This window comes from Mustela nivalis, assembly GCF_964662115.1.
Source record: "Mustela nivalis genome assembly, contig: HAP1_SCAFFOLD_2243, whole genome shotgun sequence".
In the NCBI taxonomy this organism is placed as follows: Eukaryota; Metazoa; Chordata; class Mammalia; order Carnivora; family Mustelidae; genus Mustela; species Mustela nivalis.
Window position 1 is genome coordinate 9265 of NW_028134422.1, and position 62258 is coordinate 71522.

General features: G+C 53.9%; 5 protein-coding genes across 6 annotated transcripts; all 5 read left to right on the forward strand.

Moving 5' to 3' along the window:
- Positions 1-2864: 2864 nt before the first annotated feature.
- Positions 2865-3829, forward strand: LOC309858351 (uncharacterized protein; the record flags this gene model as incomplete). Its single annotated transcript, XM_082751037.1, has 1 exon — positions 2865-3829. The coding sequence occupies one exon, from the start codon at positions 2865-2867 to the stop codon at positions 3396-3398; it is 534 nt and encodes a 177-aa protein (XP_082607163.1). The 3' UTR covers positions 3399-3829.
- Positions 3830-6865: 3036 nt separating this feature from the next.
- On the forward strand, positions 6866-15401 carry LOC309858352 (uncharacterized protein; the record flags this gene model as incomplete). Its single annotated transcript, XM_082751038.1, has 4 exons — positions 6866-6957; positions 7066-7314; positions 11067-11310; positions 15024-15401. The coding sequence occupies 4 exons, from the start codon at positions 6866-6868 to the stop codon at positions 15399-15401; spliced, it is 963 nt and encodes a 320-aa protein (XP_082607164.1).
- A 3463-nt stretch (positions 15402-18864) lies between these two features.
- On the forward strand, positions 18865-23428 carry LOC309858353 (uncharacterized protein; the record flags this gene model as incomplete). Its single annotated transcript, XM_082751039.1, has 3 exons — positions 18865-19308; positions 22899-23001; positions 23052-23428. 3 exons carry the CDS (start codon positions 18865-18867, stop codon positions 23426-23428), a joined length of 924 nt encoding a protein of 307 aa, XP_082607165.1.
- A 7439-nt stretch (positions 23429-30867) lies between these two features.
- Positions 30868-35402, forward strand: LOC309858354 (uncharacterized protein; the record flags this gene model as incomplete). Its single annotated transcript, XM_082751040.1, has 3 exons — positions 30868-31097; positions 31191-31316; positions 34802-35402. 3 exons carry the CDS (start codon positions 30868-30870, stop codon positions 35400-35402), a joined length of 957 nt encoding a protein of 318 aa, XP_082607166.1.
- A 3466-nt stretch (positions 35403-38868) lies between these two features.
- Positions 38869-58802, forward strand: LOC309858355 (uncharacterized protein; the record flags this gene model as incomplete). Of its 2 annotated transcripts, none has more annotated exons than XM_082751041.1 (2): positions 38869-39399; positions 58128-58802. In XM_082751041.1, the coding sequence occupies 2 exons, from the start codon at positions 38869-38871 to the stop codon at positions 58800-58802; spliced, it is 1206 nt and encodes a 401-aa protein (XP_082607167.1). The 2 variants fall into 2 exon arrangements, with proteins under 2 accessions (XP_082607167.1, XP_082607168.1); XM_082751042.1 differs by lacking the exon at positions 38869-39399 and having other exon boundaries at positions 58077-58129; positions 58328-58802.
- Between the last annotated feature and the right edge of the window lie 3456 nt (positions 58803-62258).

The window sequence follows — 62258 nt, forward strand, 5'->3', positions numbered from 1 at the left end:
GCTGTCCGTGTCCCCGTACGTCATGCGCGACCAAACGGTTTCTGTACAGGTCAAAGCCCACATGCACTAATTACCCGTTTGGAGACTCCTAGCCTGCCCCCACAAATTCCTATCTCCATGTGAGGATGAGGGAATCTAGGGACGTTCTGTCCCAGAGCTGAGCTGACAGGGAAGCACTCAGGCGCCAGGCTACGTCTCCGGCCCTTGCTCAAGGGCGTTCACATACCCAGGAGCAGGCGAGTTAGGCAACAGCCTGGGCCAGAGCACCAGCAAGATGCTGGTCCGAGGGTCTTCGAGGCCCGCGGAGGTCCTCTTGTCCTGTAGATGCGGGTGATATCTGGGACAAAGTGGTAGACAGCCGAGTGGCACCACGCAGGGACCTCCAGCCCAGTGTCACGGCAGCGGCCTTGCCCGTTAGAGCTCCTGGGAACACGGGGGCCCTTTCGCGGTGGTCGGCACCAGCCTGCGCAACGTGCACTCCTCCCGCTCAGAGACAGGGGAGCCTGCGGAGGCCTCGCGCCCGTGGGCCGCGTCTGCACACGCACATCTCCCGGGGTCATGGAAGGCCCATTCTGCTTGTGCCTTCTGGTCCTCACGACCTCGGCGGGAGGCGGGATCGGGGGGCGGGGGTGGCAGGGGTGTGCAGCGACTCGGGCAGTTTTGGGACAAACACGTCATGCTCCGCAACTGGCACGCGATATGGCCTCAGGATCTACAGGGCACCGAGAAAAGGAAGGACGGGGGACGTCACCGACCGAGAGCCCCTGCGCTGGGCGTGTGTGTTGCCTTGGAGTAATCCGTGAGCTCGGAAGCGCTGAAGGGAAGCAAACAACCTCCGGCCTCTGGGGAAGGAACCGTGAAGCGCTGGAGGGAAACCAACGGGCCTCTTCTGGGGATGGGTGGGGGTGAGACCCACGTGAGGAGGAAGAAAGAGAAAAGAGCCTGGGCCTTCGCCGGAGTCCCGACAGATCCGAGGCCGGCGCCTCTGGTCCCGCACTCATGCACGACGCTGCCTCGGCGCTCAGCGATGTGAGGCCGGATCCAGGCTCTGACGGGAAGGGCAGATGAAGGCCCTGGGTCACTTCCCGCGGGCAGTGGACGGACCTCTGAGGGGCTAGGACGGCTTCTGTCCCGGGCACCCACCAGCCCTGGAGACCAGCTATCCAGGAGGCTCTCAACAGACTGCCAACGCCGCACTTGCCTCTTGCTGGTTCTTAGGAGTTGGGGGATTGTGAGCTGTGCTGAGAAATGAGAAACGGACAGGACCTGGGCTGCTCCCTACTTGCTAAGTACCGGCCAGATGCTTCATGTACATTTTCTTGAATTCCTGAAGTAATTTTCAACTTAGGGCTCAAGGTTCCCGCTGCAGGGATCAGGAACTCAAGACCGAGATGGCTGAAAGTCACGTCAGCGCATGGTACCTCCCAGAAGAGACACTGAAGAACAGCGACCAGGCACGTAGCTTCACTGGGGAGGTTAGATGCCAGTGGCCGGAGGGCGGGAAAGCGACGCAGGCAAGACGCACTGTCAGTCCAGGGTCCCAGCTTGCACGGGAAGCTTATACCCGAGAGCGAGATCAGAAAGGACGTAATACACTCATTGGGATTCCCCTAATTCAGCGACAAGGGAGCTGGCATCTCGACAAACCGGCTCTCCAGAAGCACTGGTTGAGCATTTCTCTCGGTGTGGCATGCACTGGCAGCGTGCCATCCTGCTGCGCCATGAAAACGGCCACGAGGCCCAGAGATGCGGATCTGCGGGGTAGAAGTTGTCCCGAGCACAGGAAGATGCGAGATACACGGCTGGCATATTGAAGGCGCCATCCCCAGTCTACGGTCTTCTGCTCTCAGACCCAGTATTTCCTTCTTCACGATGGTGGACAGGCACACATTTGTATAAGAGGAAGACACAGGAGGAAGAGGAAGGAAGAGCGGAGGAGGAGGGAGGCAGGGAGACAGGGAGGTAGACGGACGCAGGCAAGAAGGGAGGAAGAGAAAACGAGAACTGTATACCCAGTGACGCTGGGGAACAGGCTTGGCGGGTTAACAAGGACAGGACGAGAGTCTCCAACTCATCCCGTTATCCCCCGAACTGCCCCACTTGTGTCTCGGACGGTCCCACGCCGTGGAAAAGCCCTCTGCTTTGCTGCGTGACGCGGGACTGCTGTCTCTCAGGAAGTTCGGTGACTGCTGCTTGCTTCGTCTGGGTGTCCTGCGGCTGTTTCTATCGCCCTGCTTGATTCTGCCTTCACAGACGGAGGAGATGAACTCGCATATCCTGCAGCCCAGAGTCTTTGATCGCACTGGGATATGCAGCTGGGGGTGGGGGGTGGGGGCTCCAAGAGACAGATGCCTGTGGGAGTCTGGAATCCGGCTTGGTGGGGAAACCGTCTTGGGCTCAGGCATGACTTCGGCTCATCGCTAGGCATGTTGCCACTTCCTCACGAGGCATGCTGCCAGTCTACATGTAAGCCAGGGACCAGCGCCGGGGAAGGACCGCCAAGCCGACTCGACAACCTCTTCCCAGGCCAGTGGGACTTGTAACACACAATGAAATTCATAGAGCACGAACGCAGATGCTGATGTGACCACCTTGTTTTCATCTGAAATGTTTCCACGAGTTCTCCCCAATTAAGAAACACGTTAAGCACTTATTTGCTAAAGATTCCTAACATTAGGGGGAAAAAAACTTCCTCTTCTTCCATTCCCGCATCATCAGGAAAACAATGTCAACAATGGGCAAGGAAGTCATGCCCATTGGTCCAAATGTGGGGACCCGGTGCATAAAATCCCCCCAGGAGGACGAGACAAATGAATCTGAGAAACTCACCTCGGAACAGAAGCTCCCCCTCCACCTGTGACACCATGACCGAATCGTGCTGCTCCCCTTGCTGCCAGCCTACGTGCTGCAGGACCACCTGCTGCAGGACCACCTGCTGCCAGCCCAGCTGCTGCGGGTGCGGCGGTGGCTGTGGACAAGGCGGCTGCGGGTCCAGCTGCTGTGGGTCCTGCTGCTGCCAGCCTTGCTGCTGCCGCCCAACTTGCTGCCAGACCACCTGCTGCAGGACCACCTGCTGCCGGCCCAGCTGCTGCGGGTGCGGCGGCGGCTGCGGGTCCAGCTGCTGTGGGTCCTGCTGCTGCCAGCCTTGCTGCTGCCGCCCAACTTGCTGCCAGACCACCTGCTGCAGGACCACCTGCTGCCGGCCCAGCTGCTGTGTGTCCAGCTGCTGTCAGCCCAGCTGCTGCGGGTCCAGCGGCTGCGGACAAACTTGCTGTGGCTCCAGCTGCTGTCAGCCAGCCTGCTGTACCCCTGTGTACTGCACGAGGACCTGCTACCACCCCACCTGTTGCTGCTTGCCTGGATGCCTCGCCCAGGGCTGTGGATCCAGCTGCTGCTAGCCTGCTTGCCAGCCAAACCGCCGCCATAACGCCTGCTGGAGGACCACCACAGACCCACGGCGGCCGCGGCCACCCCTGCTGCGTGTCCGGCGGCTGCCACACTTCCTCCTGACAACCGCCTCACCAACAACCCACAACGGCACACAGCACCGATTGGCCAGCGGGGAAACGGACACTGCCAAACGTTGCCCAAACCCAGCATGCAGTCGCCAACATTTCCGCTACTCACCTGCCTGTTCAAAGCCTTGGGAAGTGGCTGGAGGAAGTGTGGACCACTTCTCCTGATTCTCTTCTTCCTCAGGTCTTGGGAGTCCCCTGCCAGCGTCATGCATCCGGACATGGAGTCAAGATCTCTGCCCTGACTCCACAGTCAAGATGGTCATCCTGCCTGATGACCTTGGAGAAATAAAGCCCCTCACACCTGGTAGAAATGCATTCTTTTGCAACTATTGGTGTCTGCGCAAGGAGGGTTTCCTTCTCGGTGTATTCATGGTCCTTGGATGCTGATTTCTTCCTGTCGGGACCCTTCTGCATGTCTCCCTAGACACAGGGACTCTCACATGAGTGTCTTAATAAATCCAGTACCGATCTGCATACCATAACGCTGTCCGTGTCCCCGTACGTCATGCGCGACCAAACGGTTTCTGTACAGGTCAAAGCCCACATGCACTAATTACCCGTTTGGAGACTCCTAGCCTGCCCCCACAAATTCCTATCTCCATGTGAGGATGAGGGAATCTAGGGACGTTCTGTCCCAGAGCTGAGCTGACAGGGAAGCACTCAGGCGCCAGGCTACGTCTCCGGCCCTTGCTCAAGGGCGTTCACATACCCAGGAGCAGGCGAGTTAGGCAACAGCCTGGGCCAGAGCACCAGCAAGATGCTGGTCCGAGGGTCTTCGAGGCCCGCGGAGGTCCTCTTGTCCTGTAGATGCGGGTGATATCTGGGACAAAGTGGTAGACAGCCGAGTGGCACCACGCAGGGACCTCCAGCCCAGTGTCACGGCAGCGGCCTTGCCCGTTAGAGCTCCTGGGAACACGGGGGCCCTTTCGCGGTGGTCGGCACCAGCCTGCGCAACGTGCACTCCTCCCGCTCAGAGACAGGGGAGCCTGCGGAGGCCTCGCGCCCGTGGGCCGCGTCTGCACACGCACATCTCCCGGGGTCATGGAAGGCCCATTCTGCTTGTGCCTTCTGGTCCTCACGACCTCGGCGGGAGGCGGGATCGGGGGGCGGGGGTGGCAGGGGTGTGCAGCGACTCGGGCAGTTTTGGGACAAACACGTCATGCTCCGCAACTGGCACGCGATATGGCCTCAGGATCTACAGGGCACCGAGAAAAGGAAGGACGGGGGACGTCACCGACCGAGAGCCCCTGCGCTGGGCGTGTGTGTTGCCTTGGAGTAATCCGTGAGCTCGGAAGCGCTGAAGGGAAGCAAACAACCTCCGGCCTCTGGGGAAGGAACCGTGAAGCGCTGGAGGGAAACCAACGGGCCTCTTCTGGGGATGGGTGGGGGTGAGACCCACGTGAGGAGGAAGAAAGAGAAAAGAGCCTGGGCCTTCGCCGGAGTCCCGACAGATCCGAGGCCGGCGCCTCTGGTCCCGCACTCATGCACGACGCTGCCTCGGCGCTCAGCGATGTGAGGCCGGATCCAGGCTCTGACGGGAAGGGCAGATGAAGGCCCTGGGTCACTTCCCGCGGGCAGTGGACGGACCTCTGAGGGGCTAGGACGGCTTCTGTCCCGGGCACCCACCAGCCCTGGAGACCAGCTATCCAGGAGGCTCTCAACAGACTGCCAACGCCGCACTTGCCTCTTGCTGGTTCTTAGGAGTTGGGGGATTGTGAGCTGTGCTGAGAAATGAGAAACGGACAGGACCTGGGCTGCTCCCTACTTGCTAAGTACCGGCCAGATGCTTCATGTACATTTTCTTGAATTCCTGAAGTAATTTTCAACTTAGGGCTCAAGGTTCCCGCTGCAGGGATCAGGAACTCAAGACCGAGATGGCTGAAAGTCACGTCAGCGCATGGTACCTCCCAGAAGAGACACTGAAGAACAGCGACCAGGCACGTAGCTTCACTGGGGAGGTTAGATGCCAGTGGCCGGAGGGCGGGAAAGCGACGCAGGCAAGACGCACTGTCAGTCCAGGGTCCCAGCTTGCACGGGAAGCTTATACCCGAGAGCGAGATCAGAAAAGACGTAATACACTCATTGGGATTCCCCTAATTCAGCGACAAGGGAGCTGGCATCTCGACAAACCGGCTCTCCAGAAGCACTGGTTGAGCATTTCTCTCGGTGTGGCATGCACTGGCAGCGTGCCATCCTGCTGCGCCATGAAAACGGCCACGAGGCCCAGAGATGCGGATCTGCGGGGTAGAAGTTGTCCCGAGCACAGGAAGATGCGAGATACACGGCTGGCATATTGAAGGCGCCATCCCCAGTCTACGGTCTTCTGCTCTCAGACCCAGTATTTCCTTCTTCACGATGGTGGACAGGCACACATTTGTATAAGAGGAAGACACAGGAGGAAGAGGAAGGAAGAGCGGAGGAGGAGGGAGGCAGGGAGACAGGGAGGTAGACGGACGCAGGCAAGAAGGGAGGAAGAGAAAACGAGAACTGTATACCCAGTGACGCTGGGGAACAGGCTTGGCGGGTTAACAAGGACAGGACGAGAGTCTCCAACTCATCCCGTTATCCCCCGAACTGCCCCACTTGTGTCTCGGACGGTCCCACGCCGTGGAAAAGCCCTCTGCTTTGCTGCGTGACGCGGGACTGCTGTCTCTCAGGAAGTTCGGTGACTGCTGCTTGCTTCGTCTGGGTGTCCTGCGGCTGTTTCTATCGCCCTGCTTGATTCTGCCTTCACAGACGGAGGAGATGAACTCGCATATCCTGCAGCCCAGAGTCTTTGATCGCACTGGGATATGCAGCTGGGGGTGGGGGGTGGGGGCTCCAAGAGACAGATGCCTGTGGGAGTCTGGAATCCGGCTTGGTGGGGAAACCGTCTTGGGCTCAGGCATGACTTCGGCTCATCGCTAGGCATGTTGCCACTTCCTCACGAGGCATGCTGCCAGTCTACATGTAAGCCAGGGACCAGCGCCGGGGAAGGACCGCCAAGCCGACTCGACAACCTCTTCCCAGGCCAGTGGGACTTGTAACACACAATGAAATTCATAGAGCACGAACGCAGATGCTGATGTGACCACCTTGTTTTCATCTGAAATGTTTCCACGAGTTCTCCCCAATTAAGAAACACGTTAAGCACTTATTTGCTAAAGATTCCTAACATTAGGGGGAAAAAAACTTCCTCTTCTTCCATTCCCGCATCATCAGGAAAACAATGTCAACAATGGGCAAGGAAGTCATGCCCATTGGTCCAAATGTGGGGACCCGGTGCATAAAATCCCCCCAGGAGGACGAGACAAATGAATCTGAGAAACTCACCTCGGAACAGAAGCTCCCCCTCCACCTGTGACACCATGACCGAATCGTGCTGCTCCCCTTGCTGCCAGCCTACGTGCTGCAGGACCACCTGCTGCAGGACCACCTGCTGCCAGCCCAGCTGCTGCGGGTGCGGCGGTGGCTGTGGACAAGGCGGCTGCGGGTCCAGCTGCTGTGGGTCCTGCTGCTGCCAGCCTTGCTGCTGCCGCCCAACTTGCTGCCAGACCACCTGCTGCAGGACCACCTGCTGCCGGCCCAGCTGCTGCGGGTGCGGCGGCGGCTGCGGGTCCAGCTGCTGTGGGTCCTGCTGCTGCCAGCCTTGCTGCTGCCGCCCAACTTGCTGCCAGACCACCTGCTGCAGGACCACCTGCTGCCGGCCCAGCTGCTGTGTGTCCAGCTGCTGTCAGCCCAGCTGCTGCGGGTCCAGCGGCTGCGGACAAACTTGCTGTGGCTCCAGCTGCTGTCAGCCAGCCTGCTGTACCCCTGTGTACTGCACGAGGACCTGCTACCACCCCACCTGTTGCTGCTTGCCTGGATGCCTCGCCCAGGGCTGTGGATCCAGCTGCTGCTAGCCTGCTTGCCAGCCAAACCGCCGCCATAACGCCTGCTGGAGGACCACCACAGACCCACGGCGGCCGCGGCCACCCCTGCTGCGTGTCCGGCGGCTGCCACACTTCCTCCTGACAACCGCCTCACCAACAACCCACAACGGCACACAGCACCGATTGGCCAGCGGGGAAACGGACACTGCCAAACGTTGCCCAAACCCAGCATGCAGTCGCCAACATTTCCGCTACTCACCTGCCTGTTCAAAGCCTTGGGAAGTGGCTGGAGGAAGTGTGGACCACTTCTCCTGATTCTCTTCTTCCTCAGGTCTTGGGAGTCCCCTGCCAGCGTCATGCATCCGGACATGGAGTCAAGATCTCTGCCCTGACTCCACAGTCAAGATGGTCATCCTGCCTGATGACCTTGGAGAAATAAAGCCCCTCACACCTGGTAGAAATGCATTCTTTTGCAACTATTGGTGTCTGCGCAAGGAGGGTTTCCTTCTCGGTGTATTCATGGTCCTTGGATGCTGATTTCTTCCTGTCGGGACCCTTCTGCATGTCTCCCTAGACACAGGGACTCTCACATGAGTGTCTTAATAAATCCAGTACCGATCTGCATACCATAACGCTGTCCGTGTCCCCGTACGTCATGCGCGACCAAACGGTTTCTGTACAGGTCAAAGCCCACATGCACTAATTACCCGTTTGGAGACTCCTAGCCTGCCCCCACAAATTCCTATCTCCATGTGAGGATGAGGGAATCTAGGGACGTTCTGTCCCAGAGCTGAGCTGACAGGGAAGCACTCAGGCGCCAGGCTACGTCTCCGGCCCTTGCTCAAGGGCGTTCACATACCCAGGAGCAGGCGAGTTAGGCAACAGCCTGGGCCAGAGCACCAGCAAGATGCTGGTCCGAGGGTCTTCGAGGCCCGCGGAGGTCCTCTTGTCCTGTAGATGCGGGTGATATCTGGGACAAAGTGGTAGACAGCCGAGTGGCACCACGCAGGGACCTCCAGCCCAGTGTCACGGCAGCGGCCTTGCCCGTTAGAGCTCCTGGGAACACGGGGGCCCTTTCGCGGTGGTCGGCACCAGCCTGCGCAACGTGCACTCCTCCCGCTCAGAGACAGGGGAGCCTGCGGAGGCCTCGCGCCCGTGGGCCGCGTCTGCACACGCACATCTCCCGGGGTCATGGAAGGCCCATTCTGCTTGTGCCTTCTGGTCCTCACGACCTCGGCGGGAGGCGGGATCGGGGGGCGGGGGTGGCAGGGGTGTGCAGCGACTCGGGCAGTTTTGGGACAAACACGTCATGCTCCGCAACTGGCACGCGATATGGCCTCAGGATCTACAGGGCACCGAGAAAAGGAAGGACGGGGGACGTCACCGACCGAGAGCCCCTGCGCTGGGCGTGTGTGTTGCCTTGGAGTAATCCGTGAGCTCGGAAGCGCTGAAGGGAAGCAAACAACCTCCGGCCTCTGGGGAAGGAACCGTGAAGCGCTGGAGGGAAACCAACGGGCCTCTTCTGGGGATGGGTGGGGGTGAGACCCACGTGAGGAGGAAGAAAGAGAAAAGAGCCTGGGCCTTCGCCGGAGTCCCGACAGATCCGAGGCCGGCGCCTCTGGTCCCGCACTCATGCACGACGCTGCCTCGGCGCTCAGCGATGTGAGGCCGGATCCAGGCTCTGACGGGAAGGGCAGATGAAGGCCCTGGGTCACTTCCCGCGGGCAGTGGACGGACCTCTGAGGGGCTAGGACGGCTTCTGTCCCGGGCACCCACCAGCCCTGGAGACCAGCTATCCAGGAGGCTCTCAACAGACTGCCAACGCCGCACTTGCCTCTTGCTGGTTCTTAGGAGTTGGGGGATTGTGAGCTGTGCTGAGAAATGAGAAACGGACAGGACCTGGGCTGCTCCCTACTTGCTAAGTACCGGCCAGATGCTTCATGTACATTTTCTTGAATTCCTGAAGTAATTTTCAACTTAGGGCTCAAGGTTCCCGCTGCAGGGATCAGGAACTCAAGACCGAGATGGCTGAAAGTCACGTCAGCGCATGGTACCTCCCAGAAGAGACACTGAAGAACAGCGACCAGGCACGTAGCTTCACTGGGGAGGTTAGATGCCAGTGGCCGGAGGGCGGGAAAGCGACGCAGGCAAGACGCACTGTCAGTCCAGGGTCCCAGCTTGCACGGGAAGCTTATACCCGAGAGCGAGATCAGAAAGGACGTAATACACTCATTGGGATTCCCCTAATTCAGCGACAAGGGAGCTGGCATCTCGACAAACCGGCTCTCCAGAAGCACTGGTTGAGCATTTCTCTCGGTGTGGCATGCACTGGCAGCGTGCCATCCTGCTGCGCCATGAAAACGGCCACGAGGCCCAGAGATGCGGATCTGCGGGGTAGAAGTTGTCCCGAGCACAGGAAGATGCGAGATACACGGCTGGCATATTGAAGGCGCCATCCCCAGTCTACGGTCTTCTGCTCTCAGACCCAGTATTTCCTTCTTCACGATGGTGGACAGGCACACATTTGTATAAGAGGAAGACACAGGAGGAAGAGGAAGGAAGAGCGGAGGAGGAGGGAGGCAGGGAGACAGGGAGGTAGACGGACGCAGGCAAGAAGGGAGGAAGAGAAAACGAGAACTGTATACCCAGTGACGCTGGGGAACGGGCTTGGCGGGTTAACAAGGACAGGACGAGAGTCTCCAACTCATCCCGTTATCCCCCGAACTGCCCCACTTGTGTCTCGGACGGTCCCACGCCGTGGAAAAGCCCTCTGCTTTGCTGCGTGACGCGGGACTGCTGTCTCTCAGGAAGTTCGGTGACTGCTGCTTGCTTCGTCTGGGTGTCCTGCGGCTGTTTCTATCGCCCTGCTTGATTCTGCCTTCACAGACGGAGGAGATGAACTCGCATATCCTGCAGCCCAGAGTCTTTGATCGCACTGGGATATGCAGCTGGGGGTGGGGGGTGGGGGCTCCAAGAGACAGATGCCTGTGGGAGTCTGGAATCCGGCTTGGTGGGGAAACCGTCTTGGGCTCAGGCATGACTTCGGCTCATCGCTAGGCATGTTGCCACTTCCTCACGAGGCATGCTGCCAGTCTACATGTAAGCCAGGGACCAGCGCCGGGGAAGGACCGCCAAGCCGACTCGACAACCTCTTCCCAGGCCAGTGGGACTTGTAACACACAATGAAATTCATAGAGCACGAACGCAGATGCTGATGTGACCACCTTGTTTTCATCTGAAATGTTTCCACGAGTTCTCCCCAATTAAGAAACACGTTAAGCACTTATTTGCTAAAGATTCCTAACATTAGGGGGAAAAAAACTTCCTCTTCTTCCATTCCCGCATCATCAGGAAAACAATGTCAACAATGGGCAAGGAAGTCATGCCCATTGGTCCAAATGTGGGGACCCGGTGCATAAAATCCCCCCAGGAGGACGAGACAAATGAATCTGAGAAACTCACCTCGGAACAGAAGCTCCCCCTCCACCTGTGACACCATGACCGAATCGTGCTGCTCCCCTTGCTGCCAGCCTACGTGCTGCAGGACCACCTGCTGCAGGACCACCTGCTGCCAGCCCAGCTGCTGCGGGTGCGGCGGTGGCTGTGGACAAGGCGGCTGCGGGTCCAGCTGCTGTGGGTCCTGCTGCTGCCAGCCTTGCTGCTGCCGCCCAACTTGCTGCCAGACCACCTGCTGCAGGACCACCTGCTGCCGGCCCAGCTGCTGCGGGTGCGGCGGCGGCTGCGGGTCCAGCTGCTGTGGGTCCTGCTGCTGCCAGCCTTGCTGCTGCCGCCCAACTTGCTGCCAGACCACCTGCTGCAGGACCACCTGCTGCCGGCCCAGCTGCTGTGTGTCCAGCTGCTGTCAGCCCAGCTGCTGCGGGTCCAGCGGCTGCGGACAAACTTGCTGTGGCTCCAGCTGCTGTCAGCCAGCCTGCTGTACCCCTGTGTACTGCACGAGGACCTGCTACCACCCCACCTGTTGCTGCTTGCCTGGATGCCTCGCCCAGGGCTGTGGATCCAGCTGCTGCTAGCCTGCTTGCCAGCCAAACCGCCGCCATAACGCCTGCTGGAGGACCACCACAGACCCACGGCGGCCGCGGCCACCCCTGCTGCGTGTCCGGCGGCTGCCACACTTCCTCCTGACAACCGCCTCACCAACAACCCACAACGGCACACAGCACCGATTGGCCAGCGGGGAAACGGACACTGCCAAACGTTGCCCAAACCCAGCATGCAGTCGCCAACATTTCCGCTACTCACCTGCCTGTTCAAAGCCTTGGGAAGTGGCTGGAGGAAGTGTGGACCACTTCTCCTGATTCTCTTCTTCCTCAGGTCTTGGGAGTCCCCTGCCAGCGTCATGCATCCGGACATGGAGTCAAGATCTCTGCCCTGACTCCACAGTCAAGATGGTCATCCTGCCTGATGACCTTGGAGAAATAAAGCCCCTCACACCTGGTAGAAATGCATTCTTTTGCAACTATTGGTGTCTGCGCAAGGAGGGTTTCCTTCTCGGTGTATTCATGGTCCTTGGATGCTGATTTCTTCCTGTCGGGACCCTTCTGCATGTCTCCCTAGACACAGGGACTCTCACATGAGTGTCTTAATAAATCCAGTACCGATCTGCATACCATAACGCTGTCCGTGTCCCCGTACGTCATGCGCGACCAAACGGTTTCTGTACAGGTCAAAGCCCACATGCACTAATTACCCGTTTGGAGACTCCTAGCCTGCCCCCACAAATTCCTATCTCCATGTGAGGATGAGGGAATCTAGGGACGTTCTGTCCCAGAGCTGAGCTGACAGGGAAGCACTCAGGCGCCAGGCTACGTCTCCGGCCCTTGCTCAAGGGCGTTCACATACCCAGGAGCAGGCGAGTTAGGCAACAGCCTGGGCCAGAGCACCAGCAAGATGCTGGTCCGAGGGTCTTCGAGGCCCGCGGAGGTCCTCTTGTCCTGTAGATGCGGGTGATATCTGGGACAAAGTGGTAGACAGCCGAGTGGCACCACGCAGGGACCTCCAGCCCAGTGTCACGGCAGCGGCCTTGCCCGTTAGAGCTCCTGGGAACACGGGGGCCCTTTCGCGGTGGTCGGCACCAGCCTGCGCAACGTGCACTCCTCCCGCTCAGAGACAGGGGAGCCTGCGGAGGCCTCGCGCCCGTGGGCCGCGTCTGCACACGCACATCTCCCGGGGTCATGGAAGGCCCATTCTGCTTGTGCCTTCTGGTCCTCACGACCTCGGCGGGAGGCGGGATCGGGGGGCGGGGGTGGCAGGGGTGTGCAGCGACTCGGGCAGTTTTGGGACAAACACGTCATGCTCCGCAACTGGCACGCGATATGGCCTCAGGATCTACAGGGCACCGAGAAAAGGAAGGACGGGGGACGTCACCGACCGAGAGCCCCTGCGCTGGGCGTGTGTGTTGCCTTGGAGTAATCCGTGAGCTCGGAAGCGCTGAAGGGAAGCAAACAACCTCCGGCCTCTGGGGAAGGAACCGTGAAGCGCTGGAGGGAAACCAACGGGCCTCTTCTGGGGATGGGTGGGGGTGAGACCCACGTGAGGAGGAAGAAAGAGAAAAGAGCCTGGGCCTTCGCCGGAGTCCCGACAGATCCGAGGCCGGCGCCTCTGGTCCCGCACTCATGCACGACGCTGCCTCGGCGCTCAGCGATGTGAGGCCGGATCCAGGCTCTGACGGGAAGGGCAGATGAAGGCCCTGGGTCACTTCCCGCGGGCAGTGGACGGACCTCTGAGGGGCTAGGACGGCTTCTGTCCCGGGCACCCACCAGCCCTGGAGACCAGCTATCCAGGAGGCTCTCAACAGACTGCCAACGCCGCACTTGCCTCTTGCTGGTTCTTAGGAGTTGGGGGATTGTGAGCTGTGCTGAGAAACGAGAAACGGACAGGACCTGGGCTGCTCCCTACTTGCTAAGTACCGGCCAGATGCTTCATGTACATTTTCTTGAATTCCTGAAGTAATTTTCAACTTAGGGCTCAAGGTTCCCGCTGCAGGGATCAGGAACTCAAGACCGAGATGGCTGAAAGTCACGTCAGCGCATGGTACCTCCCAGAAGAGACACTGAAGAACAGCGACCAGGCACGTAGCTTCACTGGGGAGGTTAGATGCCAGTGGCCGGAGGGCGGGAAAGCGACGCAGGCAAGACGCACTGTCAGTCCAGGGTCCCAGCTTGCACGGGAAGCTTATACCCGAGAGCGAGATCAGAAAGGACGTAATACACTCATTGGGATTCCCCTAATTCAGCGACAAGGGAGCTGGCATCTCGACAAACCGGCTCTCCAGAAGCACTGGTTGAGCATTTCTCTCGGTGTGGCATGCACTGGCAGCGTGCCATCCTGCTGCGCCATGAAAACGGCCACGAGGCCCAGAGATGCGGATCTGCGGGGTAGAAGTTGTCCCGAGCACAGGAAGATGCGAGATACACGGCTGGCATATTGAAGGCGCCATCCCCAGTCTACGGTCTTCTGCTCTCAGACCCAGTATTTCCTTCTTCACGATGGTGGACAGGCACACATTTGTATAAGAGGAAGACACAGGAGGAAGAGGAAGGAAGAGCGGAGGAGGAGGGAGGCAGGGAGACAGGGAGGTAGACGGACGCAGGCAAGAAGGGAGGAAGAGAAAACGAGAACTGTATACCCAGTGACGCTGGGGAACAGGCTTGGCGGGTTAACAAGGACAGGACGAGAGTCTCCAACTCATCCCGTTATCCCCCGAACTGCCCCACTTGTGTCTCGGACGGTCCCACGCCGTGGAAAAGCCCTCTGCTTTGCTGCGTGACGCGGGACTGCTGTCTCTCAGGAAGTTCGGTGACTGCTGCTTGCTTCGTCTGGGTGTCCTGCGGCTGTTTCTATCGCCCTGCTTGATTCTGCCTTCACAGACGGAGGAGATGAACTCGCATATCCTGCAGCCCAGAGTCTTTGATCGCACTGGGATATGCAGCTGGGGGTGGGGGGTGGGGGCTCCAAGAGACAGATGCCTGTGGGAGTCTGGAATCCGGCTTGGTGGGGAAACCGTCTTGGGCTCAGGCATGACTTCGGCTCATCGCTAGGCATGTTGCCACTTCCTCACGAGGCATGCTGCCAGTCTACATGTAAGCCAGGGACCAGCGCCGGGGAAGGACCGCCAAGCCGACTCGACAACCTCTTCCCAGGCCAGTGGGACTTGTAACACACAATGAAATTCATAGAGCACGAACGCAGATGCTGATGTGACCACCTTGTTTTCATCTGAAATGTTTCCACGAGTTCTCCCCAATTAAGAAACACGTTAAGCACTTATTTGCTAAAGATTCCTAACATTAGGGGGAAAAAAACTTCCTCTTCTTCCATTCCCGCATCATCAGGAAAACAATGTCAACAATGGGCAAGGAAGTCATGCCCATTGGTCCAAATGTGGGGACCCGGTGCATAAAATCCCCCCAGGAGGACGAGACAAATGAATCTGAGAAACTCACCTCGGAACAGAAGCTCCCCCTCCACCTGTGACACCATGACCGAATCGTGCTGCTCCCCTTGCTGCCAGCCTACGTGCTGCAGGACCACCTGCTGCAGGACCACCTGCTGCCAGCCCAGCTGCTGCGGGTGCGGCGGTGGCTGTGGACAAGGCGGCTGCGGGTCCAGCTGCTGTGGGTCCTGCTGCTGCCAGCCTTGCTGCTGCCGCCCAACTTGCTGCCAGACCACCTGCTGCAGGACCACCTGCTGCCGGCCCAGCTGCTGCGGGTGCGGCGGCGGCTGCGGGTCCAGCTGCTGTGGGTCCTGCTGCTGCCAGCCTTGCTGCTGCCGCCCAACTTGCTGCCAGACCACCTGCTGCAGGACCACCTGCTGCCGGCCCAGCTGCTGTGTGTCCAGCTGCTGTCAGCCCAGCTGCTGCGGGTCCAGCGGCTGCGGACAAACTTGCTGTGGCTCCAGCTGCTGTCAGCCAGCCTGCTGTACCCCTGTGTACTGCACGAGGACCTGCTACCACCCCACCTGTTGCTGCTTGCCTGGATGCCTCGCCCAGGGCTGTGGATCCAGCTGCTGCTAGCCTGCTTGCCAGCCAAACCGCCGCCATAACGCCTGCTGGAGGACCACCACAGACCCACGGCGGCCGCGGCCACCCCTGCTGCGTGTCCGGCGGCTGCCACACTTCCTCCTGACAACCGCCTCACCAACAACCCACAACGGCACACAGCACCGATTGGCCAGCGGGGAAACGGACACTGCCAAACGTTGCCCAAACCCAGCATGCAGTCGCCAACATTTCCGCTACTCACCTGCCTGTTCAAAGCCTTGGGAAGTGGCTGGAGGAAGTGTGGACCACTTCTCCTGATTCTCTTCTTCCTCAGGTCTTGGGAGTCCCCTGCCAGCGTCATGCATCCGGACATGGAGTCAAGATCTCTGCCCTGACTCCACAGTCAAGATGGTCATCCTGCCTGATGACCTTGGAGAAATAAAGCCCCTCACACCTGGTAGAAATGCATTCTTTTGCAACTATTGGTGTCTGCGCAAGGAGGGTTTCCTTCTCGGTGTATTCATGGTCCTTGGATGCTGATTTCTTCCTGTCGGGACCCTTCTGCATGTCTCCCTAGACACAGGGACTCTCACATGAGTGTCTTAATAAATCCAGTACCGATCTGCATACCATAACGCTGTCCGTGTCCCCGTACGTCATGCGCGACCAAACGGTTTCTGTACAGGTCAAAGCCCACATGCACTAATTACCCGTTTGGAGACTCCTAGCCTGCCCCCACAAATTCCTATCTCCATGTGAGGATGAGGGAATCTAGGGACGTTCTGTCCCAGAGCTGAGCTGACAGGGAAGCACTCAGGCGCCAGGCTACGTCTCCGGCCCTTGCTCAAGGGCGTTCACATACCCAGGAGCAGGCGAGTTAGGCAACAGCCTGGGCCAGAGCACCAGCAAGATGCTGGTCCGAGGGTCTTCGAGGCCCGCGGAGGTCCTCTTGTCCTGTAGATGCGGGTGATATCTGGGACAAAGTGGTAGACAGCCGAGTGGCACCACGCAGGGACCTCCAGCCCAGTGTCACGGCAGCGGCCTTGCCCGTTAGAGCTCCTGGGAACACGGGGGCCCTTTCGCGGTGGTCGGCACCAGCCTGCGCAACGTGCACTCCTCCCGCTCAGAGACAGGGGAGCCTGCGGAGGCCTCGCGCCCGTGGGCCGCGTCTGCACACGCACATCTCCCGGGGTCATGGAAGGCCCATTCTGCTTGTGCCTTCTGGTCCTCACGACCTCGGCGGGAGGCGGGATCGGGGGGCGGGGGTGGCAGGGGTGTGCAGCGACTCGGGCAGTTTTGGGACAAACACGTCATGCTCCGCAACTGGCACGCGATATGGCCTCAGGATCTACAGGGCACCGAGAAAAGGAAGGACGGGGGACGTCACCGACCGAGAGCCCCTGCGCTGGGCGTGTGTGTTGCCTTGGAGTAATCCGTGAGCTCGGAAGCGCTGAAGGGAAGCAAACAACCTCCGGCCTCTGGGGAAGGAACCGTGAAGCGCTGGAGGGAAACCAACGGGCCTCTTCTGGGGATGGGTGGGGGTGAGACCCACGTGAGGAGGAAGAAAGAGAAAAGAGCCTGGGCCTTCACCGGAGTCCCGACAGATCCGAGGCCGGCGCCTCTGGTCCCGCACTCATGCACGACGCTGCCTCGGCGCTCAGCGATGTGAGGCCGGATCCAGGCTCTGACGGGAAGGGCAGATGAAGGCCCTGGGTCACTTCCCGCGGGCAGTGGACGGACCTCTGAGGGGCTAGGACGGCTTCTGTCCCGGGCACCCACCAGCCCTGGAGACCAGCTATCCAGGAGGCTCTCAACAGACTGCCAACGCCGCACTTGCCTCTTGCTGGTTCTTAGGAGTTGGGGGATTGTGAGCTGTGCTGAGAAACGAGAAACGGACAGGACCTGGGCTGCTCCCTACTTGCTAAGTACCGGCCAGATGCTTCATGTACATTTTCTTGAATTCCTGAAGTAATTTTCAACTTAGGGCTCAAGGTTCCCGCTGCAGGGATCAGGAACTCAAGACCGAGATGGCTGAAAGTCACGTCAGCGCATGGTACCTCCCAGAAGAGACACTGAAGAACAGCGACCAGGCACGTAGCTTCACTGGGGAGGTTAGATGCCAGTGGCCGGAGGGCGGGAAAGCGACGCAGGCAAGACGCACTGTCAGTCCAGGGTCCCAGCTTGCACGGGAAGCTTATACCCGAGAGCGAGATCAGAAAGGACGTAATACATTGGGATTCCCCTAATTCAGCGACAAGGGAGCTGGCATCTCGACAAACCGGCTCTCCAGAAGCACTGGTTGAGCATTTCTCTCGGTGTGGCATGCACTGGCAGCGTGCCATCCTGCTGCGCCATGAAAACGGCCACGAGGCCCAGAGATGCGGATCTGCGGGGTAGAAGTTGTCCCGAGCACAGGAAGATGCGAGATACACGGCTGGCATATTGAAGGCGCCATCCCCAGTCTACGGTCTTCTGCTCTCAGACCCAGTATTTCCTTCTTCACGATGGTGGACAGGCACACATTTGTATAAGAGGAAGACACAGGAGGAAGAGGAAGGAAGAGCGGAGGAGGAGGGAGGCAGGGAGACAGGGAGGTAGACGGACGCAGGCAAGAAGGGAGGAAGAGAAAACGAGAACTGTATACCCAGTGACGCTGGGGAACAGGCTTGGCGGGTTAACAAGGACAGGACGAGAGTCTCCAACTCATCCCGTTATCCCCCGAACTGCCCCACTTGTGTCTCGGACGGTCCCACGCCGTGGAAAAGCCCTCTGCTTTGCTGCGTGACGCGGGACTGCTGTCTCTCAGGAAGTTCGGTGACTGCTGCTTGCTTCGTCTGGGTGTCCTGCGGCTGTTTCTATCGCCCTGCTTGATTCTGCCTTCACAGACGGAGGAGATGAACTCGCATATCCTGCAGCCCAGAGTCTTTGATCGCACTGGGATATGCAGCTGGGGGTGGGGGGTGGGGGCTCCAAGAGACAGATGCCTGTGGGAGTCTGGAATCCGGCTTGGTGGGGAAACCGTCTTGGGCTCAGGCATGACTTCGGCTCATCGCTAGGCATGTTGCCACTTCCTCACGAGGCATGCTGCCAGTCTACATGTAAGCCAGGGACCAGCGCCGGGGAAGGACCGCCAAGCCGACTCGACAACCTCTTCCCAGGCCAGTGGGACTTGTAACACACAATGAAATTCATAGAGCACGAACGCAGATGCTGATGTGACCACCTTGTTTTCATCTGAAATGTTTCCACGAGTTCTCCCCAATTAAGAAACACGTTAAGCACTTATTTGCTAAAGATTCCTAACATTAGGGGGAAAAAAACTTCCTCTTCTTCCATTCCCGCATCATCAGGAAAACAATGTCAACAATGGGCAAGGAAGTCATGCCCATTGGTCCAAATGTGGGGACCCGGTGCATAAAATCCCCCCAGGAGGACGAGACAAATGAATCTGAGAAACTCACCTCGGAACAGAAGCTCCCCCTCCACCTGTGACACCATGACCGAATCGTGCTGCTCCCCTTGCTGCCAGCCTACGTGCTGCAGGACCACCTGCTGCAGGACCACCTGCTGCCAGCCCAGCTGCTGCGGGTGCGGCGGTGGCTGTGGACAAGGCGGCTGCGGGTCCAGCTGCTGTGGGTCCTGCTGCTGCCAGCCTTGCTGCTGCCGCCCAACTTGCTGCCAGACCACCTGCTGCAGGACCACCTGCTGCCGGCCCAGCTGCTGCGGGTGCGGCGGCGGCTGCGGGTCCAGCTGCTGTGGGTCCTGCTGCTGCCAGCCTTGCTGCTGCCGCCCAACTTGCTGCCAGACCACCTGCTGCAGGACCACCTGCTGCCGGCCCAGCTGCTGTGTGTCCAGCTGCTGTCAGCCCAGCTGCTGCGGGTCCAGCGGCTGCGGACAAACTTGCTGTGGCTCCAGCTGCTGTCAGCCAGCCTGCTGTACCCCTGTGTACTGCACGAGGACCTGCTACCACCCCACCTGTTGCTGCTTGCCTGGATGCCTCGCCCAGGGCTGTGGATCCAGCTGCTGCTAGCCTGCTTGCCAGCCAAACCGCCGCCATAACGCCTGCTGGAGGACCACCACAGACCCACGGCGGCCGCGGCCACCCCTGCTGCGTGTCCGGCGGCTGCCACACTTCCTCCTGACAACCGCCTCACCAACAACCCACAACAGCACACAGCACCGATTGGCCAGCGGGGAAACGGACACTGCCAAACGTTGCCCAAACCCAGCATGCAGTCGCCAACATTTCCGCTACTCACCTGCCTGTTCAAAGCCTTGGGAAGTGGCTGGAGGAAGTGTGGACCACTTCTCCTGATTCTCTTCTTCCTCAGGTCTTGGGAGTCCCCTGCCAGCGTCATGCATCCGGACATGGAGTCAAGATCTCTGCCCTGACTCCACAGTCAAGATGGTCATCCTGCCTGATGACCTTGGAGAAATAAAGCCCCTCACACCTGGTAGAAATGCATTCTTTTGCAACTATTGGTGTCTGCGCAAGGAGGGTTTCCTTCTCGGTGTATTCATGGTCCTTGGATGCTGATTTCTTCCTGTCGGGACCCTTCTGCATGTCTCCCTAGACACAGGGACTCTCACATGAGTGTCTTAATAAATCCAGTACCGATCTGCATACCATAACGCTGTCCGTGTCCCCGTACGTCATGCGCGACCAAACGGTTTCTGTACAGGTCAAAGCCCACATGCACTAATTACCCGTTTGGAGACTCCTAGCCTGCCCCCACAAATTCCTATCTCCATGTGAGGATGAGGGAATCTAGGGACGTTCTGTCCCAGAGCTGAGCTGACAGGGAAGCACTCAGGCGCCAGGCTACGTCTCCGGCCCTTGCTCAAGGGCGTTCACATACCCAGGAGCAGGCGAGTTAGGCAACAGCCTGGGCCAGAGCACCAGCAAGATGCTGGTCCGAGGGTCTTCGAGGCCCGCGGAGGTCCTCTTGTCCTGTAGATGCGGGTGATATCTGGGACAAAGTGGTAGACAGCCGAGTGGCACCACGCAGGGACCTCCAGCCCAGTGTCACGGCAGCGGCCTTGCCCGTTAGAGCTCCTGGGAACACGGGGGCCCTTTCGCGGTGGTCGGCACCAGCCTGCGCAACGTGCACTCCTCCCGCTCAGAGACAGGGGAGCCTGCGGAGGCCTCGCGCCCGTGGGCCGCGTCTGCACACGCACATCTCCCGGGGTCATGGAAGGCCCATTCTGCTTGTGCCTTCTGGTCCTCACGACCTCGGCGGGAGGCGGGATCGGGGGGCGGGGGTGGCAGGGGTGTGCAGCGACTCGGGCAGTTTTGGGACAAACACGTCATGCTCCGCAACTGGCACGCGATATGGCCTCAGGATCTACAGGGCACCGAGAAAAGGAAGGACGGGGGACGTCACCGACCGAGAGCCCCTGCGCTGGGCGTGTGTGTTGCCTTGGAGTAATCCGTGAGCTCGGAAGCGCTGAAGGGAAGCAAACAACCTCCGGCCTCTGGGGAAGGAACCGTGAAGCGCTGGAGGGAAACCAACGGGCCTCTTCTGGGGATGGGTGGGGGTGAGACCCACGTGAGGAGGAAGAAAGAGAAAAGAGCCTGGGCCTTCACCGGAGTCCCGACAGATCCGAGGCCGGCGCCTCTGGTCCCGCACTCATGCACGACGCTGCCTCGGCGCTCAGCGATGTGAGGCCGGATCCAGGCTCTGACGGGAAGGGCAGATGAAGGCCCTGGGTCACTTCCCGCGGGCAGTGGACGGACCTCTGAGGGGCTAGGACGGCTTCTGTCCCGGGCACCCACCAGCCCTGGAGACCAGCTATCCAGGAGGCTCTCAACAGACTGCCAACGCCGCACTTGCCTCTTGCTGGTTCTTAGGAGTTGGGGGATTGTGAGCTGTGCTGAGAAACGAGAAACGGACAGGACCTGGGCTGCTCCCTACTTGCTAAGTACCGGCCAGATGCTTCATGTACATTTTCTTGAATTCCTGAAGTAATTTTCAACTTAGGGCTCAAGGTTCCCGCTGCAGGGATCAGGAACTCAAGACCGAGATGGCTGAAAGTCACGTCAGCGCATGGTACCTCCCAGAAGAGACACTGAAGAACAGCGACCAGGCACGTAGCTTCACTGGGGAGGTTAGATGCCAGTGGCCGGAGGGCGGGAAAGCGACGCAGGCAAGACGCACTGTCAGTCCAGGGTCCCAGCTTGCACGGGAAGCTTATACCCGAGAGCGAGATCAGAAAGGACGTAATACACTCATTGGGATTCCCCTAATTCAGCGACAAGGGAGCTGGCATCTCGACAAACCGGCTCTCCAGAAGCACTGGTTGAGCATTTCTCTCGGTGTGGCATGCACTGGCAGCGTGCCATCCTGCTGTGCCATGAAAACGGCCACGAGGCCCAGAGATGCGGATCTGCGGGGTAGAAGTTGTCCCGAGCACAGGAAGATGCGAGATACACGGCTGGCATATTGAAGGCGCCATCCCCAGTCTACGGTCTTCTGCTCTCAGACCCAGTATTTCCTTCTTCACGATGGTGGACAGGCACACATTTGTATAAGAGGAAGACACAGGAGGAAGAGGAAGGAAGAGCGGAGGAGGAGGGAGGCAGGGAGACAGGGAGGTAGACGGACGCAGGCAAGAAGGGAGGAAGAGAAAACGAGAACTGTATACCCAGTGACGCTGGGGAACGGGCTTGGCGGGTTAACAAGGACAGGACGAGAGTCTCCAACTCATCCCGTTATCCCCCGAACTGCCCCACTTGTGTCTCGGACGGTCCCACGCCGTGGAAAAGCCCTCTGCTTTGCTGCGTGACGCGGGACTGCTGTCTCTCAGGAAGTTCGGTGACTGCTGCTTGCTTCGTCTGGGTGTCCTGCGGCTGTTTCTATCGCCCTGCTTGATTCTGCCTTCACAGACGGAGGAGATGAACTCGCATATCCTGCAGCCCAGAGTCTTTGATCGCACTGGGATATGCAGCTGGGGGTGGGGGGTGGGGGCTCCAAGAGACAGATGCCTGTGGGAGTCTGGAATCCGGCTTGGTGGGGAAACCGTCTTGGGCTCAGGCATGACTTCGGCTCATCGCTAGGCATGTTGCCACTTCCTCACGAGGCATGCTGCCAGTCTACATGTAAGCCAGGGACCAGCGCCGGGGAAGGACCGCCAAGCCGACTCGACAACCTCTTCCCAGGCCAGTGGGACTTGTAACACACAATGAAATTCATAGAGCACGAACGCAGATGCTGATGTGACCACCTTGTTTTCATCTGAAATGTTTCCACGAGTTCTCCCCAATTAAGAAACACGTTAAGCACTTATTTGCTAAAGATTCCTAACATTAGGGGGAAAAAAACTTCCTCTTCTTCCATTCCCGCATCATCAGGAAAACAATGTCAACAATGGGCAAGGAAGTCATGCCCATTGGTCCAAATGTGGGGACCCGGTGCATAAAATCCCCCCAGGAGGACGAGACAAATGAATCTGAGAAACTCACCTCGGAACAGAAGCTCCCCCTCCACCTGTGACACCATGACCGAATCGTGCTGCTCCCCTTGCTGCCAGCCTACGTGCTGCAGGACCACCTGCTGCAGGACCACCTGCTGCCAGCCCAGCTGCTGCGGGTGCGGCGGTGGCTGTGGACAAGGCGGCTGCGGGTCCAGCTGCTGTGGGTCCTGCTGCTGCCAGCCTTGCTGCTGCCGCCCAACTTGCTGCCAGACCACCTGCTGCAGGACCACCTGCTGCCGGCCCAGCTGCTGCGGGTGCGGCGGCGGCTGCGGGTCCAGCTGCTGTGGGTCCTGCTGCTGCCAGCCTTGCTGCTGCCGCCCAACTTGCTGCCAGACCACCTGCTGCAGGACCACCTGCTGCCGGCCCAGCTGCTGTGTGTCCAGCTGCTGTCAGCCCAGCTGCTGCGGGTCCAGCGGCTGCGGACAAACTTGCTGTGGCTCCAGCTGCTGTCAGCCAGCCTGCTGTACCCCTGTGTACTGCACGAGGACCTGCTACCACCCCACCTGTTGCTGCTTGCCTGGATGCCTCGCCCAGGGCTGTGGATCCAGCTGCTGCTAGCCTGCTTGCCAGCCAAACCGCCGCCATAACGCCTGCTGGAGGACCACCACAGACCCACGGCGGCCGCGGCCACCCCTGCTGCGTGTCCGGCGGCTGCCACACTTCCTCCTGACAACCGCCTCACCAACAACCCACAACGGCACACAGCACCGATTGGCCAGCGGGGAAACGGACACTGCCAAACGTTGCCCAAACCCAGCATGCAGTCGCCAACATTTCCGCTACTCACCTGCCTGTTCAAAGCCTTGGGAAGTGGCTGGAGGAAGTGTGGACCACTTCTCCTGATTCTCTTCTTCCTCAGGTCTTGGGAGTCCCCTGCCAGCGTCATGCATCCGGACATGGAGTCAAGATCTCTGCCCTGACTCCACAGTCAAGATGGTCATCCTGCCTGATGACCTTGGAGAAATAAAGCCCCTCACACCTGGTAGAAATGCATTCTTTTGCAACTATTGGTGTCTGCGCAAGGAGGGTTTCCTTCTCGGTGTATTCATGGTCCTTGGATGCTGATTTCTTCCTGTCGGGACCCTTCTGCATGTCTCCCTAGACACAGGGACTCTCACATGAGTGTCTTAATAAATCCAGTACCGATCTGCATACCATAACGCTGTCCGTGTCCCCGTACGTCATGCGCGACCAAACGGTTTCTGTACAGGTCAAAGCCCACATGCACTAATTACCCGTTTGGAGACTCCTAGCCTGCCCCCACAAATTCCTATCTCCATGTGAGGATGAGGGAATCTAGGGACGTTCTGTCCCAGAGCTGAGCTGACAGGGAAGCACTCAGGCGCCAGGCTACGTCTCCGGCCCTTGCTCAAGGGCGTTCACATACCCAGGAGCAGGCGAGTTAGGCAACAGCCTGGGCCAGAGCACCAGCAAGATGCTGGTCCGAGGGTCTTCGAGGCCCGCGGAGGTCCTCTTGTCCTGTAGATGCGGGTGATATCTGGGACAAAGTGGTAGACAGCCGAGTGGCACCACGCAGGGACCTCCAGCCCAGTGTCACGGCAGCGGCCTTGCCCGTTAGAGCTCCTGGGAACACGGGGGCCCTTTCGCGGTGGTCGGCACCAGCCTGCGCAACGTGCACTCCTCCCGCTCAGAGACAGGGGAGCCTGCGGAGGCCTCGCGCCCGTGGGCCGCGTCTGCACACGCACATCTCCCGGGGTCATGGAAGGCCCATTCTGCTTGTGCCTTCTGGTCCTCACGACCTCGGCGGGAGGCGGGATCGGGGGGCGGGGGTGGCAGGGGTGTGCAGCGACTCGGGCAGTTTTGGGACAAACACGTCATGCTCCGCAACTGGCACGCGATATGGCCTCAGGATCTACAGGGCACCGAGAAAAGGAAGGACGGGGGACGTCACCGACCGAGAGCCCCTGCGCTGGGCGTGTGTGTTGCCTTGGAGTAATCCGTGAGCTCGGAAGCGCTGAAGGGAAGCAAACAACCTCCGGCCTCTGGGGAAGGAACCGTGAAGCGCTGGAGGGAAACCAACGGGCCTCTTCTGGGGATGGGTGGGGGTGAGACCCACGTGAGGAGGAAGAAAGAGAAAAGAGCCTGGGCCTTCACCGGAGTCCCGACAGATCCGAGGCCGGCGCCTCTGGTCCCGCACTCATGCACGACGCTGCCTCGGCGCTCAGCGATGTGAGGCCGGATCCAGGCTCTGACGGGAAGGGCAGATGAAGGCCCTGGGTCACTTCCCGCGGGCAGTGGACGGACCTCTGAGGGGCTAGGACGGCTTCTGTCCCGGGCACCCACCAGCCCTGGAGACCAGCTATCCAGGAGGCTCTCAACAGACTGCCAACGCCGCACTTGCCTCTTGCTGGTTCTTAGGAGTTGGGGGATTGTGAGCTGTGCTGAGAAACGAGAAACGGACAGGACCTGGGCTGCTCCCTACTTGCTAAGTACCGGCCAGATGCTTCATGTACATTTTCTTGAATTCCTGAAGTAATTTTCAACTTAGGGCTCAAGGTTCCCGCTGCAGGGATCAGGAACTCAAGACCGAGATGGCTGAAAGTCACGTCAGCGCATGGTACCTCCCAGAAGAGACACTGAAGAACAGCGACCAGGCACGTAGCTTCACTGGGGAGGTTAGATGCCAGTGGCCGGAGGGCGGGAAAGCGACGCAGGCAAGACGCACTGTCAGTCCAGGGTCCCAGCTTGCACGGGAAGCTTATACCCGAGAGCGAGATCAGAAAGGACGTAATACACTCATTGGGATTCCCCTAATTCAGCGACAAGGGAGCTGGCATCTCTACAAACCGGCTCTCCAGAAGCACTGGTTGAGCATTTCTCTCGGTGTGGCATGCACTGGCAGCGTGCCATCCTGCTGCGCCATGAAAACGGCCACGAGGCCCAGAGATGCGGATCTGCGGGGTAGAAGTTGTCCCGAGCACAGGAAGATGCGAGATACACGGCTGGCATATTGAAGGCGCCATCCCCAGTCTACGGTCTTCTGCTCTCAGACCCAGTATTTCCTTCTTCACGATGGTGGACAGGCACACATTTGTATAAGAGGAAGACACAGGAGGAAGAGGAAGGAAGAGCGGAGGAGGAGGGAGGCAGGGAGACAGGGAGGTAGACGGACGCAGGCAAGAAGGGAGGAAGAGAAAACGAGAACTGTATACCCAGTGACGCTGGGGAACGGGCTTGGCGGGTTAACAAGGACAGGACGAGAGTCTCCAACTCATCCCGTTATCCCCCGAACTGCCCCACTTGTGTCTCGGACGGTCCCACGCCGTGGAAAAGCCCTCTGCTTTGCTGCGTGACGCGGGACTGCTGTCTCTCAGGAAGTTCGGTGACTGCTGCTTGCACCGTCTGGGTGTCCTGCGGCTGTTTCTATCGCCCTGCTTGATTCTGCCTTCACAGACGGAGGAGATGAACTCGCATATCCTGCAGCCCAGAGTCTTTGATCGCACTGGGATATGCAGCTGGGGGTGGAGGGTGGGGGCTCCAAGAGACAGATGCCTGTGGGAGTCTGGAATCCGGCTTGGTGGGGAAACCGTCTTGGGCTCAGGCATGACTTCGGCTCATCGCTAGGCATGTTGCCACTTCCTCACGAGGCATGCTGCCAGTCTACATGTAAGCCAGGGACCAGCGCCGGGGAAGGACCGCCAAGCCGACTCGACAACCTCTTCCCAGGCCAGTGGGACTTGTAACACACAATGAAATTCATAGAGCACGAACGCAGATGCTGATGTGACTACCTTGTTTTCATCTGAAATGTTTCCACGAGTTCTCCCCAATTAAGAAACACGTTAAGCACTTATTTGCTAAAGATTCCTAACATTAGGGGGAAAAAAACTTCCTCTTCTTCCATTCCCGCATCATCAGGAAAACAATGTCAACAATGGGCAAGGAAGTCATGCCCATTGGTCCAAATGTGGGGACCCGGTGCATAAAATCCCCCCAGGAGGACGAGACAAATGAATCTGAGAAACTCACCTCGGAACAGAAGCTCCCCCTCCACCTGTGACACCATGACCGAATCGTGCTGCTCCCCTTGCTGCCAGCCTACGTGCTGCAGGACCACCTGCTGCAGGACCACCTGCTGCCAGCCCAGCTGCTGCGGGTGCGGCGGTGGCTGTGGACAAGGCGGCTGCGGGTCCAGCTGCTGTGGGTCCTGCTGCTGCCAGCCTTGCTGCTGCCGCCCAACTTGCTGCCAGACCACCTGCTGCAGGACCACCTGCTGCCGGCCCAGCTGCTGCGGGTGCGGCGGCGGCTGCGGGTCCAGCTGCTGTGGGTCCTGCTGCTGCCAGCCTTGCTGCTGCCGCCCAACTTGCTGCCAGACCACCTGCTGCAGGACCACCTGCTGCCGGCCCAGCTGCTGTGTGTCCAGCTGCTGTCAGCCCAGCTGCTGCGGGTCCAGCGGCTGCGGACAAACTTGCTGTGGCTCCAGCTGCTGTCAGCCAGCCTGCTGTACCCCTGTGTACTGCACGAGGACCTGCTACCACCCCACCTGTTGCTGCTTGCCTGGATGCCTCGCCCAGGGCTGTGGATCCAGCTGCTGCTAGCCTGCTTGCCAGCCAAACCGCCGCCATAACGCCTGCTGGAGGACCACCACAGACCCACGGCGGCCGCGGCCACCCCTGCTGCGTGTCCGGCGGCTGCCACACTTCCTCCTGACAACCGCCTCACCAACAACCCACAACGGCACACAGCACCGATTGGCCAGCGGGGAAACGGACACTGCCAAACGTTGCCCAAACCCAGCATGCAGTCACCAACATTTCCGCTACTCACCTGCCTGTTCAAAGCCTTGGGAAGTGGCTGGAGGAAGTGTGGACCACTTCTCCTGATTCTCTTCTTCCTCAGGTCTTGGGAGTCCCCTGCCAGCGTCATGCATCCGGACATGGAGTCAAGATCTCAGCCTTGACTCCACAGTCAAGATGGTCATCCTGCCTGACGACCTTGGAGAAATAAAGCCCCTCACACCTGGTAGAAATGCATTCTTTTGCAACTATTGGTGTCTGCGCAAGGAGGGTTTCCTTCTCGGTGCATTCATGGTCCTTGGATGCTGATTTCTTCCTGTCGGGACCCTTCTGCATGTCTCCCTAGACACAGGGACTCTCACATGAGTGTCTTAATAAATCCAGTACCGATCTGCATACCATAACGCTGTCCGTGTCCCCGTACGTCATGCGCGACCAAACAGTTTCTGTACAGGTCAAAGCCCACATGCACTAATTACCCGTTTGGAGACTCCTAGCCTGCCCCCACAAATTCCTATCTCCATGTGAGGATGAGGGAATCTAGGGACGTTCTGTCCCAGAGCTGAGCTGACAGGGAAGCACTCAGGCGCCAGGCTACGTCTCCGGCCCTTGCTCAAGGGCGTTCACATACCCAGGAGCAGGCGAGTTAGGCAACAGCCTGGGCCAGAGCACCAGCAAGATGCTGGTCCGAGGGTCTTCGAGGCCCGCGGAGGTCCTCTTGTCCTGTAGATGCGGGTGATATCTGGGACAAAGTGGTAGACAGCCGAGTGGCACCACGCAGGGACCTCCAGCCCAGTGTCACGGCAGCGGCCTTGCCCGTTAGAGCTCCTGGGAACACGGGGGCCCTTTCGCGGTGGTCGGCACCAGCCTGCGCAACGTGCACTCCTCCCGCTCAGAGACAGGGGAGCCTGCGGAGGCCTCGCGCCCGTGGGCCGCGTCTGCACACGCACATCTCCCGGGGTCATGGAAGGCCCATTCTGCTTGTGCCTTCTGGTCCTCACGACCTCGGCGGGAGGCGGGATCGGGGGGCGGGGGTGGCAGGGGTGTGCAGCGACTCGGGCAGTTTTGGGACAAACACGTCATGCTCCGCAACTGGCACGCGATATGGCCTCAGGATCTACAGGGCACCGAGAAAAGGAAGGACGGGGGACGTCACCGACCGAGAGCCCCTGCGCTGGGCGTGTGTGTTGCCTTGGAGTAATCCGTGAGCTCGGAAGCGCTGAAGGGAAGCAAACAACCTCCGGCCTCTGGGGAAGGAACCGTGAAGCGCTGGAGGGAAACCAACGGGCCTCTTCTGGGGATGGGTGGGGGTGAGACCCACGTGAGGAGGAAGAAAGAGAAAAGAGCCTGGGCCTTCACCGGAGTCCCGACAGATCCGAGGCCGGCGCCTCTGGTCCCGCACTCATGCACGACGCTGCCTCGGCGCTCAGCGATGTGAGGCCGGATCCAGGCTCTGACGGGAAGGGCAGATGAAGGCCCTGGGTCACTTCCCGCGGGCAGTGGACGGACCTCTGAGGGGCTAGGACGGCTTCTGTCCCGGGCACCCACCAGCCCTGGAGACCAGCTATCCAGGAGGCTCTCAACAGACTGCCAACGCCGCACTTGCCTCTTGCTGGTTCTTAGGAGTTGGGGGATTGTGAGCTGTGCTGAGAAACGAGAAATGGACAGGACCTGGGCTGCTCCCTACTTGCTAAGTACCGGCCAGATGCTTCATGTACATTTTCTTGAATTCCTGAAGTAATTTTCAACTTAGGGCTCAAGGTTCCCGCTGCAGGGATCAGGAACTCAAGACCGAGATGGCTGAAAATCACGTCAGCGCATGGTACCTCCCAGAAGAGACACTGAAGAACAGCGACCAGGCACGTAGCTTCACTGGGGAGGTTAGATGCCAGTGGCCGGAGGGCGGGAAAGCGACGCAGGCAAGACGCACTGTCAGTCCAGGGTCCCAGCTTGCACGGGAAGCTTATACCCGAGAGCGAGATCAGAAAGGACGTAATACACTCATTGGGATTCCCCTAATTCAGCGACAAGGGAGCTGGCATCTCTACAAACCGGCTCTCCAGAAGCACTGGTTGAGCATTTCTCTCGGTGTGGCATGCACTGGCAGCGTGCCATCCTGCTGCGCCATGAAAACGGCCACGAGGCCCAGAGATGCGGATCTGCGGGGTAGAAGTTGTCCCGAGCACAGGAAGATGCGAGATACACGGCTGGCATATTGAAGGCGCCATCCCCAGTCTACGGTCTTCTGCTCTCAGACCCAGTATTTCCTTCTTCACGATGGTGGACAGGCACACATTTGTATAAGAGGAAGACACAGGAGGAAGAGGAAGGAAGAGCGGAGGAGGAGGGAGGCAGGGAGACAGGGAGGTAGACGGACGCAGGCAAGAAGGGAGGAAGAGAAAACGAGAACTGTATACCCAGTGACGCTGGGGAACAGGCTTGGCGGGTTAACAAGGACAGGACGAGAGTCTCCAACTCATCCCGTTATCCCCCGAACTGCCCCACTTGTGTCTCGGACGGTCCCACGCCGTGGAAAAGCCCTCTGCTTTGCTGCGTGACGCGGGACTGCTGTCTCTCAGGAAGTTCGGTGACTGCTGCTTGCTTCGTCTGGGTGTCCTGCGGCTGTTTCTATCGCCCTGCTTGATTCTGCCTTCACAGACGGAGGAGATGAACTCGCATATCCTGCAGCCCAGAGTCTTTGATCGCACTGGGATATGCAGCTAGGGGTGGGGGGTGGGGGCTCCAAGAGACAGATGCCTGTGGGAGTCTGGAATCCGGCTTGGTGGGGAAACCGTCTTGGGCTCAGGCATGACTTCGGCTCATCGCTAGGCATGTTGCCACTTCCTCACGAGGCATGCTGCCAGTCTACATGTAAGCCAGGGACCAGCGCCGGGGAAGGACCGCCAAGCCGACTCGACAACCTCTTCCCAGGCCAGTGGGACTTGTAACACACAATGAAATTCATAGAGCACGAACGCAGATGCTGATGTGACCACCTTGTTTTCATCTGAAATGTTTCCACGAGTTCTCCCCAATTAAGAAACACGTTAAGCACTTATTTGCTAAAGATTCCTAACATTAGGGGGAAAAAAACTTCCTCTTCTTCCATTCCCGCATCATCAGGAAAACAATGTCAACAATGGGCAAGGAAGTCATGCCCATTGGTCCAAATGTGGGGACCCGGTGCATAAAATCCCCCCAGGAGGACGAGACAAATGAATCTGAGAAACTCACCTCGGAACAGAAGCTCCCCCTCCACCTGTGACACCATGACCGAATCGTGCTGCTCCCCTTGCTGCCAGCCTACGTGCTGCAGGACCACCTGCTGCAGGACCACCTGCTGCCAGCCCAGCTGCTGCGGGTGCGGCAGTGGCTGTGGACAAGGCGGCTGCGGGTCCAGCTGCTGTGGGTCCTGCTGCTGCCAGCCTTGCTGCTGCTGCCCAACTTGCTGCCAGACCACCTGCTGCAGGACCACCTGCTGCCGGCCCAGCTGCTGCGGGTGCGGCGGCGGCTGCGGGTCCAGCTGCTGTGGGTCCTGCTGCTGCCAGCCTTGCTGCTGCCGCCCAACTTGCTGCCAGACCACCTGCTGCAGGACCACCTGCTGCCGGCCCAGCTGCTGTGTGCCCAGCTGCTGTCAGCCCAGCTGCTGCGGGTCCAGCGGCTGCGGACAAACTTGCTGTGGCTCCAGCTGCTGTCAGCCAGCCTGCTGTACCCCTGTGTACTGCACGAGGACCTGCTACCACCCCACCTGTTGCTGCTTGCCTGGATGCCTCGCCCAGGGCTGTGGATCCAGCTGCTGCTAGCCTGCTTGCCAGCCAAACCGCCGCCATAACGCCTGCTGGAGGACCACCACAGACCCACGGCGGCCGCGGCCACCCCTGCTGCGTGTCCGGCGGCTGCCACACTTCCTCCTGACAACCGCCTCACCAACAACCCACAACGGCACACAGCACCGATTGGCCAGCGGGGAAACGGACACTGCCAAACGTTGCCCAAACCCAGCATGCAGTCGCCAACATTTCCGCTACTCACCTGCCTGTTCAAAGCCTTGGGAAGTGGCTGGAGGAAGTGTGGACCACTTCTCCTGATTCTCTTCTTCCTCAGGTCTTGGGAGTCCCCTGCCAGCGTCATGCATCCGGACATGGAGTCAAGATCTCTGCCCTGACTCCACAGTCAAGATGGTCATCCTGCCTGATGACCTTGGAGAAATAAAGCCCCTCACACCTGGTAGAAATGCATTCTTTTGCAACTATTGGTGTCTGCGCAAGGAGGGTTTCCTTCTCGGTGTATTCATGGTCCTTGGATGCTGATTTCTTCCTGTCGGGACCCTTCTGCATGTCTCCCTAGACACAGGGACTCTCACATGAGTGTCTTAATAAATCCAGTACCGATCTGCATACCATAACGCTGTCCGTGTCCCCGTACGTCATGCGCGACCAAACGGTTTCTGTACAGGTCAAAGCCCACATGCACTAATTACCCGTTTGGAGACTCCTAGCCTGCCCCCACAAATTCCTATCTCCATGTGAGGATGAGGGAATCTAGGGACGTTCTGTCCCAGAGCTGAGCTGACAGGGAAGCACTCAGGCGCCAGGCTACGTCTCCGGCCCTTGCTCAAGGGCGTTCACATACCCAGGAGCAGGCGAGTTAGGCAACAGCCTGGGCCAGAGCACCAGCAAGATGCTGGTCCGAGGGTCTTCGAGGCCCGCGGAGGTCCTCTTGTCCTGTAGATGCGGGTGATATCTGGGACAAAGTGGTAGACAGCCGAGTGGCACCACGCAGGGACCTCCAGCCCAGTGTCACGGCAGCGGCCTTGCCCGTTAGAGCTCCTGGGAACACGGGGGCCCTGTCGCGGTGGTCGGCACCAGCCTGCGCAACGTGCACTCCTCCCGCTCAGAGACAGGGGAGCCTGCAGAGGCCTCGCGCCCGTGGGCCGCGTCTGCACACGCACATCTCCCGGGGTCATCGAAGGCCCATTCTGCTTGTGCCTTCTGGTCCTCACGACCTCGGCGGGAGGCGGGATCGGGGGGCGGGGGTGGCAGGGGTGTGCAGCGACTCGGGCAGTTTTGGGACAAACACGTCATGCTCCGCAACTGGCACGCGATATGGCCTCAGGATCTACAGGGCACCGAGAAAAGGAAGGACGGGGGACGTCACCGACCGAGAGCCCCTGCGCTGGGCGTGTGCGTTGCCTTGGAGTAATCCGTGAGCTCGGAAGCGCTGAAGGGAAGCAAACAACCTCCGGCCTCTGGGGAAGGAACCGTGAAGCGCTGGAGGGAAACCAACGGGCCTCTTCTGGGGATGGGTGGGGGTGAGACCCACGTGAGGAGGAAGAAAGAGAAAAGAGCCTGGGCCTTCACCGGAGTCCCGACAGATCCGAGGCCGGCGCCTCTGGTCCCGCACTCATGCACGACGCTGCCTCGGCGCTCAGCGATGTGAGGCCGGATCCAGGCTCTGACGGGAAGGGCAGATGAAGGCCCTGGGTCACTTCCCGCGGGCAGTGGACGGACCTCTGAGGGGCTAGGACGGCTTCTGTCCCGGGCACCCACCAGCCCTGGAGACCAGCTATCCAGGAGGCTCTCAACAGACTGCCAACGCCGCACTTGCCTCTTGCTGGTTCTTAGGAGTTGGGGGATTGTGAGCTGTGCTGAGAAACGAGAAACGGACAGGACCTGGGCTGCTCCCTACTTGCTAAGTACCGGCCAGATGCTTCATGTACATTTTCTTGAATTCCTGAAGTAATTTTCAACTTAGGGCTCAAGGTTCCCGCTGCAGGGATCAGGAACTCAAGACCGAGATGGCTGAAAGTCACGTCAGTGCATGGTACCTCCCAGAAGAGACACTGAAGAACAGCGACCAGGCACGTAGCTTCACTGGGGAGGTTAGATGCCAGTGGCCGGAGGGCGGGAAAGCGACGCAGGCAAGACGCACTGTCAGTCCAGGGTCCCAGCTTGCACGGGAAGCTTATACCCGAGAGCGAGATCAGAAAGGACGTAATACACTCATTGGGATTCCCCTAATTCAGCGACAAGGGAGCTGGCATCTCTACAAACCGGCTCTCCAGAAGCACTGGTTGAGCATTTCTCTCGGTGTGGCATGCACTGGCAGCGTGCCATCCTGCTGCGCCATGAAAACGGCCACGAGGCCCAGAGATGCGGATCTGCGGGGTAGAAGTTGTCCCGAGCACAGGAAGATGCGAGATACACGGCTGGCATATTGAAGGCGCCATCCCCAGTCTACGGTCTTCTGCTCTCAGACCCAGTATTTCCTTCTTCACGATGGTGGACAGGCACACATTTGTATAAGAGGAAGACACAGGAGGAAGAGGAAGGAAGAGCGGAGGAGGAGGGAGGCAGGGAGACAGGGAGGTAGACGGACGCAGGCAAGAAGGGAGGAAGAGAAAACGAGAACTGTATACCCAGTGACGCTGGGGAACAGGCTTGGCGGGTTAACAAGGACAGGACGAGAGTCTCCAACTCATCCCGTTATCCCCCGAACTGCCCCACTTGTGTCTCGGACGGTCCCACGCCGTGGAAAAGCCCTCTGCTTTGCTGCGTGACGCGGGACTGCTGTCTCTCAGGAAGTTCGGTGACTGCTGCTTGCTTCGTCTGGGTGTCCTGCGGCTGTTTCTATCGCCCTGCTTGATTCTGCCTTCACAGACGGAGGAGATGAACTCGCATATCCTGCAGCCCAGAGTCTTTGATCGCACTGGGATATGCAGCTGGGGGTGGGGGGTGGGGGCTCCAAGAGACAGATGCCTGTGGGAGTCTGGAATCCGGCTTGGTGGGGAAACCGTCTTGGGCTCAGGCATGACTTCGGCTCATCGCTAGGCATGTTGCCACTTCCTCACGAGGCATGCTGCCAGTCTACATGTAAGCCAGGGACCAGCGCCGGGGAAGGACCGCCAAGCCGACTCGACAACCTCTTCCCAGGCCAGTGGGACTTGTAACACACAATGAAATTCATAGAGCACGAACACAGATGCTGATGTGACCACCTTGTTTTCATCTGAAATGTTTCCACGAGTTCTCCCCAATTAAGAAACACGTTAAGCACTTATTTGCTAAAGATTCCTAACATTAGGGGGAAAAAAACTTCCTCTTCTTCCATTCCCGCATCATCAGGAAAACAATGTCAACAATGGGCAAGGAAGTCATGCCCATTGGTCCAAATGTGGGGACCCGGTGCATAAAATCCCCCCAGGAGGACGAGACAAATGAATCTGAGAAACTCACCTCGGAACAGAAGCTCCCCCTCCACCTGTGACACCATGACCGAATCGTGCTGCTCCCCTTGCTGCCAGCCTACGTGCTGCAGGACCACCTGCTGCAGGACCACCTGCTGCCAGCCCAGCTGCTGCGGGTGCGGCGGTGGCTGTGGACAAGGCGGCTGCGGGTCCAGCTGCTGTGGGTCCTGCTGCTGCCAGCCTTGCTGCTGCCGCCCAACTTGCTGCCAGACCACCTGCTGCAGGACCACCTGCTGCCGGCCCAGCTGCTACGGGTGCGGCGGCGGCTGCGGGTCCAGCTGCTGTGGGTCCTGCTGCTGCCAGCCTTGCTGCTGCCGCCCAACTTGCTGCCAGACCACCTGCTGCAGGACCACCTGCTGCCGGCCCAGCTGCTGTGTGTCCAGCTGCTGTCAGCCCAGCTGCTGCGGGTCCAGCGGCTGCGGACAAACTTGCTGTGGCTCCAGCTGCTGTCAGCCAGCCTGCTGTACCCCTGTGTACTGCACGAGGACCTGCTACCACCCCACCTGTTGCTGCTTGCCTGGATGCCTCGCCCAGGGCTGTGGATCCAGCTGCTGCTAGCCTGCTTGCCAGCCAAACCGCCGCCATAACGCCTGCTGGAGGACCAACACATACCCACGGCGGCCGCGGCCACCCCTGCTGCGTGTCCGGCGGCTGCCACACTTCCTCCTGACAACCGCCTCACCAACAACCCACAACGGCACACAGCACCGATTGGCCAGCGGGGAAACGGACACTGCCAAACGTTGCCCAAACCCAGCATGCAGTCGCCAACATTTCCGCTACTCACCTGCCTGTTCAAAGCCTTGGGAAGTGGCTGGAGGAAGTGTGGACCACTTCTCCTGATTCTCTTCTTCCTCAGGTCTTGGGAGTCCCCTGCCAGCGTCATGCATCCGGACATGGAGTCAAGATCTCTGCCCTGACTCCACAGTCAAGATGGTCATCCTGCCTGATGACCTTGGAGAAATAAAGCCCCTCACACCTGGTAGAAATGCATTCTTTTGCAACTATTGGTGTCTGCGCAAGGAGGGTTTCCTTCTCGGTGCATTCATGGTCCTTGGATGCTGATTTCTTCCTGTCGGGACCCTTCTGCATGTCTCCCTAGACACAGGGACTCTCACATGAGTGTCTTAATAAACCCAGTACCGATCTGCATACCATAACGCTGTCCGTGTCCCCGTACGGCATGCGCGACCAAACGGTTTCTGTACAGGTCAAAGCCCACATGCACTAATTACCCGTTTGGAGACTCCTAGCCTGCCCCCACAAATTCCTATCTCCATGTGAGGATGAGGGAATCTAGGGACGTTCTGTCCCAGAGCTGAGCTGACAGGGAAGCACTCAGGCGCCAGGCTACGTCTCCGGCCCTTGCTCAAGGGCGCTCACATACCCAGGAGCAGGCGAGTTAGGCAACAGCCTGGGCCAGAGCACCAGCAAGATGCTGGTCTGAGGGTCTTCGAGGCCCGCGGAGGTCCTCTTGTCCTGTAGATGCGGGTGATATCTGGGACAAAGTGGTAGACAGCCGAGTGGCACCACGCAGGGACCTCCAGCCCAGTGTCACGGCAGCGGCCTTGCCCGTTAGAGCTCCTGGGAACACGGGGGCCCTTTCGCGGTGGTCGGCACCAGCCTGCGCAACGTGCACTCCTCCCGCTCAGAGACAGGGGAGCCTGCGGAGGCCTCGCGCCCGTGGGCCGCGTCTGCACACGCACATCTCCCGGGGTCATGGAAGGCCCATTCTGCTTGTGCCTTCTGGTCCTCACGACCTCGGCGGGAGGCGGGATCGGGGGGCGGGGGTGGCAGGGGTGTGCAGCGACTCGGGCAGTTTTGGGACAAACACGTCATGCTCCGCAACTGGCACGCGATATGGCCTCAGGATCTACAGGGCACCGAGAAAAGGAAGGACGGGGGACGTCACCGACCGAGAGCCCCTGCGCTGGGCGTGTGCGTTGCCTTGGAGTAATCCGTGAGCTCGGAAGCGCTGAAGGGAAGCAAACAACCTCCGGCCTCTGGGGAAGGAACCCTGAAGCGCTGGAGGGAAACCAACGGGCCTCTTCTGGGGATGGGTGGGGGTGAGACCCACGTGAGGAGGAAGAAAGAGAAAAGAGCCTGGGCCTTCACCGGAGTCCCGACAGATCCGAGGCCGGCGCCTCTGGTCCCGCACTCATGCACGACGCTGCCTCGGCGCTCAGCGATGTGAGGCCGGATCCAGGCTCTGACGGGAAGGGCAGATGAAGGCCCTGGGTCACTTCCCACGGGCAGTGACGGACCTCTGAGGGGCTAGGACGGCTTCTGTCCCGGGCACCCACCAGCCCTGGAGACCAGCTATCCAGGAGGCTCTCAACAGACTGCCAACGCCGCACTTGCCTCTTGCTGGTTCTTAGGAGTTGGGGGATTGTGAGCTGTGCTGAGCAACGAGAAACGGACAGGACCTGGGCTGCTCCCTACTTGCTAAGTACCGGCCAGATGCTTCATGTACATTTTCTTGAATTCCTGAAGTAATTTTCAACTTAGGGCTCAAGGTTCCCGCTGCAGGGATCAGGAACTCAAGACCGAGATGGCTGAAAGTCACGTCAGCGCATGGTACCTCCCAGAAGAGACACTGAAGAACAGCGACCAGGCACGTAGCTTCACTGGGGAGGTTAGATGCCAGTGGCCGGAGGGCGGGAAAGCGACGCAGGCAAGACGCACTGTCAGTCCAGGGTCCCAGCTTGCACGGGAAGCTTATACCCGAGAGCGAGATCAGAAAGGACGTAATACACTCATTGGGATTCCCCTAATTCAGCGACAAGGGAGCTGGCATCTCTACAAACCGGCTCTCCAGAAGCACTGGTTGAGCATTTCTCTCGGTGTGGCATGCACTGGCAGCGTGCCATCCTGCTGCGCCATGAAAACGGCCACGAGGCCCAGAGATGCGGATCTGCTGGGTAGAAGTTGTCCCGAGCACAGGAAGATGCGAGATACACGGCTGGCATATTGAAGGCGCCATCCCCGGTCTACGGTCTTCTGCTCTCAGACCCAGTATTTCCTTCTTCACGATGGTGGACAGGCACACATTTGTATAAGAGGAAGACACAGGAGGAAGAGGAAGGAAGAGCGGAGGAGGAGGGAGGCAGGGAGACAGGGAGGTAGACGGACGCAGGCAAGAAGGGAGGAAGAGAAAACGAGAACTGTATACCCAGTGACGCTGGGGAACAGGCTTGGCGGGTTAACAAGGACAGGACGAGAGTCTCCAACTCATCCCGTTATCCCCCGAACTGCCCCACTTGTGTCTCGGACGGTCCCACGCCGTGGAAAAGCCCTCTGCTTTGCTGCGTGACGCGGGACTGCTGTCTCTCAGGAAGTTCGGTGACTGCTGCTTGCTTCGTCTGGGTGTCCTGCGGCTGTTTCTATCGCCCTGCTTGATTCTGCCTTCACAGACGGAGGAGATGAACTCGCATATCCTGCAGCCCAGAGTCTTTGATCGCACTGGGATATGCAGCTGGGGGTGGGGGGTGGGGGCTCCAAGAGACAGATGCCTGTGGGAGTCTGGAATCCGGCTTGGTGGGGAAACCGTCTTGGGCTCAGGCATGACTTCGGCTCATCGCTAGGCATGTTGCCACTTCCTCACGAGGCATGCTGCCAGTCTACATGTAAGCCAGGGACCAGCGCCGGGGAAGGACCGCCAAGCCGACTCGACAACCTCTTCCCAGGCCAGTGGGACTTGTAACACACAATGAAATTCATAGAGCACGAACGCAGATGCTGATGTGACCACCTTGTTTTCATCTGAAATGTTTCCACGAGTTCTCCCCAATTAAGAAACACGTTAAGCACTTATTTGCTAAAGATTCCTAACATTAGGGGGAAAAAAACTTCCTCTTCTTCCATTCCCGCATCATCAGGAAAACAATGTCAACAATGGGCAAGGAAGTCATGCCCATTGGTCCAAATGTGGGGACCCGGTGCATAAAATCCCCCCAGGAGGACGAGACAAATGAATCTGAGAAACTCACCTCGGAACAGAAGCTCCCCCTCCACCTGTGACACCATGACCGAATCGTGCTGCTCCCCTTGCTGCCAGCCTACGTGCTGCAGGACCACCTGCTGCAGGACCACCTGCTGCCAGCCCAGCTGCTGCGGGTGCGGCGGTGGCTGTGGACAAGGCGGCTGCGGGTCCAGCTGCTGTGGGTCCTGCTGCTGCCAGCCTTGCTGCTGCCGCCCAACTTGCTGCCAGACCACCTGCTGCAGGACCACCTGCTGCCGGCCCAGCTGCTACGGGTGCGGCGGCGGCTGCGGGTCCAGCTGCTGTGGGTCCTGCTGCTGCCAGCCTTGCTGCTGCCGCCCAACTTGCTGCCAGACCACCTGCTGCAGGACCACCTGCTGCCGGCCCAGCTGCTGTGTGTCCAGCTGCTGTCAGCCCAGCTGCTGCGGGTCCAGCGGCTGCGGACAAACTTGCTGTGGCTCCAGCTGCTGTCAGCCAGCCTGCTGTACCCCTGTGTACTGCACGAGGACCTGCTACCACCCCACCTGTTGCTGCTTGCCTGGATGCCTCGCCCAGGGCTGTGGATCCAGCTGCTGCTAGCCTGCTTGCCAGCCAAACCGCCGCCATAACGCCTGCTGGAGGACCAACACATACCCACGGCGGCCGCGGCCACCCCTGCTGCGTGTCCGGCGGCTGCCACACTTCCTCCTGACAACCGCCTCACCAACAACCCACAACGGCACACAGCACCGATTGGCCAGCGGGGAAACGGACACTGCCAAACGTTGCCCAAACCCAGCATGCAGTCGCCAACATTTCCGCTACTCACCTGCCTGTTCAAAGCCTTGGGAAGTGGCTGGAGGAAGTGTGGACCACTTCTCCTGATTCTCTTCTTCCTCAGGTCTTGGGAGTCCCCTGCCAGCGTCATGCATCCGGACATGGAGTCAAGATCTCTGCCCTGACTCCACAGTCAAGATGGTCATCCTGCCTGATGACCTTGGAGAAATAAAGCCCCTCACACCTGGTAGAAATGCATTCTTTTGCAACTATTGGTGTCTGCGCAAGGAGGGTTTCCTTCTCGGTGCATTCATGGTCCTTGGATGCTGATTTCTTCCTGTCGGGACCCTTCTGCATGTCTCCCTAGACACAGGGACTCTCACATGAGTGTCTTAATAAACCCAGTACCGATCTGCATACCATAACGCTGTCCGTGTCCCCGTACGGCATGCGCGACCAAACGGTTTCTGTACAGGTCAAAGCCCACATGCACTAATTACCCGTTTGGAGACTCCTAGCCTGCCCCCACAAATTCCTATCTCCATGTGAGGATGAGGGAATCTAGGGACGTTCTGTCCCAGAGCTGAGCTGACAGGGAAGCACTCAGGCGCCAGGCTACGTCTCCGGCCCTTGCTCAAGGGCGCTCACATACCCAGGAGCAGGCGAGTTAGGCAACAGCCTGGGCCAGAGCACCAGCAAGATGCTGGTCTGAGGGTCTTCGAGGCCCGCGGAGGTCCTCTTGTCCTGTAGATGCGGGTGATATCTGGGACAAAGTGGTAGACAGCCGAGTGGCACCACGCAGGGACCTCCAGCCCAGTGTCACGGCAGCGGCCTTGCCCGTTAGAGCTCCTGGGAACACGGGGGCCCTTTCGCGGTGGTCGGCACCAGCCTGCGCAACGTGCACTCCTCCCGCTCAGAGACAGGGGAGCCTGCGGAGGCCTCGCGCCCGTGGGCCGCGTCTGCACACGCACATCTCCCGGGGTCATGGAAGGCCCATTCTGCTTGTGCCTTCTGGTCCTCACGACCTCGGCGGGAGGCGGGATCGGGGGGCGGGGGTGGCAGGGGTGTGCAGCGACTCGGGCAGTTTTGGGACAAACACGTCATGCTCCGCAACTGGCACGCGATATGGCCTCAGGATCTACAGGGCACCGAGAAAAGGAAGGACGGGGGACGTCACCGACCGAGAGCCCCTGCGCTGGGCGTGTGCGTTGCCTTGGAGTAATCCGTGAGCTCGGAAGCGCTGAAGGGAAGCAAACAACCTCCGGCCTCTGGGGAAGGAACCCTGAAGCGCTGGAGGGAAACCAACGGGCCTCTTCTGGGGATGGGTGGGGGTGAGACCCACGTGAGGAGGAAGAAAGAGAAAAGAGCCTGGGCCTTCACCGGAGTCCCGACAGATCCGAGGCCGGCGCCTCTGGTCCCGCACTCATGCACGACGCTGCCTCGGCGCTCAGCGATGTGAGGCCGGATCCAGGCTCTGACGGGAAGGGCAGATGAAGGCCCTGGGTCACTTCCCACGGGCAGTGACGGACCTCTGAGGGGCTAGGACGGCTTCTGTCCCGGGCACCCACCAGCCCTGGAGACCAGCTATCCAGGAGGCTCTCAACAGACTGCCAACGCCGCACTTGCCTCTTGCTGGTTCTTAGGAGTTGGGGGATTGTGAGCTGTGCTGAGCAACGAGAAACGGACAGGACCTGGGCTGCTCCCTACTTGCTAAGTACCGGCCAGATGCTTCATGTACATTTTCTTGAATTCCTGAAGTAATTTTCAACTTAGGGCTCAAGGTTCCCGCTGCAGGGATCAGGAACTCAAGACCGAGATGGCTGAAAGTCACGTCAGCGCATGGTACCTCCCAGAAGAGACACTGAAGAACAGCGACCAGGCACGTAGCTTCACTGGGGAGGTTAGATGCCAGTGGCCGGAGGGCGGGAAAGCGACGCAGGCAAGACGCACTGTCAGTCCAGGGTCCCAGCTTGCACGGGAAGCTTATACCCGAGAGCGAGATCAGAAAGGACGTAATACACTCATTGGGATTCCCCTAATTCAGCGACAAGGGAGCTGGCATCTCGACAAACCGGCTCTTCAGAAGCACTGGTTGAGCATTTCTCTCGGTGTGGCATGCACTGGCAGCGTGCCATCCTGCTGCGCCATGAAAACGGCCACGAGGCCCAGAGATGCGGATCTGCTGGGTAGAAGTTGTCCCGAGCACAGGAATATGCGAGATACACGGCTGGCATATTGAAGGCGCCATCCCCGGTCTACGGTCTTCTGCTCTTAGACCCAGTATTTCCCTCTTCACGATGGTGGACAGGCACACATTTGTATAAGAGGAAGACACAGGAGGAAGAGGAAGGAAGAGCGGAGGAGGAGGGAGGCAGGGAGACAGGGAGGAAGACGGATGCAGGCAAGTAGGGAGGAAGAGAAAACGAGAACTGTATACCCAGTGACACTGGGGAACAGGCTTGGCGGGTAAACAAGGAGAGGATGAGAGTCTCCAACTCATCCCGTTATCCCCCGAATTGCCCCACTTGTGTCACGGACGTTTCCATGTCCTGGAAAAGCCCTCTGCTTTTCGGTGTGACGCCGGACTGCTGTCTCTCAGGACGTTCAGTGACTGTTGCTTGCTTCGTCTGGGTGTCCTGCGCCTGTTTCTATCGCCCTGCTTGATTCTGCCTTCACAGACGGAGGAGTTGAACTCGCATATCCTGCAGCCCAGAGTCTTTGATTGTACTGGGATATGCAGCTGGGGGGTGGGGGCTCCAAGATACAGCTGCTGTGGGAGTCTGGAATCCGGCTTGGTGGGGAAACCGACTTGGGCTCAGGCATCATTTCAGTTCACCAGTTTGAACACAATCAACACTATGCTCCTCACTTCAGGTGTATTGCCAGTGTACTTGCAACCTTGGGACCAGTGCTGGGGAAGGACCACGAAATTGACTCACCAACCACTTTTCAGGCCAGTGGGAATTTTATCACATGATGAAATTCATGTAGCAGAAATGCAGATGCTGATGTTACAACCTTGTTTTCATCTGACAATGTTTCTCTGTGTCATTCTCAATTAAGAAATTCATTAAGTTCTTATATTTAAAGGCTTATAATATTTATGTAGCACCATCCTCTTCCCAGCTCCATAGTAACTTCACAAATCAAGGTGAACAACTAGGTTATTCCTGTTTATTTCTCCTAGCTTCCTGGTGTCCTGGGCAGATAATCCCCACAACAGGAATAGAGAAATGGATCTGAGAAACTCACCCCTGATCAGAAGCTCCTCCTCTACTTGGACACCATGACCAACTCGTGCTTCTCTAGTCTCTGTCAGCCTACATGCTGCAGAAACCTCTGATTTTTCCCATTTGTTCTAGGTCCTTCTGCCACCAGCCTTGCTGCTTCTGCCACCCAAGTAGCTGTTAAACTACCTAATTCTGGTCCAGATCTTGCAGTTCCAGATTCTGTCGTTACAGTGTTTGTGGACCAAAATGCTGTGGGTCCACCCGTTGCCATCCTTTCTGCTGCCACCAAACTTGCACTCAAACCCCCTGCTGCCAGCCCCCCTGCTGCAGGTATAGTTGTTGTCAGCTCAGCTGCTGTGGTTCTGGTGCAATGGGCAAAGGTGTTGTGTCTAGCTGTTGCCAGCTCTTCTTGCATCCAAGGTGCTTTTAGACCACCTCCTGTAAGACTACTTCTTGCTACCTTTGTTGTATGTCCAACTGCCACCAGTCTTTCTGCTCCTGTCTTCCTTGCCATAAACTACCCTTTTCTGCACACAACCTTTGTTAAGTAATTTTTCTTTTGGAGGAGGAATTCACTTACTGGGCTTTGCTCAAAACTAGTATATTATCACCATAGTTTCTGTTACTCATTTGTTTAAGAACTTTTCTATCAACTTGATGGCGTACGTAATACTTTCCCCTGTTCTCTTCCTCCTGTGTAGATGGTCATGTGTCACTTTGGTGCATCCTCAATATGGTTGTTAGTCTCTGCTTTGACACTGAATCATTATCTTCACCTACCTACCAGTAACTCAGGGAAACAAGTCCTCATAACTTTTCTTAGCTTTTGGTACTGATCATCATAAAAATCTTATTATTTTTAATATATTTATGATCTACATATTCTGCTTTATTCTTTCCATAATCTCTGAATTTTCTTTATCAAAGCAGGAGCTCTTACCTGTATATCTTTTTAAAATTTAATTTAATTTTTTAAATTATGTTCAGTTAGCCGCTGTATAGTACTTCATTAGTTTTTTGTTGTTGTTTTTAAATTATTTATTTTTTAAAATTTCTCTTCAGTGTTCCAGAATTCATTGTTTACACACCACACCCAGTGCTCCATGCAATATGTGCCCTCCACAATACGCACCACCAGGCTCACCCAACCACCCACCCCACTTCCCTCCAGAGTCCACAATCTCTCCCCCTTCAATTTCCCCCAACTCCCATTAGTTTTTCATGTAGTGTTAAATCCTGTGACATTATTCATCCCACATGGTGTTTTGTTTCATTGTATAGCATTCCTGACATAGAGACCTATACACATATTGCACATCACATGCATTATCTATTGTGAGCCCTATGACAACATCCCTGAAGTTGGATTCTACATTTTCCAGATGAGAAAATCTCACTGTCTGATGTTTGTTGGTAAAAATGAACAGCCTCAGATCAAAAACTGGGTCTTTTGCTCCTGTTCAAGGACACACATATAAATATATCAGGACAAGCAGACATGAAACTTGGACTGAGTACTAAGCAAGATGCGCATTTGAATTTATCCTTAGCAAAGAAGGGATAGTCCCTTAAATATGCAGGTAACATTTACTGCGTTCTTCCCATATCAGTGTCCCATACCTCAATGAGCAGCAGCTAATTCAGTCAGGGAGCAGTGGTTGCATTTAAGAGCTCTTATGAATGCAGGGAAACTTTCCTTGTCTCAGGATCTGACCAGCCCCTCGTGTAATTAATCTGCCTCAAATAATTTTGAGCATCCATTGTATCTTCATGAGAGAGAGGATCATTTATTGGCATTTGTCCTTCAGTACCATGTAAATCAAATTCTTTTATGTCCTTCTTCTCCTGAGTACCTTTTTAGAGCAAAAGGGAATTAAGTAATTACCTGCAAAATATAGACGCTGTAACAAGCTTCCCAACTTTAAATCAAGTTGCTTCAATGTGGTATTATTCATTTTCAAAAGGTATGCTACCCTATTAAGGGCTTGACATAAGTCTCTGCTGCTGACAAACAGTACATTCAGCAGAGACAGCCATGGTGAGAGGAGCAAATTCTGTTGGTTCCATGCAAATCCTCTGTGTTTTGTGCCATTTGGTTCCTTTGTTCATGGTCTCCAGTGTAAATACTGGATCATCTGAGGAGAAAGATGGGCTATATTATCCCAGACTCATCTGTAACCTTTCAAGTGATACTCTGGTGGGAAATGATATGGTACATAGAGAGGGAACCCTTTCTTTCTACATGCCCATTTCTGTCTAAATTATTCTCTTTCAATCTTTCTGCTTTCAGATCTCAGACTAAGCAAGAAAGATTTTCACCATTTGCCAACAGCCCATAAACACCATCCCCTCAGCTCATTCTCCTCCAAACAAAATGTATAGCCATGTGTGTGCTCACAGTTCTTCTCACTAGGAGCATTCCCACTTTCCACTCCCTTTGCAGAACAGAAATTTTTGATTTGTTGTAAAATTTCCATTTGTGCCATAAAAGCTGCTACTGGGGGCATTGACTGATAAAATTCAAGGCATTCCATGATCATATGTCATATGTCATTAGGTTTCTGCATTAGGTTTCCATTCAAATGGAATTAAAAACAAATAATGTATCGTTTAGTCATTTAGGTCAACACCAAACTCTGGATATGAAATCGCTTCTTAGTACCTTGGTCTGGAAGTATAATTTATAAATTTGAGGTATGTCTGAGTTTATGTTAAGTCATGAACAGAGGGGGTAAACTCAAGGTTACTGAGTGGGAAAAATATCTATTCTCTACTATTAAGGATTTTTGAATAAGATTTATTTCTACTGTATTCCTCAAAAATATAAGAATTGTGATCTCCTATTGAAGGTATCTGCCTAAAGACTGTCTGATACAATAAATAAGGGGAGAAAAGAGAGAAAAAATCATTTCAGATAAATCCATGGGTGGACAAACTATTTAGGATGGAAGTGGGGAGAAAAAGATACATACAGAAGGATGGATGCTGGGGTAACTGGATGGCTCAGGTGGTTAAGCATCTAACTCTTGATTTGGAGCAGGTTCATGATCTCAGGGTCATCATATAGAGTCCTGCATCTAGCCCTACTCAGCAGGGAGCCTGCTTAAGATTCTCTTTTCTGAGGGACGAGCAGGATGGCAGAGGAGTAGGAGACCTAAATTATGTCTGGTCCCAGGAATTCAGCTAGATAGTTGTCAAACCATTCTGAACACTTATAAACTCAACAGGAGATAGAAGAAAAGAATAGTAGTCATTTTATGAACAGAAAAGCAAATACTTTCTGGATGGTAGGATGTGCAGAGAAGTGAATCTGAGGTGATATTTGGGAACATAGACTGTGGGTGGGGGAGGGAGCCTCCGTTAGCTGACTACTGGCAAGTCATAGAGCAGTGGAGCACAAAATCAGAATGTTTAGAAGTCTACTCCACTGAGGGATGTTCTTCCAGTGGCTAAGCAGGGGATGGAAGCTTTGTTGGTACAGTGTGGTCTCAGGATGCTCAGGGTCAAAAAAAGACTGAAGGTGCCTGATTGTGGCAGAGCTCCCAACTATTGAATCCAGGGAGATAGCTGGAGCCAAACCTTTGGAGTATGGCAACCTCAGGGTTGCCATAAATGGTAATTAGCAGCACAGTTGGGCCACTACTCTTTGAGCAGGGACAAATGGCAGATCCAGGGAGGACCTCCCCTTCCTCCACCAGGAGAAGTGGCACAGGAGCACTCTGCAGGAGTCTGCTGAGTTTGGAAATTCCAAACAGGGTCATGTGCCAGAGATAGAAATGATCAGTCACAGGCCAGGTGAGCACAGAGTGCAACCAAAGACCAGGGAGACAGGACTGATTGACTTATTTTCTCTGAGGGCACACTGAGGAGTAGGACCCTGAGCTCTTGGCTCCTCTGGGGTCAGAAAGTGAGAGGCCACCATTTTCATTCTCATATTCTAAAGCTACACAGAAAGCTTTTATGGAACAAAAAGTACTGAGAGCAGATGCAACCAGATTACTTAGCCTGGCCCCTGGCAAGGGTGGTGCAATTCTGCACTGGGCTAAGACATTTGAGAATCACTGCAACAGGCCTGTCCCCCAGAAGATCAGTAAGAATATCAAGCCAATACCAAGTTCACCAATCACTGAGAACTGCAAAACTCTAGCGCTAGGGGAATACAGCACATGAAATTCATGTCTTTTTTTCCCCGTGATTATTTAGTCTTCTTTCAAAGTAAATTTTAAAAAAAATTTTTCTTTTTCTATTTTTTTGAAAATTTCTTCTTTCCTATTTTTTAACCAACATCTTATCAATTCCCTTTTAAAAAATCTTTTTAAATTTTCATCTTTACAGTCATATTCCATCCCTTCATCGTATTTACCCTTATTTTTGTATATACAAATAAGTTTTTCTTTCTTTAAAATTTTGGAAGGCAGTTTCTTCTAAAAGACCAAAATAAACCTAGAAGCTAGGGTGTGGCTCAATTCTATTTACCAGGCTGATCATATTCTTATTTTTTTCCCCTTTCTTTCCCCCTGGTTTCAGGTCTCTTCTGATTTATTTAATGCTTATCTTTCTGTGGTTGATGTTACCCTTCAAGCATTTTGTTCTTTCATTCATCTATTCTTTTCTGGACAAAATGACAAAATGGAAAATCTCACCTCATAAAAAAGAACAAGAGGTGGTACTGACTACCAGGGACCTAATCAATATGTCAGAACTAGAGTTCAGAATGATGATTACAAAGATAGTAGCTGGGCTTGAGAAAAGCATAGAAGATACTAGAGAATCCCTTTCTGGAGAAATAAAAGAACTAAAATCTAACCAAGTTGAAATAAAAAAGGCTTTTAATGGTGTGCAATAATAAAAAAAAATGGAGGCTCTAATGGCTAGAATAAATGAGACAGAAGAGAGAATTAGTGATATAAAAGACCAAATGATGGATAATAAAGAAGCTGAGAAAAAGAGAGATAAACAGCTACTGGATCACAAGGGGGAGAACAAGAGATGAGTGATACTATAAAATGAAACAATATTAGATTAATTTGGATCCCAGAAGGAAGAAGAAAGAATGTGGGGCAGAAGGTATATTGGAGCAAATTATAGCAGAGAACTCCCCAAATTTGGGAAAGGAAACAGGCATCAAAATCTAGGATGCACAGAGAACCCCCTCAGATTCAATGAAAATAGGTCAACATCCTATCATATAATAGTAAAACTTACAAGTCTCAGAGATAAAGAAAATCCTGAAAGCTCAGGACAAGAGGTCTATAACATACAATGGTAGAAATATTAGATTGGCAGCGGACCAACCCCCAAAGATCTGGCAGGCCAGAAAGAACTGGCATGATATATTCAGAGCACTAAACAAGAAAAATATGCAGCCAAGAATACTATATCCATCTAGGTTTTCATTGAAAATAAAAGAAGAGATAAAAAGCCTCCAGGACAAACAAAAACTATAAGAATTTACAGACACCAAACCAGCCTTACAGGAAATATTGAAAGGCCCTCTAAGCAAAGAGAGAGCCTAAAAGTAACATAGACCAGAAAGGAACAGAGACAATATATAGTAACAGTCAGCTTACATGGAATACAATAGCACTAAATTAATATCTTTCAATAGTTACCCTGAATGCAAATGGGCTAAATGCCCCAAACAAAAGACACAGGGTATCAGAATGGATGAAAAACAAGACTCATCAATATGCTATCTGGAAGAGACTCATTTTAGACCCAAAGATACCTCCAGATTTAAAGTGAGGGGGTGGAAAATAATTTACCATGCTAATGGACATCAAAGGAAAGCTGGGGTGGCAACCTTTACATCAGACAAATTAGATTTTAAAACAAAGACTATAATGAGAGTTGAGGAAGGACACTATATCATACTTAAAGTGTCTGACCAACAAGAAGATATAACAATTTAAATATGCCCCTAACATAGGAGCAGTCAATTATATGAACCAGTTAATAACAAAATCTAAGAAACACATTGACAATAACACAATAATAGTAGGGGACTTTAATACCTCCCTCACTGAAATGGACAAATCATCTAAACAAAAGATCAACAAGGAAATAAAGTCTTTAAATGACACAATGGACCAGATGAACATCACAGATATATTCAGAACATTCCATCCCAAAGCAAAAGAATACACATTCTTCTCTATTGTACATGGAACATTCTCTAGAGTAGATAACATCTGGGGTCACAAATCAGGTCTCAACTGGAACCAAAAGATTGGGATCATTCCCTGAATATTTTCAGACCACAGTGCTTTGAAACTGAACTCAGTCACAAAAGGAAAGTTGGAAACAACTCAAATATATAGAGGCTAAAGAACATCACACTAAAGAATGACTGGGGCAACCAGGAAATTAAAGAAGAATTTAAGAAACTGATGGAAACAAATGAAAACAGAAACACAATTGTTCAAAATCTTTGGGATGCAGCAAAGGTGGTCCTAAGAGGAAAGTATATAGCAATACACGCTTTTCTCAAGAAACAACAAAGGGATAAACCCCACCTGTTCATGATGGATAATCTTTTAATGTACAGTTGGATCCTATTAGCTAGGATCTTGTTGAGAATCTTGGCATCCATATTCATCAGGGATATTGGTCTGAAATTCTCCTTTTTGATGGGGTCTTTGATGGTTTGGGGATCAAGGTGATGTTGGCCTCATAGAAAGAGCCTGGAAAATTTCCTTCTGTTTTTGTTTCTTTAAACAGCTTCAGGAGAATAGGTATTATTTCTTCTTTGAATATTTGGTAGAATTCCCTAGGGAATCCATCAGTTCCTGGACTCTTGTTTTTTGGGAGGTTTTTGATCACTGCTTCAATCTCGTTACTAATTACTGGTCTATCCAGGTTGTCAATTTCTTCTTGTTTCTGTCTTGGAAGTTTATAGGATTCTGGGAATGCATCCATTTCTTATAGGTTGCTTCAGTTATTGGCATATACTATTGATAATCATTTCTGATGACTGTTTCTATTTCCTTGGTGTTAGTCATGATCCCTCCCCTTACATTCATGATTTTATTAATTTGGCTCCTTTCTCTTTTCTTTTGGACTAGCCTGGCCAGTGGTTGATTGATCTTATTAATTACTTCAAAAAGCCAGCTACAGACAAAGGGCTGATATCCAATATATATAAAGAACTTCTCAAACTCAACACCCAACAAATAAACAAATCAAAAAATGTGCAGAAGATATAAGTTGACACTTCTCCAAAAAAGACATTCAAATGGCTAACAGACACATGAAAAAGTGTTCATCATCATTACCCTCAGAGAAATTCAAATCAAAATCACATTGAGATACCATCTTACACCAGTTAGAATGGCAAAAATTAACAAGCCAAGAAACAACAAATGTTGGAGAGGATGTGGGGAAGGGGATCCCTCTTACAGTGTTGGTGGGAATGCTCATTGGTGCGGTCACTATGGAAAACAGTGGGAGGTTCCTCAAAAAAATAGACTTTATCCAATATGAAAACCAGAGATAAAATAGAAAATAGTAACAAAACAAAAACAAGAAAACACCATAAATGGAGACACAAGGACCCGAAAGAAAATAACAAAAATATAACATTTGTATCACTACCATGCCAGAAAGAATGGAGAGGAAAACGGGACAAAAAGAGTAATTGAAGAAATAGTGGCTGAACTTTTCTTGTATTTAATGAAAGAAACAAATTGATATATTAGAATAAGTGAAATGAAAACAGGAGAAGTCCAAAGAACTCCATGTAAAGACAAAATTGTGATTAAATTTCTGAAAATAAAAGACAAAGTAAAAACCTTAAAATAAATAAATAAAAATAGAGCTACCCTATGATCCAGCAATTGCACTAGGTCATATGTAGTGAAAAGATACAGATGTAGTGAAAAGAAGGGCCATATGCATCCCAGTGTTCATAGCAGCAATGTCCACAACAGCCAGACTGTTGAAAGAGAAGAGACACCCTTCATCAGGCAAATGGATAAAGAAGATGTGGTCTATATATGCAATGGAATATTACTCAGCCATGAGAAAGGATGAATAACCAAATTTTACATCAATATGCCTGAGACTGGAGGAGATTATGCTGAGTGAAACAGTTAAGCAGAGAAAGTCAATGATCATATGGTTTCACTTATTTGTGGAACATAATGAATAGCAAGGAGGACATTAGAAGGAAGAGGGAAATGAAGGAGGGGAAATTGGAGGAGGAGATGAACCATGAAAGACTACAAACTGTGAGAAACAAACTGAAGGTTTTAGAGGGGAGGGGGTGGAGGGATGGGTTGGCCCAGGCATGGGTATTAAGAAGAGCACGTATTGCATGCAACACTGGGTGTTATATGTAAACAATGAATCTTGGAACAATCCATCAAAAACTAATGATGTACCGTATGGTGACTTACATAACTTTTTTTTTTTTTTAATCGAAAGAAACAGAAAGGTCTCAAATACACAACCTAACCCTAAACCTAAAGGAGCTGGAGAAAGAACAGCAAAGAAAGTCTAAACCCAGAAGGAAAAGAGAAATGATAAAGATCAGAGGTGCAATCAATAAAACAGAAACCAAAATAACAGTAGAATACATCAACAGAAGTAGGAGCTGGTTCTTTTAATGAAATAATAAGATTACAAACAAACAAACAAACAAAAAAAGAATTAGTAAGACTGATAAAGCCCTGGCCAGATATATCAAAAACAAAACAGAAAGGACACAAATTAATAAAATCGTGAATGAAAGAGGCAAGATCACAATCAACACCAGAGAAATACATTGTAACAACATATTATGAGCAACCATAGGCCAGCAAATTTAACAATCTGGAAGAAATGGATGCATTCCTAGAGACCTATAAACTACCAAAACTGAACCAGGAAGAAACAGACAACCTGAACAGACCCTAACCAGTAAGGAAATTGAAGCAGTAATCAAAAATCTCCCAACAAAAAAAGAGCCCAGCGACAGATGGCTTCCCAGGGGGAATTCTACCAAACATTTAAAGAAGAACTAATACCTATTCTCCTTAAACTGTTCCAAAATAGAAATGGAAGGAAAACTTCCAAACTCATTTTATGAGGTCAGCATTACCTTAACCCAATATCAGACAAAGACACCATCAAAAAGGACAATTTCAGACCAATATCCCTGATGAACATGGATGCAAAAACTCTCACCAAAATACTAGCCTATAGGATCCAACAGTACATTAAAAAAATATTCACCATGACCAAGTGGGATTTATTCCTGGGCTTCAAGGTTGGTTCAGTATCTGCAAATCAATCGATATGACACAATACATTAATAAAAGAACAAGAACCATACAATACTCTCAATACATACTGAAAAAGCACTTCACAAAGCACAGCATTCTTTCTTGATCAAAACTTTTCACAGTATAGGGATAAATACTGAGGATAAAAAATTGAGGGTACAGGGCGCCTGGGTGGCTCAGTGGGTTAAGCCTCTGCCTTCGGCTCAGGTCATGATCCCAGGGTCCTGGGATTGAGCCTCGCATCAGGCTCTCTGCTCAGCGAGAAGCCTGCTTCCTCCTCTCTCTCTGCCTGCCTCTCTGCCTACTTGTGATCTCTGTCTGTCAAATAAATAAATAAACTCTTTAAAAAAATTGAGGGTACATACCTCAATATCATAAAACCCATCTATGAAAAACCCACAGTGAATATCATTCTCAATGGGGAAAAACTGAAGGCTTTTCCCCTAAGATCAGGAACATGGCAGGGATGTCCACTATCACTGTTGTTCAACATAGTACTAGAAGTCCTAGCCTCAGCAATCAGACAACAAGAAGAAATTAAAAGCATCCAAATCATCAAAGACGAAGTCAAACTCTCACTCTTTGCAGATGATATGATATTTTATGTGGAAAACCCAAAAGACTCCACCCCAAAACTTCTAGAACTCATACAGGAATTCAGTAAACTGTCAGGATATAAAATCAATGCATAGAGATCAGCTGTATTTCTACACACCAACAAGAAGACAAAAAAGCGAAATTTAGGAATTGATTCCATTTACAGCTGGAAACCATAAGATACCTAGAAACAAATCCAACCAAAGAGGCAAAGAATCTGTACTCAGAAAACTATAGAATTCTCATGAAAGAAACTGAGGAAGACACAAAGAAATGGAAAAACATTCCATGCTCATGGATTGGAAGAACAAATATTGTGAAAATGTCTATGCTACCTACAGCAATCTACACTTTTAATGCAATCCCTATCAAAATACCATCAACTTTTACCGAAAATTGGAACAAATAATCCTAAAATTTGTATGGAATGAGAAAAGACCCTGACTAGCCAGAGGAAAGTTGAAAAAGAAAACCAAAGCTGGTGGCATCACAATTCCAGACTTCAAGCTCCATTACAAAGCTGCAGTCATCAAGACAGTATGGTACTAGCATAAAAACAGACACATAGATCTATGGAACAGAATAGAGAGCCCAGAAATGGACCCTCAACTCTATGGTCAACTAATCTGCAACAAAGCAGGAAAGAATGTCCAATGGAAAAAAGATAGCCTCTTCAACAAATGGTGTTGAGAAAACTGGACAGCCCCATGCAGAAGAATGAAACCGGACCATTTTCTTAACCACACAAAAACAGACTAAAAATGGATGAAGGACCTCAGTGTGAGAAAGGAATCCATCAAAATCCTTGAGGAGAACATAGGCAGCAACCTCCTCGACCTCAGCCGCAGCAACTTCTTCCTAGGAACAACACCAAAGGCAAGGGAAGCAAGGGCAAAAATGAACTATTCAGACTTGAAGAAGGTACAAGTACTGTGGTTTCATGCATAGTGTGCAAAGTGCCTGCAACAGAATAGGAAAGCTTTCAAACACTGTTTGCTAAATACATAAGTGAGTGAAAACATATAACTCCACAGGACTCGAGTTTTATGATTCTATCAAACCCAACAAAGACCTTTCAAGAAGAACATTTCTAAATAACACATAGCTTGTCTGCAAACATGGGCCTGTTATTGTGATCCCAACAGTAAATCAATCACTTGGGGCTTTTCTGGCCCCAACACAATCCCCACATGATGCTGTGCATATTCTAAACATTAAAAACTGTGGTATCAGTGACTCACTTTTGCTATCAGGAAAGTAATTCTATTTTAAGGGCATTATACATTCCTGGGAGTGTCATGTATTGAGGCAATAATCCATTAGTTGGCTGACACATTATCTGAATCATTCCACCAGAAAAGGATGTCTTGAATGTCTCCTACAACCTTTAAATGTCTTGTTATGACATTCACACAATAGGATATCCTTAATTTAGACACATTCCTTCAGGGACATGAGCAGGCCAACTTTTCCTGGCCTGCACCCACATGAAATTTGCTTGTAAGGCAAATTGAGATGGTGAATATAATTACAGAAGTTATATTTAACTCAGTGTGGACCTACTTAATGTTAATTGTTCATTGCATATCATTCTGTACCTACCCCTTGAACTTATCACTTAGAAGCATTCTTTAGCTATGATTTTAATTTTATTATCTTTTAAACTATGTTCAATTAGCCAACACATAGTACATCATTAGTTTTTGATATAGTATCCAATGATTCATTAGATGCTAAGATTCTCAATTATGCTTTAAATGTATTGAAAAGAAGCTAAAAGGCAGTATTTTTAAAAGTTCTAGCCAACCAAATTAGACCAGTCTGCCTTCTTGTTTTTCAATTGGTGAAATTTCATTACATTGTTTCCATGGAGACATTTTATAACTTAGTATCATAATATAATTTAAAAGATCTTAAACATTGTTCAAATGTTTCCTCAAGCTCCAAAAACTTTTATTGAGTGTGTAATATGTGCTAAGGACTTTGCTAGATGGGGAGGATTCAAAGAAGAACAACACTGTTGCAGCTCCATAGTCAAGATGGGTTGTACTCTTTGGAAAATATCAAGGGACTAGAGCCAAAAAAGTGTTTGAAGGAGCAAGAGAAGGTATAAGAGAGTGGCATCTGAGCTATGTTATTGCTAGATGAAGAAGAGCGAGTAGGTTTTCCAGGGCATTGGATGGAACTGCAAAGGGTGGAATCTGAAAAGTGTGGACTAGGGCTTGGAGCAATGAGGAAGATAAGAGAGTGACTGGAGATGGGGTTAGAAAAGTAGGTGTGTGAAGGGTGTTGATGCCATGTTAATAAGTTTGGCATGTACCAATGCACACCAGGGTGTCAATAGCCTTTTATCGTGAGGCCTCACCCCAAAAATGGAAATGTCACACAAAATCTGGCAGAGGTAACCAAAAGAAATGATAGTTCAAAAGATATGTCTCTAGGCTAAACCAAATGCCCTGTTCATTTTAAAACTTGATTTTATTTGAAACATACTAAAAAGAAGACAAAAGTATCTTTAATAATCCCAACATTCAAAAAAAAATTATAAAGTACAAAGTAAACGTCTCCCTAATGACTTCCCTCTCATCTCTAAATTAAATTGATGGCTATTGTCCCTGAACTTTTCCCATGTTGATACAAATACTTCTATGTTTATATATGTGTACAAACATACCGAGACCCCGATCCCAAGGAATCTTGTGCTAAATTCATTCATTCAATAAGTACTTATTAGAGGCTTTCTATATACCATGCACTGTTCAAGCAACTCAGCATGTAACACCAAGAGCTGACATTCTAGAAGGGCAACTAACAATTAGCAGAAGATGGAACATGGTGATTTCAAATAAAGGTAAGTGTTAGGAAGACAGTTTAAAAATAGAGTACATTACAGTAAGAGACGAAAATGTTCTTGAGATTGTGAGGTCACAGGGTGGCTTCTCTTGAGGAGGGGATGATCTGACTTGTGACGTGGATGATGCTGAGAGATACAGGTGCTAAGAAAAGGCTGCCTCAAAATGAGTCACTTTCACATGAACATCATTTTCAGTTAAAGGGAATCAGAACACAGCAAATTCCAGAAAAGTTCCTTATCTTCCCTTTAACACTGCTCGTACCAGAAAAAGAATATTAATGGTGATTCCGTTTCACTTAAGAAACTTATGTGCAAAATAAGGAAACCTATGTTTTTTAAACATCTCATCTCACCTTCCTAGGAGGTCTTCCTCCCCTTCATGTCCTCAGGCACCCACCCTCTACTTAGCTCAAATAAGCAACATGTTGCCTTTGGAATTTCAATGTATCTTCAGATTGCCCATGTGTATACCATAAAAATTTATTTTCACCAGCTAATCTGCTTCATGAAAATTTGATACTTTGTGCACACACAAGAAACTTAAAGGAAGAGAAAATTTGTTATCATTGACAGCATCCATTTTGAGTTTATTGTTGTGTACTGTGTAAGAGAATGGTCAAATTTCATTATTCTACATACAGCTGCCCAGTTTTCCCAAAACGATTTATTGAAGAGACTGCATTTTTTCCACTGTATATTTTCTGCTGTTTTGTCAAAGATTATTTGACCGTAGAGTTGAGGGTCCATATCTGGGCTCTTTACTCTGTTCCACTGCACTATGTATCGGTTTTTATGCCAGTACCATGCTGTTTTGGTGATCACATTAACAGCATCAACATTCCCTGGTATCTTCCACACAAACAAAAACATATAGATGTGGATCTATTTGATGTTCTAGGTCAAAAGACATCTATGGTAAAAGAAAACCAACTGAAAACACAATTGCATTTAACTAAGGGGAACTTAATTAAAGAAAAGTGTAGACATTCTAGTATAATGGAAATATTCTATCCCGACAGGTGCGGGGATTACACGGATGGGCTTCTGAGTACCAACATGCACCACTATGGATGACTACACAAAGGATTTTTTAACTTCACTCTGTGTCAAGTTCACCAAAAACAGAAAATCAAACATAAAAGGCAAACAAGAAAGAGTGACGACATTATTTCTTAGTGAATAAATCTCTGCTTTAAGAGATTGTCATCTTGGCCACATTGCCTTAAACTTAGTTAAATGACACTACTATGGGCTCTTCTGGATCTTTGCATGGCATGTTGCAGTTGAGTGTGTGTGCGGTGGGGGGTGCTTCCTATAATCGAAAAGCAGTGGTGAGGGACCTGACAGAGGCACTTGCTCAAAGCACGAACGAACAGAATAGAGGAGTACGTCTCTAAGGATGGTCCCTGGGACTTCAACATCAACGTCATCTGGGTACTTGTCAGAAATGCCAAACCTCAGGCTCCCCATGTAATCAGAACCTGGAGGATGTGTCCCGACATATTTAACAGGCCCTTCGGATGACTGCCGCATCCCAACGTTGGACTATCGCTAAGTAGAGCAGGCGAAACAGTAACTGAACAAAGTTACCTTGGCTAACATCCATTCCGATTTCCACTGGACACCCCCCACACCCCTACCCACCCCCCCACACACACAAAATGTGCTGTACCTTTCCCAGGTCTGGGAATAAATTCTGAGGAGAGGCACACTCGTATTTTGCTACATTTCCTTTCCGTTCTGTTGAAGAGTATTCTTAAATACGAACGACTTAAGAATGAAGATGAGGCGACGTCTTTCAGAATCTAAAGACCATCCAGAGAAAGGCAACACAAAGATATGTGACCGCAAACTTAACGCTTCCGGAACGACGAATCAGGGCAGTGGCGGGAACCATTCAGATAGTGGCCTGCCACGGCTTTAGGGTAGACAACGTGACCCAAAGACAGAAAGACCCCCCAGAAAACCCATTCCCGTGGCAGAGGTCAACAACGTCACACACACATAGACAGCTGTCCCCTTCCTCATTGCTCAACAGTGACCCATACTACAGGGCCTTTTCCTCCTGTCTCATGCCCCTCGCCACATGCCACCCTATGCACATGGAATTTCCTCCCCACTGACCATGGGAAGAAATGCACGACCAGAGATAGGTTGGCCCCGATCCCATCCTGCTAGAGGTTACACGAGGGGAGAGGAAGAATGTAATTGCAAATGCCACCAATCAGGTAACAGCCCTCTGCAGAGGAAGAGGAGAAGACAGTGGTCCAGAAGATGCCAGTGGTGTGAGTCAGGAGGAAAAGCAGACCTGACAGAATTGATCCCATCTAGAAAAGAAAATTTGTGTCCCACGAGCTCAAACCATTACATAGGCAAACACTGCTGTGCCTCTGATAATTACTTAAATAATGGGTAAACAACAACAAGGAAGACGTGTTGACAAATCACCCGGTTTGGGCAGTATATAGAGGCCACGGCACGAGGACAGACACTTCCACACTCAAGACCTTCGCTTTCCTGGAAACCCACCCAGAACCTCCAGCCTCTGACACCATGGTCAACTCCTGTTGTGGCTCCGTCTGCTCTGACCAGGGCTGTGGCGAGGAGTCCTGCTGCCGCCCCAGCTGCTGCCAGACCACCTGCTGCAGGACCACCTGCTGCCGCCCCAGCTGCTGTGTGTCCAGCTGCTGCCAGCCCTCCTGCTGTGGCTCCAGCTGCTGCAGGCCCAGCTGCTGCACCTCTAGCTGCTGCCGCCCCACCTGCTGCCAGACCACCTGCTGCAGGACCACCTGCTGCCGCCCCAGCTGCTGTGTGTCCAGCTGCTGCCGCCCCACCTGCTGCCAGACCACCTGCTGCAGGACCACCTGCTGCCGCCCCAGCTGCTGTGTGTCCAGCTGCTGCCGCCCCTCCTGCTGTGGCTCCAGCTGCTGTGGCTCCAGCTGCTGCAGGCCCAGCTGCTGCATCTCTAGCTGCTGCCGCCCCTCCTGCTGTGGCTCCAGCTGCTGTGGCTCCAGCTGCTGCAGGCCCAGCTGCTGCACCTCTAGCTGCTGCCGCCCCACCTGCTGCCAGACCACCTGCTGCAGGACCACCTGCTGCCGCCCCAGCTGCTGTGTGTCCAGCTGCTGCCGCCCCTCCTGCTGCGGTTCCAGCTGCTGCAGGCCCAGCTGCTGTGGCTCCAGCTGCTGCCGCCCCACCTGCTGCCAGACCACCTGCTGCAGGACCACCTGCTGCCGCCCCAGCTGCTGTGTGTCCAGCTGCTGCCGCCCCAGCTGTTGCTAGACCACCTGCTGCTCCCCAACTTGCTCTAGTGGCTTCTGCTGCTGAGGATCCTGGCCGGCACCCCCGCTGTCTTTCAGCAACCAATCTTCCTCAGCTAGTCCCACTGAGCGCGGAATCGTGACAGGCCAACTGTCAAACCTCAGTTCCGGCCGCCCTTTCAACCTACGTGGCCTCCAAATGTACTCCCCCACCAACAACACCCTCCTCCCCACCTCCTTCTTACTAGCTCCCTCCCAAGGGAATACGGACCTTGCATTTTCCCTGAAATCTCTCAGCCAGCGTGTCATCCAAAGCACACTCTTCTTTCCTGCCAGGTCTCCTCATACAGAGATGCTCCTATACCTCAAATAAACCTGAACGTCTCCGGGCATACAGATCAAAGGGCCTTGTGTCTCATTATTTTTCCCTCGTGAACTGTTATCCTTAGCAGGTCGGATGCATTTCTGGTGCTCCCTGCAGAAAGGGGAGTCCACCGCAGACGACTTCAGGATTTCCACCTCTATCCCCTCAGCACTCTCCATGCTGACATCGACACTGGTGGTTTATAGCAAGCCCCCGCTGCTCTCTGCTGAGCCCTTTGTCTAGATGAGGGAGGAAATTCTTGGCAGGCAGGCCACAGCTAGGGAGAGGAAGTCTCGAGGAGAAGTCCTCAACCAGTGGGCAGCACTTGGTGGATGAAGTGCTCTAGCCCCTTTAGCCCCTATCCCCTCGAGTGGGGGGGTGTGAGACCGGGGGCCTCAGCCAGGACTGCACCTCAGCTACCTACAGGGCTTACCTGCTCTGGAAATCATTCTGGATTGGCTTCCATCCCTTCCCTGCATCACTCTTCACGTTCCCTATGGCACTTCTTGAGATCACCTCCCAAACAAACCACTTGCTCTCAGACCTCTGTTGTTGGAGTCTGCTCCGGACATCACCCTAACGCCAGCCTTCCGGAGCTCAGGATCAGGACCTTCAAAACATCTCCATACAACAGGCTCGGTGACCGTGGTGGCAGGCCACCCCGAGCATGAATCTCCACTGAAGCACTTAATCTTTTCACTATATGCTCTTCCTTCCTACAGTACTTGCACACTTGGTCTTAGACTATTAGTCTCCAATTCCTAAAGTAACTTTCTCCGCCCCTGAGGACAGGACACTCTCCCATGAGGAACACAGACCATCATGTTAGGAGCTGTCTCCCTACACGAGGACAATTTGAGGGGAACTGTGCCCATCTGTGATGCTTACACCGCACTCAAAAAACCAGACTAGGGCGCCTGGGTGGCTAGTGGGTTGAGCCGCTGCCTTCGGCTCAGGTCATGATCTCAGGGTCCTGGGATCGAGTCCCGCATCGGGCTCTCTGCTCAGCAGGGAGCCTGCTTCCCTCTCTCTCTCTCTCTCTGTCTGCCTCTCCATCTACTTGTGATTTCTCTCTGTCAAATAAATAAATAAAATCTTTAAAAAAAAAACACACACAGACTAAAACACGATGTGCAAGGGAGAGCTATCGGGACAAATGCGTAAGAAACAGAAGGAGAGGGCACCTGGGTGGCTCAGTTGGCTAAGCAACTGTCTTCGGCTCAGGTCATGGTCCCGGAGTCCCGGAATCGAGTCCCGCATCAGGCTCCCAGCTCCATGGGAAGTCTGCCTCTCCCTCTGAACTTCTCGCCTCTCATGCTCTCTCTCTCTCACAGTTTCTCCCTCCAAAAATAAATAAAATCATTTACAAGGAGAAAAAAGGAGAAGAAGGAGAAGGAGAAGAAGGAGAAGAAGGAGAAGGACGAGGAGGAGGAGGAGGAGAAGAAGAAGAAGAAGAAACGGAGGGAGACATATTAGGTGTTTAAAAGGAACGAATGCAAAATGTGGTTTCCCTCCAATTCCACCCCCATGTTCCGACACCACAATGAGGGGGGTGGACTGGGGAAGTGGACTGCTCCTCTTAGAGGCAAGGGGGCTGAGCCTATGTACTCCTACATCACCTATCAGTAGGTGTGGACAACCCCTGGTGCATAGAAAGAAGGGAGGGGCCAGACGTCCAGCTGTGGTCCACCCCTAGGCTGACACAATTCCCTGCACAGCAGTGTGCGCAAACAGTGTGAGCCATGCGTAGCCCATACTCTGCACTAGCATGTGGATGGGCATTTAAGGGAAAAGTCGCCCGAATGAATATCCATATCTACCCCTGCCTCTGCTCATGTCTATGGATTGCTCTCATTAACCCTGCTCCATGGGGTCTGCCACCACTTCTAGAAAAACTTACAAGACAGGGAGTTAGAGGGTGGCTCCTCTGCTCCTTGAGCTGACTTGCCTGGGGGCTCTGACCTCCAACCCCATCCCTGAGAGTGCTGAGCCCATGATTCCTACGTCCCCTTCAGGCTACACTACTTGCTCATCGTCGGTTGATCCTGGGAATAGGAATACCAAGAATGCTCCTGTAGATCAGCCCAGTGCTAAACACCTTCCTAATGGCTCCCAGAGCTCTCTTCTGATTTCCCGACACTAGAAACCCAGAGGGATAAGGTGCCAGCCAGAGTTTTCATACCAATCACATTTGACTGCGTTCCCCTCAAGCTAGCTTTCCTCCTTTTGACACACGACCCCTAGATGCACACAGCCTATAATTAGAGGAGAAGGAGGCACAAATTTCCCAAATGGATCACCGGGATCAAGAAGATGTGGAAACTTCTCCTTGCACTCTAACCTCTAGATCCATGTATTCATACAGGGCCATGAAAGGTTCTGGATATCCTGCGGTCCAGTTCAACACAGATCCCATGTCCAACAGCCTGCCAACATATGAGTATTCCAGATTCCCAGGGGTCAATGGCTACAGATTCTTGGGCAAGGACTAAGGAAATTCTATGATAGACACTTCCTGGGGTCCTCCACCCAGAAAGACTGGGCTCTCCGTTGATGGGTTAATAGGTCTGAGGACAGCCTGAGGTCTTCAAACTGTGTCAGGGATCATGACCTTCCATTGGGATCAAGGACCTCGGCCTTTGTTCTTTTATTCTTAAGCTCTTTTAAAGACACACACACACACACACACACACACACGCCTCTGTGTGTGTGTGTGTGTTGTATGTGTGTGCACACACACAAAGGTGCACCGTATTTGGCTACCTATATCCTTGTTTGACTGTTCCAGAGGGAGAAAGAGAGACAGAGACAGAGACAGAGATGGAGAGAGACCAAGCTCAGTCAGGGTGACGGGCTGATGGAGAAGCAGACTCTCAACTGAGCAGGGAGCCCGAGGCAGGACTCCATCCCAACCCTCCAGGACCATGACCTGAGCCAAAGGCAGAAGCTGAACCGACTGAGCCCCCCAGGAGCCACGTCCACCTCCCCAGCCCCCGGCTGCCTATATCCTATTATGACGGACACCATGCCCGATGATCCATATCGTTAGGCCCCTGAGGGTTTCACATCATTCTGACCCTTGGCATTCCACTCTGGTGGGCCATCACATAATAA